At 43.3% G+C, this 72,089-nt stretch overlaps 2 protein-coding genes across 2 annotated transcripts; both read right to left on the bottom strand.

The window, feature by feature from the left end:
• Positions 1-47,930: 47,930 nt before the first annotated feature.
• On the bottom strand, positions 47,931-49,391 carry SST (somatostatin). Its single transcript, XM_004424587.3, has 2 exons — positions 49,167-49,391; positions 47,931-48,309 (listed from the first exon to the last, which is right to left on the bottom strand). Exons 1-2 carry the CDS (start codon positions 49,302-49,304, stop codon positions 48,097-48,099), a joined length of 351 nt encoding a protein of 116 aa, XP_004424644.1. The 5' UTR covers positions 49,305-49,391; the 3' UTR covers positions 47,931-48,096.
• Positions 49,392-66,734: 17,343 nt separating this feature from the next.
• On the bottom strand, positions 66,735-70,615 carry RTP2 (receptor transporter protein 2). Its single transcript, XM_004424586.2, has 2 exons — positions 70,452-70,615; positions 66,735-67,248 (listed from the first exon to the last, which is right to left on the bottom strand). Exons 1-2 carry the CDS (start codon positions 70,613-70,615, stop codon positions 66,735-66,737), a joined length of 678 nt encoding a protein of 225 aa, XP_004424643.1.
• Between the last annotated feature and the right edge of the window lie 1,474 nt (positions 70,616-72,089).

The raw sequence follows: 72,089 nt of genomic DNA, 5'->3' as shown, positions 1-72,089 counted from the left end.
AAGAACAAACTAAGCCCAAAATTAGCAGAAGGAGTGAAATGATGAAGATTAGAGCAGAAATAAATGAATGGAGAATACAAAAACAGTGGGAAAAATTGACAAAACTAAGAGCTGGTCTTAAAAAATAAATAAAATTGACAAACTCTTAGCTAGACAAAGAAAAAAAAGAAAGAAGGCTCAAATAAATAAAATCAGAAATGGAAGAAGAGATGTTGCAACTAATGCCATAGAAATAAAAAATATCGTAAGGGACTATTATGAACAATTGTATGCCAATGAATTGGATAACCTAGAAGAAATGGACAAATTCCTAGAAACAAACAACATACCAAGACTGAATCAAGAAGAAATAGAAAGCCTGAACAGACCAATACCAAATGAGACTGAATCAGCAATCAAAATACTCCCAACAAAGAAAAGCCCAGGACCAGGTGACTTCACAGGTGAATTCTATCGAATATTTAAAAAAGAATTAATATCAATCTTTCTTAAACTCTTTCAAAAAATAGAAGAAGGGGGAATACTTCCAAACTCATTTTATGAGGTCAGCATCAACCTGATAACAAAGCTAGACAATGACACCACAAGAAAAGAAAACTACAGACTAACATCCTTGATGAACATAGATGCAAAAATCCTCAATAAAATACTAGCAAACCGAATTCAATAGCACATTAAAAGGATCATACACCATGATCAAGTGAAATTTACCCCTGGGATGCAAGGATGGTTCAACATATGCAAACCAATCAATGTGATACACTACATTAACAGAATGAAGAATAAAAATCACAGGATCATCTCAATAGATGCAAAAAAAGCATTTGACAAAATTTAACACTCTTTCAAGATAGATTTTTCAACAAATTATTTAGAGAGGGAACTTATCTCAACACAATAAAGGCCATATGTGAAAAGCCTACAGCTAATATCATACTCAATGGTGAAAAATGAAAAGCTTTTCCTCCAAGGTTTGGAACAAGGCAAGGATGCCCACTCTTGCCACTTCTATTCAACATAATACTGAAGTCCTAGCCAGAGCAATTAGGCAAGAAAAATGTATCCGAACTGGAAAAGAAGTAAAATTATTGGTTAGCAGATGGCATGATCTTATACAATATCTTATTTGAGTTGTCCTCCTGACACTTACTCCATCTTCCTTACTACTGCAGTCATTTGCCTGGATGTCTTACCTCCCCTAGTGGATGGTCAGTCTTTGAGGGAGGGGCTGGGTCTCTTCCATCTACTTCCCTTGCAGTGATAGCTTCATGCCATTCACCTTGCAGGTGATCAGTACAGATGAAGGAGGAAAATGTGCGAGAAACCGTGGTGTAATGGGACTCCCTCATGGATGGATAGCAGTTTACAAAATGATTTCACAGATCTTATCCCAATCTGAGCCTCCTAAAAGCCCTGGGAGGTTCACCAGGACTACTACCCTCTGCTTCAGAGAAAAAGACTTTTATCTTCTACAGGCATTATTTTCAGGGATCACAGCTATAAAAGGGGTTATAATAGTCCCTACCTCATAACGTTGCTAAAAAGACTCAATAGAATAAAAGAATTAATGTAGGTAGAGGCACTTACAACAGGTCCTGGCACATAGAAAATGCTATACAAGTTTGCCATTATTAATTTTTATCTTTAGTATCTCATTTAACCTGGAATCAGAAGACAAGGATTTAGGTTTTCTGCTTCCAAATCCAGTGTCCCTTTCGACACCTTCAGGCCTCTGGCCTAGAATGAACCAGGTCTGTGCAAGCCATTTCCTGCTGCCTTCCATGTTCCCATCTGTGTCACAGGCATTTGAAGTGGGCCTTCTCCAAGAGCACTGCTTGCCATGGCCATCTGTGGTCACTTCCATGAAGATAAATGTTCTTCCCTTCCTGAGAGCTTCTCTTCCTCCTCCACAGTTCACCTCTTCCCTCCCAGAGAAAACAGAAGGCCTTTTGCTCCTGAGGCCTGCAGCCTTTCTGGAACCTTCTAAATAGCCATCTGCCCTCCACCTGGATGTGGGACAAGTAATGCCCCAAATGGGCAGAAACACCAGTGCATGCCCTCTATCAGGGACGTACTTAGAAAAGTGAATGAGGGCAGACAGACACACAGTAGCAGTGAGGAGGCCCTGGGCACAGTCTCAGTGCTGATGCCAGGTCAGCTGGCCGGGTTCCCAGGGGAAGAGAGCTTAGCTGAAGACTGGCCAGTGTGGCTTACATATTCCCAGCCAGAACCACCAGCTGTGATAGCCGTGCTGTGAATCCTTACTCTGATTATTAAAAAGTCAAAAACAAATAAAAAGTTAAGCCACTAAACAAAAAGCAAACATGATGTCCTAAGAATCTGAACACAGACGCTAGTTGCTGGATTTACTCTAACACAATAGAACACTTTCTCCACTCTCACATCCACTTGTCCAGGTGGTCCTCTCCGACCACCTCCCAGCAGGAAAAACCTCTCTCTTCCATGTGAATGAACTCCCACAGGTTCTCTGTCCTCTTTTGAGACATTTAGCTCTTTCTGCCTTGTTAAAAGTTGTCAGTCTGTGTGTCTTAGCTTCCTGACCTCGAACACCACTCTGTTATGCAGAATTAACTTCTCTCTCTTGGGTGCCAAAGCAGCCCCTTCTACATGCCTCTTCTGTAGCATTTACCTCGTTTCCTCATAGTTATTTGCTAATATGTCAGTCCCCCACTCCCTCCTCCCATCACCATTTCTGAGTTCCACCAGAACAGAGTGGTTTTTCCATCTTTGCACGACCAATGCCTCATACAGTGCCAGTAATTGTGAATTGAATTTCACCAGATCAGAGATTGAGGTTTAGTCATCTCAAAATGTGCCCAGTACATAGGAACTTGCTTATTACTTGTTAATTGATTAGAAATTCTGAACTAGTGCCTATTTTCAAGGAAGTAAAACTCCATTATTCTTCAAATTTACATTATAAACTTAGATAGTAATGGGTATCAAGGAGTACAATGTGTGAGTGAGAGGAGTCATTCTTGGACAAGTTTTGATTCATGATAGTCATAATTAATGAAAGCACATTAGCTTTGCAAAATGACCAGTCATTGAAGTTCATAAGTCATAGACTAGGAAGTGGTCTTAGAGTAGGGTATCTAGTTCAACTCATATTTGATAGTTGAACACCCAGCCTATGTGTGAGCACCTGCAGGGATAAGAAAACACCGCTCCCTTAAGCAACACTTTTAACTTCCAGGCAACTATGTTAGAACTTGCTTCCTGTATTAGTCAGTCATTATGAACAACGGTTAAGACAATGTTGTGGCCCAAAGGAACATGTTTTATATAAGGGGAAGAAAACAAAGAAAAAGCAAGGTACAAAAGCCAACATAGGCACTATGAACATACCCATGAAAAATATCTCTGGAGGGAAAGAGGTGGAAGAAAATACATCAAAATTATAATTCATTCACTCTTTTACCAGAAAGCATTAAGGCCTTACTCTGTGGTAGGCACTGTTCTAGGTCCTATGGGTATTGTGTGTACAAGACAGAGGAGCCCTCATGGCTGAGTCGTAATGATGAAATTGGACTAAATTTGGTTTATTTTCTCTATATCCCACATTGTCTGGCCTAGGCTTATATTGCTAATTAAAATCCTAACAGGCTTAAGAAGCCCTTCCTTACACTGAAAGCACATCTTTTATTTCTTGAATCCTGGAGATCTCAGAAAAGGTATTGTATCAATAGCTCTTCTCCTGAAGAAGATGCTGAGCTTCTGTTGAGGAAGAGATTATCAATTGTGCCAAGATAAGTGTGATATGTCTGCAAGGAACTTACCAGCTAGGCAATACTTCCCACTGGTCTAAAAGAACAGAACAACCACACAGTTCTCAAGTTGGAATGGACTTTACAATTTATTCGTTCAGATAACCTCAATTAAGATCAGAGCTAGACCAAGAAATCACAGGATAATGTTATAACAAGAGGGAAACTTACAGTTAGCTCCTCCAGCCAGTGTCCCTAGGTGTTCATTCAACATCGGTATGAAGTCCTCTAAGGACAAACCATCCTAGGTATTTGGTAAAATTAGTGCAAAAGAGAAGTTTGGCTCATTAAAAGCTTTGTGAATAGCCCATGGTGGGCAGTTCTACACTTTAGAGGGCTCTTCCTTCAATGTTTGGTTGCCTTCTAAAGGAACTGGGCTGGGAAGGTTGTGAGCACCCACTCCCATCAATTATGTAAAATGGTCCTCGTGCATGAGTACAGATTGATGTCCTTCCTGCAATATGGCCATGAACAATAAGCAGAATCTCCTTCATGAAATTCCTAGAAGAAGACAACTGCCAATCAAGCCAGGGTCACTTTAGCTGGGATGACAGCACGGAATTTGGGGAAGAAGGCTGAAGCTGCCTCAGTTGAAACTCCCTGAAAGTCAGTAAAAATATTACCCAAATTCTAAATTCACAAATAATGGAGTTCAACCAAATATCCTTACTGGCCTATCCTGACTACTTCAAAATTGATTTCTTCTTGTTCTTGCTGAAGTGAATAAAACCTCCCAAGGCAGCTAGCTGCTTTAGTAAATCTTTACAACCTGTGTTCTCACAGCGGCTTGATGTCAAAGCCAGTTGTGTTCTTGGGCAGAGAAACTTTGATGGAGACAACATGGATTGCCTAGGGAGAAGCATGTTTTTCCCCGGGCTGATGAGATAAGTAAGATTATCTTCATTTCTAAAGGATTGTTTACTGACAACCAGCATCTGTCTCAGAGTCTGGTTCCAAACCTCACAAAATTTCTGCCACACCAGGTTCACACCTCTTATCTCTATTGCACGACAAGAAGTAGGGGTGGCAGTGGGAGGTCACAGGGCTTCTTAGCAAATATGCTTGTTGCACACAGGGGCCAGCAAAACTCAAGGCCTCATTTGTTAAGATCTGCTTGAAATGTGCTCTTTTCAATCTGGAGTGGGTTTTTTGTTTTTTTTTTTTTAAACCCTGTGGCAGTTTCCTGCCTCAACTGCTTTATTAAAAAATGATTAAGATAATAATTCACTCATACTTGCATAAGAAAGCTCTTAGCCTGCTTGGAAATTAAATAACTATTTCCTATTGATGGCATTTCCTTTGAAATGAAAGTTCCTGAAATGGATGTTCCTGGGAGGATTCTAACTCATAAGAGTTGTGGAGAGTATTAATTGCCCTTTTACTATTTATAATAACAGTGTCACTAAGACTGAACAAGTCGTCCATAAAAGTAATGAGGAACAACCGTAAATGGTACCTACTCCACGAGGAAGTTCTGGAGAGAATCAAGATGCAAAAGATCAAATCTATTTCACAGAAGCCAAGGTGGATGGTCTTTTTGCTCAGATTCTCTCAGAAATTGATCTCCACTGAGAAAACAGCAGAATACCTGATGCTTGAAATAAATCTGTTATTAAGCCAATTGTCTTGGTTGTTCTTGTATCAAGTTTTTAGCCTCTTGCTTGCTTTCCTAGATTCTAACGTAAAAGAATTTCTTCCTTCCCACCCAGCAACCGGCGAGCACTATGTAAGAGAGAAAAGGCAAGGGTTCAACTGTCTGCCATGACCCAGGCTGCTTAGGACACATAACCTAACCAGCCTCTGTGCCTCAGTTTCTCCACCTATGAAATGAGATTCCCATTCCTGACATGCCCACACCACTGTGTTATTGTGAAGATCAACTAAAATAATACATATGAAAAATGGGTGTAAACTAGAAAGCACTGTGTTCCTATGTCACTAAAATTATATCTTGATTGCATCACTTTGTTCTATAGGGGAGGAAAAATCTTTTTCCCTTTACCCTCCTAGGTTCAGTGGCTGGGCACTGGAATCAAGCTGTTAAAAGATTAACAAGAAAAAGTTTTAATTACACATTTGCACAGTTCACAAAGAAAAATGTGGCTCAAGGAGGTGACTACACAATTGAAGCTTATATAACATCTCAGGCTAACAAAGGAAAAGAGGGTTTGGGGCTTCTGGGCAGGGGAGGCAAGTTATGGGAAGGTGAGGGGAGAAAATGTCTACTAGTAAATAAGGGTTGTCTTTTTATGCAGATAAGAGTCTCTCAGGTGATAAGAGTTGTCTCCCAGAGTGGCTAGGGAGACATCTTTACAAATGGAAATTTCCTTTATAAATGTAAATTTCCTTTTCAAAAGGGGAAATTTATACTCTTATTTCTAGGTAGTTGGGGAGAGGTAAAGAGCTTTTCCTGTAACTGCTGGCTCTCGATTGCCTTTAGCTCAAAATAATCCATATGCCAAAGAGGCATATTTTCTGGTGGCATATTCTGGTACCCTTCAGTATCATAATTTATTGAATACATATCTGTCTCCCTAAAAGACTGTTAGGTTAAGGCTTATCAGTTCCATGCAAAATTAGCAGGGCATGTCTGTTAGTCTCCATAAAAAGCTTGACACCAAATGACGTACAAAGAGAAAAAAAAGCAGTTACTCAGTTTCACGCCACGGAGAACAAACATCCAAATATATTATTGCATTATTTCACCTTTTTGACAGCATGCAAATATTTGTCATATAGTCACTAACTAACCTGAGAGGGATTTGTCAGCCTTCACCAGGGCTCTGCCTGGAAGTCCTGAGGAAACTGTGCACACACATGCACATACACACAGCCTGCCCCAGGGCATAGTGCAAAAAAACAGCAGAGAGAGAGGAGCATGTGGGCACGTGCGTGTATGTGTGTATTAAAGTTAACCAGACCAAGGGAAAAATGAGGCAGAGAGATCAACACAGTAAGAACAAGAAGAGAGTTTTTGTTGTTGTCGTTAAAGTCAATTGATCAGGAAAGCAGAAAGAAGGAAAAAACAACACAATAAGGAGAAATCATGAGTAAGGTTAGCGCCCACAAAACATCCCCTTATGTCCTATATAATCCAAGATGGGTAACTCCAAAGGTCCTGCGCGTTAGTCCCACAGCTTTCTGATGTGCCAAGGTGCAGAGGAGAAAGTGGGTAACATCAGCCACAGACACAGAATCCACGTCTATGAGATAAACACACTGGCTTCCAGAAACAGCACGGCATATCCAGTAGTGAAACATTTTCTCCGGTGGACCCTCATAAAGGGCATCCTGCTGTGGACAATATCAGTACCCTTCCAATCAATAAAATGCTTTGACTGTTCCATACCCATGTCAGTAAAAGTAATTCTATGAATGGCCAAAACCAGGCTTTAAATCAGAAACTCTGTAGCCCTGGGCCCAGCTGACTCTCCAAAACACTTACCAGCTGTGAGACCTTGGACATATTGCATAATCTTTTTTTAGTTTGAGTTTTCCTATTTGAGAAAGAGGAATAATATTATTTACCCTGATAGGGGTTCTGGGGAAAAAATATTCAAGGACAAAGTACCTAGCAAATAGTAGGTTCTCCATAAATGTAGGCTCCCTTCCCTCTGTGTGAAATGCCCAGCAAATCTGGAGAGAACCCATATAGTCCTGGTCCTAAATGAGAGGCTATTGTAGAGTGTAACTTTCTCTGACCCAAACTCTGAGTGGATAGTGGACAGATCTTTTATGAATCAAGCCCTTAATCCAAAATTAGGTTTCCTGCGCACATCCTTCAGACCCAACATCTCTTTAATGAGCCCATTACATTGAGAGTTAATTTATAACACGTAGCTTGGTAGCCAGCTCATTGCTCTCCTCTCTTCATCTGCTCAGCAAGACCACAGGCACTAACTACATGAATATATTCTGCATTTTGAAAAGAAAAAAAACAAAAACCTGCCAGCCCTGGATGCTTATCCCTTCAAGGAAGCCTTAGACCTCAGCATCCACAAGCATTGGTGTGGGGGAACCCCACAGGGTTCATGAATTTCAGAGCTTGTAAGAAATTATCTGTTTTGCTGGACCCTCGCTGGGATCAATCAGCCCCTCAGTGGTTGGTACCAATTAAGAGCTAGTGTGATGCAAAAAGGGTATTTTAAACACTGTTTGATACCAAGTATTTCTCTATCCTCTTCCTACCTCCCTCTCTCCCTCCCCACCCCCCAACTTTTCCGCCAATCACCTTTTCAGTCATTTCCTTCTTTCATCACGACTCCGCTCTGAAAGTCGTGGGATGTAATGAAAGTAAAGGCGCCTGTCTCTTTTCTGAAGAGAGATACTGTTTACCAAGTGACCTCCCATCATCTCCCATAATCTCCCAACAGTCTGGTGTAGGATGGCAAGCAGAGTTTATCACCATCTCAACCTCCTATCTCCCTTCATCTTTCCCAGAGTCCCAAGCTATTCTCCACGGAGCTGCTACAGTTACCTTCTGAAGATCAAATCATATCTGTCATTCCTCCACTTAAAATAAATCCCTGGCTCCTCCTCATTGCCCAGAAGATAAAGCCTTCCAAGGGCTAATCCTTACCCTCCCCCTCAGCCTCATCTCTCACCACTCCTCCTTCTTTCCCACTCATCCTTGCAATTCCCTGAATACATTCAACTACTCCTTGCCTTCCTATTCTTCCCTGTCCTTAAACTACCACAACATGCTGGCCATCCAAGTAGCTAACTCATATACATCCTTTAAGATTCAGCTCAAGCATCTCCCCCCTCCAAGAAGCCTTACCCAACACTCTGAAGATGACTTAGTTGCCCCGTGCTATATTCCCTGATACTAGTGCTTGCTTCTAGCATAGCATTTCTCAGTCTGCAATATCATAGCCTGTTACCTGTCTGTCCGAACTCCCTACCTCCAACTAGACTGGGAGTTCCTTGAAAACAAGTGTAGGTTTTATCTATTTCTGCCTTCTTAGTGTGTGGTATAGTATTTCATACCTGATAAGCCATGAGTTCTCAACCTGGCTGCTTGTCACAGTCACCTGGGCAAGTTTGTTCACAATGCAAATTCTCCAGCCTTATCTTGGACCTATTAAATCACTGTCTGTCAGGGAGGGACCCTAGATTTGTGAGTTTTGTTAAAGTATCATTGATAGTGTGCAGACTTGGTTAAAATAATGTGGTAGGAGTAGGAGCTAATAAATATTTAATGTCAAGCGGATGAATGAATATATGCATGTCCCCATTTTAGATATGTTGAAACAAGCTTGAAGAGTTGGAAATTTGGCTCAAATTGCATTAAGAAGGCTTTTGGGGATATAATACTACAAAGGAGTATGGGTCAGAGCCTTTCTTGGACTGGAGGTATTTGTTTACATGTTGATCACCTCAATTACTCTTAAGCTTTAATGGGAGAAGGGACAAATCTGGTTTATTATTGGAACTTAATAAAGTCTGACTCAGTGTCTAAAACATAGTTGGCCCTCAATATTTGTTGATGTACAACAGTATGGTGTGAATCAAAGAGCACTGGACTGGGAATTAGAAGCCTTGAGTTGTAGTCCTGACTATGACATTAACTACTACTTATTCCAGGACAAGAACCCCCTTGGGCCTAGGATTCCCCATCTACACAACCAAGGAGGTAGACTTGATGATCAAGGTTGCTTCCAACTCTGACATTTTTAATCCAATGAGTGCAGAAGAGCTGGGGTCTGAATCACAGCCTAGTGCTGGATAAAGTCCTCCATTACCATCAGGTGAGATGGTGATCTCACCATCAGCCCAGAGGAAAAGTAGCTTGACTATTCTGTACTTTTTAATTCATCATGTATGTGGCCAGAATGGCGCACCGCCTTTTGTTCTGCAAAAGACAAGTGAGTATTCAGCCCTAAGCACCCCTCGGGCTTGCCTGAGATGCTCATCTTGGCATTCAGACGCTAGCAAAGATCTCCCTCTCTTGATCACAGGGAGCTCCCAGGTAAGAGCTGAGTCCCTGGAGGATCATGGCATGTTAGAGGGTGTGGCGGGAAGTCGGGGTCTCTGACGCCCACCCAGGAATAGCATTAACCTGGCACATGCCCTCAGAGCAATGGTGCGCAAATCACAGATCAATCATCTCAACTGATTTTTACAACCTTACAAAAGAAAAAAAAAAAGAAGTATTACCACATCTACCTTACCAATTGAGAAATTGAGGCTCAGAGAGCTTGAAGGATTCCTGTACAAATGTATAGTAATTACATGGTAGGGACCTGAAGCTAAGTTTTCTGGTTCCAAATATAATGCTTCTTTGGCTACATCCTGTTACCTCTTTTCTTATCTTCTTCGTTGAACCCTAACAAGAATCCTGACAGAGATAAAGGGTAGGTATTTCCATCTCTATTTCATAAAGCAGGAAATCGAAGCTCACAGGAACTTTGCAGTCTCACAATAAGTAGCAGTGATTTCAGTACACTTTTTACTACATCACCACTACTGTGTTGTTTTTTTAATTGTATCTTGTTATGTAATATTACTACTGCCCCATCAGAGATGCACAGCGGGCTAGTATTGCAATCTCCAATATTCTAACAAGGAAACTGAGTTCCAGAGAAGTAATAGTGGAGGAATTTATTTAAAAGGAATTTGTGAATTTGGGTTGGCGTGAGAATGATCTTTCCAGGGCTGGCCCTGTGGCGTAGTGGTTAAGCTTAGAGCACTCCACTTCAGCGGTCCAGGTTTGCGGGTTTGGATCCTGGGTGCGGACCTACACCACTCGTCAGCCATGCCGTAGTGGTGATTCGCATACAAAAGAGAGGAAGGTTGGCAACAGATGTTAGCTCTAGGCAAATCTTCCTCAGGAAAAAAAAACAAAACAAAACAAGAATGACCTTCAATGTCTTCAATGGGAATGACCCCTCTGTCCCATCACAGGACTGGAAGATGTCTCAGAGATATGATAAAGGGAACTATGGAAGGAAGAGAAATTGTCTTAGATGTCCTTAAAGTGTCCATGAGTCTATGGCTTACCCCAAGTCCCATAGCCAGGGTGTGATCAGTCGGGACGTGAACCTAAGTCCTCCAACTCCTCCTTTATCCTGTGCCTCTTTCATGCATACCGTCAGCTATGATTGACCTGCTTCTCCAAAGATTTCAGAATCCAATTGTCCTAGGTGTAGGTACAGCTATCATTTGAACAGTAGCCAGAAGGAGAAGATCTTTCTGTAGGTTTACTGGGTAAAACATTGATGAACTGGCCATCCAACAAATCACAAGTACTGAACACGGGGTAGGTTTCTTGGGCATTCCTCAGACTACACTATCATACCTGGGCCCTAGTCCTGACTTTTCCACTAAATCCCTGTGGGACCTGGGCAAAGTCACTTTCCCTCTCACGGCATTGAGCATCCTCCCTTGTATAAAGTGACTGTTGGAACAGAGGTTCTTTCAAGCTCAACAGCACAAGGCCACAGGTCAAGTTTATCTTTGCTCCCAACAGTGGTCAAGCTGGGAGAGGAGCTGGGGATAACCAGTCACCATGGGGCTCAGCAGAGAATACAAGACTTAGCAACGTTGGCTGACACTCTCTTCCAGCCCTAAATCCATCTGAGGCTGGTCAATAAGAAGTAGCCTAGAAATAATGAAATCAGAAAGTCCTCTGGGTCTTCTAAGTCCTAAATTATGATGTGTCTTTGAGCTCCATCCCCCAGTCTCAGGTAGGTGCTGTCTTATGTCAGTAGCTGTAGTATTTTTCCCTACCATGGCCCATCTCTATTTTCTATTCCGAACAGCCCCATCCTCCATCTCTCCATACAAATCTCCCTGCTGACATTCCTGCCATTTCTTGACTGACAACCAATTTTCCTACCTGTCATTATCAATTTTGCTCATTAACTCTCCCACCTGCTTCAGCTGAGGCCTCCCGAGACCAAAAAGCATCTCTGGAAAATGATTTTCCCAAGCAGAATAATTGAAACTTCTTGCACATCTAGAGAACCTTTTGTTTGAAGCTCTCAGAGTCGTTTCTAAATGTCAGTAGAAATATACATTTTATATTAGAGAGGCAGACTTTGCCATTCCAACCCAACCTAATGAAAAGTTGAAAAAAAAACCCTCAGCAACTAGTTTCTTCTTTGTGGTTCACAGAATGCAAAACTGGTCTGACTTTTTTTTTTTTTTTTTTTTTTGACTTAGTAGTAGCTTGTAGTTCTTTTAGACATGGTCTCAGAAATGGTTAATAACAGGAACAATGATATGCAGATAAAAATCATAGAGAGACTCTCTTGTGCCTTTCTCCAAGGAGTTCCATGAATGGCTGAGGTGCTAAGACTTGATAAGAACCTATGGAGAGGTTTCTGCAGAGGTGAGAGGCAGGAATACTCATTGGTGAAGAGCAGAGTCCTTGATAGCAGACTGGCTGGATTTAAGAGTTACAACAATAACAACATACATTTAGACAATCCTTTACTATTCATAAAGTATTTTCACACATATTATCTCACTTTGCACTTGCCTTTCCCTCTATCTGGAAAATTTTTCCCTTGGATATTGACTTGACTTACTTCCTCATCTCCTTCAGGCCTTTGTTCAAACGTCACCTTTCCTAATGGCCTTCAGCAAATTGTAATTGCATCTACCCCACCTGGCACTCCAGATCCCTTTCCCATGATATATTTTTCCTCCATGCCACTCCTCACCCTCTGACTTACTATACATTTCACATATGGAATGTAAGCTCTCTGGGGGCTGAGATCTTTGTTATTTTCACTACTGTATTCCCAAGTCCTAGGACAGTGCCTGAAATATAGCAGTTGCTTAGTTAACACACGTTGAAGGTCTAAAGGAATAAATTGATGCATTGGATCCTCCCAACAGCCTTGAGGAGCAGAAGTCATCATTATCTATTTTGCAGATGAGTTGATTGAGGCTCAGAAAGGTCAAGTGGCCGAGGGGGCAGGCCTAGCTCTCCTCACACTGCCTAACTCTGTGCTCCCCAGAGACACATTTCAGAAACAGACACAGTAAAGAAGGAGCACCCAAGTCAGATGAGCACTAAGTGCTTTAATGCTCAGCCTGTGCCCTCACCCGTGCATCCCGCCACACCTGCCCTCCAGAGAAGCTGAGTTCCCAAGAACCCACTGTATTTGATGACCGGCTACAGGCCTAATCACCCCATTAAGGTAGAGCAAACAAAGGGAGGGTTGAAATAATTACCAAGTCAACAAACCTGAATGGCTGGCCAGAGTAAGGTCAACACAGTAATTGCTCTTCTCCAAAAAGATAAACATGGGACTGAGTATTTCCACCTAGCTGTTCTCTCTTTCTAATGGAAAGCCTCCTTTCCTGGTTAGCTGCAGAGCAGATCACCTGGGTTGGCAGCTTTCCCACTCCCACCACCCTGACTTGTTGCCTCTATTGACACATGTGGGCCATTGCTCTTCACTAAAATTCATTGTCCACACACTCAACACTTGACAACACTCTGGAAATCGATCTGCTCAAATATTTTTGGAGCTAAATTAAAATTAAGGCCACGTGTCCTTCCACTGCTCCACACTAGCATCCCCAGACACAGAATCATTCGTAAGAGGACAATTATGTTTTCTGAGAAGGGAGGGAAGTCTCATGGGAGGAAGGCAATCCAAAATCTTGGTAGTGTTAGTTATTAATGATTGAAAAAAAAACCAAATACATTTATACGGCTCTACTGCTTACGGACATCATCTATTCACATACATTATCTGTAGGATGTAAATTTCACACTACCCTGTGCGGAAGCTGGGGAACACCTGACTCTCCATTTTCTAGAAGACGGAACTAAGAGGCTCATGACTTGCTCCAGGTCATATCAGGTAAGTGAAAGAGCAAATACTTGAATCCAGGTTTAATGATTCTAAATGACATGCTATATGCCACTGATGTGTGTGTGTGTGTATATGTATGTACATGGGTGTGTATGGGGAGAAAGAGAGAAAGATTGATCCTTTTCCCCCCACTGACCCCACACCTTCCAAAGTGTCTTTCTCGTACACTCTTCACTGAGCTACACTGTCCCCACATACACTCTCATAGATCAGGGGGCAGGCACTCTGGCAGTCCCCAGACTGGCTGTCTCCAGTGAGGTGCTCAGAGGTAAGACTTTTTAATGCCACAAGTATTTGACTTGTTTCCAGAGCATGGACTTTGGAGTCAGACAGACCAGGGTTCCAGCAGGAATCGATTGCTTTGAACCTCAGGGTCCTCCCCTGCCCCACAGGGTCGTTAACAGAATTATATGAAAAGACAATCATGGTCTCTATTACAGTGCGTGGCACACGGTAGATGCTCAACACACATGAGCAGTTATTACTGTTTGCCATGCTCGCTCACATGTCACATCCGTGAAGTGGGTGCCAGGCTGAGTTATCTGGCCTAACATTATTGTCCTGATGCCTTTACAGAGTCACTCTCTGGGTGTGAAGATGCAAGGGAGCAATGACATTCCCTCCTCTGAGGAGTTCCAGTTGCTGAACAATAGCAGCGACAATAATAGCAGTCACTCCCATTTCCTGAACATTCACTGTGTGCCCAGAATTGTTCTAAGTGTTCTCGATGGATGAATGCCATTGATTCTGTCAACAGCCCTATCACAAAGGCCTACCATTATTGCCCTTTTCAGAGGAGAACACTGAGGCAAGGAGAGACGCAGTAACTCCACCAAGGATGCAAACCCAGGGAGCCCACCTGGCAAAGCGCAGGCTCTTGACCACCACACTATGCCCCCTAAACAGTAAAAGGCCCTTTGGGATGCCCCATCATCTCTTGCAGCAGGGCTGACCCATTCCAGGTGCCCTCTCTCTCCTGGCAACTCCACCCTGCCTTGTTTGTGGCACAAGCCCCACCTGGAATCTCAAAATGTTAATATTGAACAAGCCCGGAGAATCTGTCTCACCTAATAACTCACTCATATTTCAGATGAAGCCCAGAAGCCTCGCACCAGGCCCTGTCATGAGACTCAAGACTGTGAGTAAATGTGGGCCATGGAACCTCTTAGGACGCCCTTCATGCCCTGGCTGCCTAGCAACTCAGCCGTGCCCTCAATTACCTTCCCTAACATAGTCAACAGCTCCTCGCCATCCTACCAATGCAGGCCCTGGTCTGACGTGGCTTGTCTTAATTTTTGTTTGAATTGTTTGATTGTTTAAAATTATATCTTTGCTTTGTAACATAGGCAACCATAAATCCTTCAGGGAGGCATGTGGAATATAAGGAATAAATAAATGCATAAACGAGTAGATTACCATTTTTAGCACTCTTTCCACTGACTTTTGCCTTTCTACTTGCGAATTCTAAAGAATGTAAGTGCAAGGGAGGGAAGCAAATCTAGCAGTGAGTATGGCTCAGAGACTCCTTTTTCAAAGGGAAGAAAGCATAAGAAGAAACTTGGAGCTATTACTTCTCAGTATAGACAAGAGTTTATCAAACAAGTGCTGCCTGTTGAACGTGGGAAAGCACGAGCACTAAGCCGCTGAATTAGAATCGCGGTGCTCTATGGTGGTACCATGTACCATAATAAAGACTGCTCCTATATATTTGATTTTAAAACTATTAAGATGTGGAAAAGATTCAGTAAGCCAAATACATTAGAAAATAGCATCAGCTATTTGCTAGGTTTAGGTTATACATGCATAAACGTATATATAGATGTGCTGACTCACCTTTACACAGTAAGTACCTAAAAATTGTATGTAAATTGATTATTTTTTTAGGTAAGCAGTTTAAATAAAACTTGTGGTGAGTCCCTTTATTGTTAAAAGTCAGTCAACACTGACTTAACCTGTTTTATAAATTTTATTCTAATATTACGTTGGGCTTTTCAAATTGAAACCTCTATGTGTACATAGAATATGAGATGCAGATATGTACAAAAGCCCTTTAAATAAGTTCAGCTTTTTTTTAAATAAACACTAAAACTCACTCCGCCTATAAGATGTTTTTGCTAAAGTACATCACTGACTCTCAAATTTATGCCTTTATGTTTGCATACCCTACTAGGACTATCTATGCATGTAGATTTTTGTCAACTCCTTCCTCTCCCCTCAATAAACGAGTTAACTTTAACAAAATTGTGACCATTTCCATAAAATAAATGTTCATAAAACAAATCAGCATATTCAGCTTATACAGAAATAAAATTAAGTTATTCCACTCACATAAGGAATTTCTATTTTGTAAAAATATAGCTTGCGTTTCAAAGTGTGATAAAATCTGGTGTAAGAAACAAACAAAAATACAATGGGGGTGCATTAAGAATTGGTCACTTCATCACTTAAGTACTTAGACATCAGCTCCCCAACCACTGCCCGCCTAGGCTTTCCCCTACCTTCACATTCTTTCTGGTCCTCTAACTTGAGGAGCTAGGAGTTTTGCAGGAGCACTTGTCTGAGGCCCTTAGCCCTAGCCACTCTGTCGGCCTGAACCTCTCTCCTTGGCTGGCTCCCACTGGGCATCCGCAGCTCAGCTTAGATTTCACCTCCTCCGAGAGGCCTTTCCTGGCCACCAACCAACTCCCTCCTACCACTCCAGCAAATCGCCTCGTGTTATTTTCATCATAACCCTTATCACTACCTATTTTCTTCCAGAGTTCTTTATTTGTTAATTGTCTCTTTCTCACGTAAACACAAGCTCAGGGCCGGCCCAGTGGCGTAGGGGTTAAGTTTGTGCGCTCTGCTTCGGCGGCCCAGGGTTCACAGGCCCGGATCCTGGGCACGGACCTATGCACCGCTTATCAAGCCATGCTGTGGCAAGTGTACCACATAAAATAGAAGAAGATGGGCACAGATGTTAGCTCAGGGCCAATCTTCCTCAGCAGAAAGAGGAGGATTGGCAACAGATATTAGCTCAAGGCTAATCTTCCTCACCAAAAACATATATATATATATATACAAGCTCAATGAGGGCAGAGACCTTGTCTGTGGTATTCACCACTATTTTCCCAGGGCCTAGAATTGGGTAGTATAGAACAGGTACACAAGAAATAATTGTTGAACGAATGTAAATAAAATCAATAAGTACCTCATATTCTAAATCACCCAGAAACTGGCCCAAACCCATCAATCCATCAATATTTAGTTAGCACTTGATGTGTGCTGGGCCTGTTTTGTGAACTGGAAGTGGAGGGCATGGCCTCAGAGATGAATGCGATTAGTCCCTAACCTCAAGAAGTTTATACCCTCAAGAAGACCTAACCTCAAGAAGTTAAGACGTATGCATCTGAAAATATAACTGAAACAGTGCAGCCAGGGCTCAGGGACAAATAAGCCTTCAGAAGACAGAGGTATTGAAGGCTGAACACACAGAGGGGGAAAGAAGATATGAGGGAAGCTTTACATAACGCGTCATATCTGTCAAATATTCACAGCACGTGAGCAGCAGAGAGAGGGGACTGCAGTCTCCCAATCTTCCAGGCCAGGGCCCTTCAACTACCTTGCAGGCTTTCCCTACTGCCTCTGCGACTCCAGGAGACTCAAAAATGGAGAGCTTGACTCAGAACCTGGCGCCCGGGGAGGAGCCCACAATGGGCGAGTGCTCTCTCTGTGCAGGGCGTTATGCTAGTTTACCTGTGCCGTCTCAGTTATTCCGCACTGCAACCCTGTTGTGGAGGTATGATCATTCTCATTTTAGATCTATGAAAATTGAAATCCTGGGATGGGAACTATTTCACCCAACGACACAGCCAACAAAGCCAGTGTACCAACTTTATTACCTCCTCCACTCTTCCCAGGTCACACATCTGCCCCCTTGAGCAGGCAGGCAACTTGCTCAAGTTCACACGACACTTAGGAATTCATCTCTAGCTCTATGTGGCTGCAAAGTAGGTGCTCTCCTAAACCCGGCAGAGAGGACTAAGGGCAAAGCCCTGCACCACCCCTTTTGCCCCGGTGCAGAGAGCAAGCTTTGAGGAGGCTCAAGTGTTTGGATAAAAGCAAGAAGAATGGCAGTTAAAATGCAAAAATGCACTTCCTTGGAATTCATTTGGTGTTCCCACCCATTCCTGATGAAATGATTCCCTGGTGAGAAGCTCTTTAAAGAATTTTCTCTCCACTCCTTTCTGCAGTGCAGAGTAATTGTATGTCATCAAAAGCCTAGGAATAGTCAAGATTGCAAAATTCTTGCCTTGCTCTTGGCAAAATCATTACTCACCAGCCAATGTTTAGAAAACAAAATGCTCCCGTTAAGCGCCATTAAACACAAATATTTATCAACGCTGCGCTGGAATGTTAGGCTGATGGAGGTTGGGTGTTTTGGGGCGTGCCTGTGTGTGCATAATTAGATTCAGGTTTTCAACAAGTACAAGAGGGCTAACTGCAGTGGCCTTCAGATACCCACCTACAGGCAAAGGGGATTTTTGCTTGTTTATTTCTCAGAGAAATGTTCAAAATCTCAGATGTACCACCCAAAGATAGCCAGGGAATTTCTGTTTCTTAGCTCTTTGCAGGCACAGTGAAAGGTGCTGCCTATGAGATAACGAATGGCAAGACTAGTGGGAAAGACAAAAATGGACATGAAAAGATAACAGTTCAGCGTAGCAAATGCTGATGGATAAATCACTGTTATAAACTCCAACTAGAGTTGGAAGAAAATGAGGCTTTCAATCTCTGTCTTCAAGTTGCCCTACATGCTGCTGTTAGAGTTAACATCTCCTAAAGCAGGTTGGCACCCACCTTACTTAGGTCAAGTTCCCTAGAAGCTGAGCCTGAGGCTGGGATTCTTGTTCTAGTGATTTATTGGGGGGAGTTCCCTCCTGGTAAAGAGAGTGAGAAAAGCAGGATTCAAGGGAAAATGAGCTCAGTGGGATCCAATCCCACAGCAGCACAAATCTCTCACAGAGTTACTCCCACCCTGAGGCAAGGGAACTAGCCCTCTGCACTCAGTTAACTAGTCATTGGCTGAGGTCTGTCCTGAGAAGACTCTCATTCTTCAGGGAAGTGACACAGCTGTGAGTGTCAGGGCCAACACACAGCAGCTGGGGATGCATGCGTGTAGCAAAGGCTAGCAAAGGTGTCTGGGTGGGTCACCAACAGCAGCCACTGTGGTACTTATTACTCTCCTTCTTATGAAACTTTTCTTTCATTCTGCAGAATAAGGTACACACTTTTCAACATGGAACTTGAAACCTTCTGTGTTCTGACCTCAACCTCATGGTTCTAGAATAGATTTTCTAAAAATCTCAGCCTACTGATCAATTTGTTCAAATGTCTATGTATGTTTAAACATACCATCAGAGTGGAGTCACGGGACGTCGCCCCTCACATACTGCCAACAGCTCCCCTTGCCTTCGGAAGGAAGTCCATCTCCTAGCGTGGTGGCCTATGGGTCCCAGTCTAGCCCTCTAGCCTTATCTCCTATCATGTCTTTTCACAGAGCCTAACCTTTGACAGTGCAGTAGACTGTTAGTTCCCCATAGATGCTGTGTTCTTGCACCTCTCCCTGCCTCTAAGACACTTAGATCAATAAGGACAGAATAGTACAGAAAACTGAAACCCGTTCCACTCTATGCCTCAACGTTACTGGTATTATTGTCTGAAAACACAGTTTTAATCCTCTTGGGCCCTTCTTTAAAACCTCCCATGGTCTCTGTCCTGGAAAACCAAATCCTAAGTCCCTAGTGTGGAATGTCTGCCGGTTTTTCTGTCTTTGTTCTCCAGTTCTTGCTCCAATTCAAATGCCCCTCTCCTGTGAAGCCCTCCCTGATCCACCCACATCTTCCTATGCCCCCCACAGCACTGTGTTGATGCCTTTTCTCAGCACTGGCTTTATTCTGCTGTGGAGAATAGTCTGTTGTGTAGGTGCCTACATTCACCATCAGATTGTGAGCTTCCTGAAGGTAATGTCCTCCACAGCCCCGGGCACCTGGCTAGATACAAAGCACGCACCAGTGCAGGTATGTTGAATGGAAGAAAAGAATGTTTCTCTAAAGAATGGGTTCCTGGGAAAGGCTTCACAGACATGGTGAGACTTGGACAGGGAACTCTTGGTATTTGAAAGGGCTTCAAGACTGCTGTAATAACAGCAACAACAACAACAAAAAATGCTAAGACTTATTATATCAGAATCTGTGTTTAACATTTGACATGAATTCACTGATTTAAACTTATTAGGCAGGTTCTATTTTTATGGCCATGTTACAGATGAGAAGACCATATCATGGAGATATGTGACCTGTTCAAAATCACACAGCTAGTAAGTGCGAGTGCCATTTTGTGGCCTCAACTCCATGCTCTAATCACTAAGTAATCAGTGAGGGGAAGATTGCTAACAGCCTCACACTTTGCAGCTCTCCACCCAAGGGGTGGGCGACATCATGAAAACAGTCATGGCACTTTTTGTGAGCAACAGCGAAAAGCCTTCTGCCTTATCCGCCCCCTTTTTTCAAAGGAAAATGGCTGGAATGAAAACAAAGGAAGCAGATTCTTGAAGAATATTTTATGTTTACATATTTATAGTTGTTGTTTTGTGGTTTTTTTCAGAAAGGCTCCGAACTAGAGTAAGAAGGGTACTTCTCTGGGTATCAGTTTCCTCATGAGTAAAATGGGCTTTTGCCTGTTCTGTTTATCTCAGAATGCATCGCATGGGTTCCCCACTCAGTCACAAGCGCCCCAAGAGTGGAGATTGCACCCCACCTGTTCATTTCCATATCACCAGATTCCAACACTACACCAGACATGTAATAGGCCTTGATAAATACTCATTGACTGAATGAATGGTAGGATGGGTCAATGAGGTCATGCAGGTTTCTCAAAGTGTGGTTCAGGGACTGCCTGCTCCAGGATTACTGGGAGAGCTTGTTTAAAGTGCACATTCCTGGGCTCAAAGTGACTTCTATTCTCATCGATGTTTGAGAACTGCTGAGATCATTGCTACGCAAGTGTCTGCCAATTCTGTTCAAATTTAACAATTTAATTAAATTAACGTCAGGTGAAGTTGTTATCATCTGATAAAAAGAATAAAGAAGCAATCCTCCTGCTTCTCTACATGTCCCCTTTCATCACCTCCGCACTTCTCTCTACGTCCTTTCCCCCTTCTTCTTCTCCTCCCATGGTTACGTATAGTTGCTGGCTCAGGCCCTGACCTGGGAGAACAGACATAAATAAAATCCTGGTCTCTGCTCCCAAGGATCTCACAGTCCAACAGGAGAGAGGAAACAGGAATTGACCTTTGGATGTAATATGCTCTAGAGCAGAAATAAGCTATAACGTCACTTCTCCAACTTTTTAGGGTGAAGAAGGCGGTTGGTTACCACTTTGTGTGCTTCTTGCCCTTAAGTACCATCCTTGAAATTTTGAAGATCAAAGGAACTAAGGGGGAAGAGTTGTTTTTTTTTTTCAGCTTTATTGAGATATAATTAACAAATAAAATTGTGAGATATTTAAAGCGCACATCGTGGTGATTTGATATACATATACATAGTGAAAGGATTCCCACTGTCAAGTTAATTAACACAACCATCACCTCACATATTTATTTATTTATTTATTTTTGGTGAGAACATTTAAGCTCTATTCTCTCAGCAAATTTTAATTATACAATACACTGTTATCAACTCTAGTCACCATGTTATACATTAGATTCTCAACTTTATTCATCTTACAGCAGAAAGTCTGTACCCTTTACCAACCTCTCCCTATTTGCCCACCCACTGGTTACCAGGGACTGGTAACCACTTTTCTACATTCTGTTTCTGTGAGTTTGACTTTTTTTTTTAGATTCCACATATAAGTGATACCGAGCAGTATTTTGTCTTTCTCTGTCTGGCTTAAGTTTTGTTATATTTTTAATCTTGAAGGTTTGTTTACTCTTTTCTTGAATCATTTTCTTCCAACTATAAACACCTTGTTTCCTTCACCTTAGAAATCCAATTCCTTTTTCTCCCCAGAACCTGCTTTCCTAGATCAATAATTCTTCCTTCCAGACTATGTCATTTTTATTTGTTTGTTTTTCATTTGTGCCCAGCTTAGGCACATGATCAGCGAGTAAATACTGGTGGGCTGACATGTTTTCTATTGTAGTAAATAGTAACGATCAAAAATATGCTCTAAAAATTCATCTTCTACATGATACTTTTCCTGCCTTTGTTTGTTCTTATTGTGGGTGGATTTTTATCATCTTAATTTCAGGTGCACAGACAACAGCTGGCTTTTTTTCTGTCGACTAAATTCTGGTTACTCAAATATTTACTGTTTAGCAAAATTGGGCATGAAGGTTTGTTAGTTTGGCTTGTGTCATGAGCTAAGCACTTTATATTTATTGTTCAATTCAATCTCACAACATAGCCCCAAGGAGATAGTATTATCCCCATTTACAGAAGAGGAACCTGAAGTTCAATTCCACAGCCGGTTAACATGAATGGTGTCCAGGCTTTTTGACTACAATGACCGTGCACTTTTTCTTCAGACCACTCTGCTTCCCACAAATAAATGGTCTCTTCGGGAAAAATCTGACATGTGTTCAACTAGCTGTCATGTCACCACACTCTTCTCTCTTGACATTCTGTCTCTTTCTCTCTTTTTATTTTTCCTCCCTCTCTCTTGATACTCATCTCCATACTCTGCACAAGGTCCAACAAAGGGCCATAAATATAGTAGCTTTTGAGAATGAGATATAGAATGGCTGAATGAATAAATGAATAAAAAGAAGCCAATAAGCTAAGTGCAAGCAATAGGCTTTGAGGACACTGAGGGCATCATTTTAATTGGGGAAGTGATCTGAGAAGGCTTCAAAGAGGATGTGGCCTTCGGTGGGGGGGGAATTTTCTTAGGTAGCCAACGTTGGCAAAGGGCTTTCCAGGCAAAGAAGCATGTGAGAAAGGCAAAGAGTGGACAGAGTCTGGTAGGTTGGGGAAATGAGACTGAGTAAGTGTATGTGAAGCTTAAGACATACTGAGGAAATCAATGGGAGATGCAGTAGGAGAAAGATTGAGGCCACTTAGTGAAGGGGCTTGACATTGGACTCCACCTTGGAAGCAATGAGGAATCATAGGTTGTGCTGAGGGATGAGATATAACCCAGACTGTGCAGAAAGGGCAACAAATTCAGGTCTTTACAAATAAATGTCAGGGTTCACTCTGGACACTGACATAGAGCCCCAAATTCTAGCACTCAGCTCTTAGCTTCAACTGAAGAAAATGACAAGACTTATACAATTCAAGGCAAAATAAAGTACTTTGCAAAAAGTTATCACATTCCTTTCTCCGCAGCTGAATGAAGCCCTGTGAATTCATGCGCATGTTCTGAAGAGCTCCAGAGGGCCTTGTCAGGAAGGTGTTGTGTAAACCTCTTTGTCTCGGTGATATATTCTTGAGCACTTGTTTACAAGACAGAAACATCGCCTGGTGGAATTTCATCATTCCAACAGGCTTCAAGGGCCCCAAAGTCAATATAACTATCAGTACTCACTGCCTGTATCCCCGTGGCCAGGTACATGACAGTATGTGAGTCTACAATTATAAGGACCCTCCGAGCACTGTCGTGACCCTCCACTTCCTTTTGGGGTGAAAGATGACAAGGCAGCGGAGGGATATGTCTCTAGACAACATTCAGTGTCAGATTCTTCCTCAGATTTTAGCCCTTCCCTTGGGCAGTGGGCACTAGCCATGCCAGACCTTTAAAACCTACCAGGATGTGGTCTGCCAGTGTCCTGTGGTAGCGAATGATAGAAGGAGCACTATCTCAGAGGTCCAGAGCAGAAGCCCTTGTCCTGACAACAGTTTGAATGTGAGAATGTCATCAGGTCAGCTGAGGCCCACAAAGTGCAGGGGACGCTGAGCAAATTGGACACGGTTGGCTTTCTCTCCAAGTCTGCCCTGCCAATTGGCCACTTCATACGTGTAAAGCGCCAGGGTCCTCAGGCTCTCTCCTCCCCTGAGTATTCTGCCTTCTGACCTCACACTGACACTGGGGTCTGTATGGCTAAAATGAGTGTCCCAAACACACACTGGCATTTGTATTTTAACAAAGATGGAATGCCTGGGAGTAGTTCATTTTAGGCATTAACAAAGGGTGCAGGAGACCTTCTCTGTGATATTAGGGCCTTCCCTGCTCCCCCAGATTGTCCCATATCATGGATTCTTCTATAGCATGCAGCACTAGACCAGAAGTCCGAATACTTGGATCCTAATCCCACCTTTGCCATTAATGGACTACATAAATTTAGGCAAATTATTTGGATTCTCTAAGGCTTCATTTCCTCATATGTGAAATAGGAATAATGCCTTTCTTCTCCATCTCACAGTGTGAAAGTACCATCTAACTGGAGATGCTACTGTGCAAATAACCTCATCTATGAGCAAAGCTCTCCCAGCCCGTGAGCCCCAACACCTGGTGATCTTCTAGGCTGCTTTTGAGGCTAGTTTCCATGCCTCCGAGCAGAGATCATCTCATCGGCCTGCTCGTGAATTTTCTGTGGCTCCCTCTCACTTACAGGGTAAAGTCCACACTTCTAATTTGAATAGACCAAATCCTACAGAAATTAGTCTCAATCTATCATTACTCCTTGTCTCCTGGGAATAAACAACACCAGGTGGTATCTGTTGACCACCTATATGGGCCAGGCACTGTTCTCAGTGTCTTACATGTATCAATTCATCAATCCTTGCAACTGTGAGTTACGTATCACTATGATGCCCATTTTACAGATGTGGAAAATGAGTTTGAAAAAGGCAAGTGACTTGTCTGTGAACCTCACAGTTGTTAAGGTAAAGCTGAGATTCAAACAAAAGCCAGTCTTTGCACTAGGAGAGTATTTCCCTTCTAGATAGTCCCTGGGTTTGAACCACGCTGTCCAACACACCTTCCCTCAAACGTGCACCTCCTGTTCATCAGCAAGTCTATGCCCTTATTGATGTTGTCACCTTCCCTGGCATGCCCTCTCCTTACTCTACACTAGATCTTTTTCATCCTTTGAGCCCTAACCCCAGTTTGACTTCCTTCAGGAAGCCTCTCCTGCTGACGTCAAATAGCTTGGCCCCTCTTGCTTCCTTGGCTCCTTGTGCCTTGTAACTAGGTGCTATATGTCTCTCTGGATACTCCATTAGGTGGAAAGCCCTTTGAGGACAGGGACAAGTCTTACTTGGCCTTGTACCTCCTAGAGCATGCAGAAGAGCATCCCACACTCAGACTCCCTTACACCATGGTGCCAGGTACCAGAGGATTTGGAATCCCTCTCCCTGTGATGTAGCCTTTAGTCTTCACAACAGGCACAAAGGCCAGGCAACCCCTTTTTACAGCTGAGGGATCTAAAGCCCAGAGGGAGAAGAGATTTACTCACAGGCACCAGCCAGTGAGGTAGCTGCAGAGACAAGTCAGATGACAAATGTTCCCATTCCTAGCCTCCTGATCTTTCTACTCCACAAGTGTTTGGCCACTGATCTCTTCCAGGGACGCAGTGAGTGAGTGTTGACGTTGTTCAAAGGCCACATAATGCGGTGCAAAGAGTGAAGTAATAACAATAACTAACATTTGCTGAGCTCTTAGCACATGCAAAGCACTCTTCTGAAAGCCCCATGGGCAGATCATTTAGTCCAAGCCACTGTCCTGTGAAGTGAGGGCTACTATTACCATTACCCCCATTTTATGCATGAGAAAACAAGTCACAAAGAGGTTCAGTAACTTGCCCGAGGTCACACAGTCAGAAAGAAGTGGAGCCAAGATTTGAACACAGAGAGTCTGACTCAAAGACTCATGCTTGTAGACACTATGCTTGCTGGCTCAGAAGACAAAAGGTCTGGTTTCTGACTCCTATGTGTCCTCAGACACAGCTGGGTCCCACTCACCTCATCCGTGACTCAGAGGGTGCTGGTGAGGATTCACGGGGTAAACAATGCAGGACATCCCACGTAAGGCCCTGCACTTAATAGGCCCTCGGAAAACAGGATCTTTGAACGTTGCTGTGAAGCATCTCACAATGACAGGGCCCCGTCTGTCACAAGTCTTTCTTGGCAATGAAAGAATTTGGCAAATGGAAACACATAATTAGCTATTTATTCTCCCTTTACCTCCACCAGTTGAGATAAAACCTTAAGTGAATCGCTCCAGTTATGAGAAAGAGGTAGGTGAGAGTCAAGTGTTGACACTGGGCTTTAAAAGCTCTTAAATAATTACAGCGATCAGAGTAAACAAGGCCTTCACGCTTCATTAGGCGATGTGTATTATGGCTCCATTAACACACTGTGGTGCTTTCCATTTCCCATTTTTCCAAACACGCTGAGAAGGGACCTGAAGTCATCAGTGTTAATTGATAGCCAACAGAAACAAACTTCCTAAAAGGGGAATGATTTTTAGGTTCTAATTTGATTAATTGTTAAAGCTTCTGGTACCTATCTCTATGCGGCAATGGGAAAACCAGATAGTGTTAACATTTATTCTCCTGAAAACAGCCTAATTATAGCCTCCACTTACCTGGACCTTTTACTGTTTGTTCTTGATTCTCCCAAGGTAAATACGAAAACCAGGATCATTTAAAGATATTTAAAAATAAAGTACGGTCCTCACTTTCACTTCCCAGAAAATCTAGGACATATTTTAGTTGAGATGATTTGGAGAGAAAGACTCTGCTTTTGCTCCTAGATTATTCTCTCTCAACCTGCCCTGAGGCTTCAACAACCCACAGTACTCACTGCTTTGGTTCATAATAAAAATGCAAGCTTTAATTACTTAGGATGAGTGGTCATCTGAGCAAATACCACTCATTAACACCTTTATAGTTATAGATGTACATTTAGGTTTAGACGTAGATAGATGGATAGATACATACATACATACATACATACATAGGTACATAGATACATACATAGACACAGATGTAGACATAGACATAGACACAGATGTATAGATATGTCAACCATCATATGTAGGCTATTGGCTGTAGTGATTAAGGATTGGACTCGAGAGCCAGGTTCCCTGGTTCAGATTCTGGCATCATTACTACTGAGTAAACTTGAACAATATACCTAAACTTCTATGCCTCAGTTTTCTCATCTCTGAAATGGAGATTTAAAAAATGACCTCATGTGATTGTTGTGAGATTAAATGAGTTGAATAAATATAAAATGATTAAAACAGTTCCCGGAGTAAGTGCTTTGATAATATTTGCTCTTACTTTGATCATTATTTTCTTTGTGTGCTAGGCCTTGCTATGAGGGATACAGAGATGAATCAAATTTGAGCCTCCTCCTCAGGAAATTCATCACCATGTGCATTAAGACATTTCACAAATAACTAATACAATTTAGAAAACAGTGAGACCCTCAGAGAGGAACACAGGAAAAGCTATGAAGAATCAGAGGGAATGAGCACAGTTTCCAGCAGGGAGGATGAGAGATACTTTCCAGATCCGGACATTCTATGTGGAGGGAAGGGTGTGAACAAGTGCCTAGAAGAAGGAAAGTGTACAGGGTTTCCACCAAGAAATGTAATGCAAACTACTAGTAAATTCACTTTTTAAACCAAGCAGGAAATAAGAAGTCAATTTGTGGGGGTTAGGATGGGTGGGTGACAAAGTTTGAATGGGCCTTCTTAAGTTCACAATGATGGGTGATGCCAGGAAGCACTCAACAAGACCAAAAGGGACAGGGAAGCCATAGGCCACCACCAGAAGACAGAATATGATCATCAGTAGAAGGAAAACATCAACTTGACAGGTGAAGGAAATGAGATCTGCTCCCTGCTCTTCCTTTCACCAGCACTGGTGAGAACTTGGGCCATTCCCTCTCCTTCTCTGGACCCTATTTGCCTCAACCATAAAATAAGAGATTGGAGTTAACCTCCAAAAACCCTTCCAGCTTTGCTGTTCTAGGACTCTATGATTTTGCCAAGAGCTGCAATTCCTCCCTCTCTGCACCCACAACTGCCCACTCACACACTTTTCCCACCCCTTCATTCGTTCATTTATACACAAGCAGATAGGATTCAAACAACACCACCATAAGAAAAAAATCCCAAAGTTAAAAAATTAGTAGAGTTAAAAGTATACACAGCAGAGATGGCGATTGAGGTCACAGGCCAGACATTTTTGCAGACAGGATGGAAACAATTTTATGGCAAGGCCACCTTTTCAGGGCCTTCCTGACTTGACAGTGAAGCTATTAAGTAGCTCAAACCACTCTTTTTTAATGAAGTGGTTCACTTGGACAAACACTTCAAGCTAAGAGGCAACGTTGCTGCAGCTAGAATTGGAGTGTTCTGCAAAGCATTAGCACAATCTCTCGCTGTCCTTCATCCTCTCCACTCCATGTGAAGCTGAGTTATTTGAATTAGCATTCAGCCAATGCCCTTTGGAGCCCTTCCATTCCTCAAGTTTCTCAAAATTATACTATGTCACTTCTACTGACGTGATTAACTTCTGATTAACTTTAATGGAAGCTGTGGGCGTGAAGTCCATTTTGTTCTCTGGGAATTTTGCTTCTTGTTGGTAAATTTTGGAGCCTTATTTGATTCATCATTATAAATATATATTGAGTCAAGACTACTAAGGGACAGTGGTTCCTGAAGAAAATGGAACTTCTCCATCCGATTCATTTAATAAACTAATAGACGTTCAGGATTAGAAGAATCACAAAGGTCATTGAGTCCTGTCATAATCTGAATCTCCTTTTAACATCCCTATCAGGTAATAGTCCAGCCCCTGCTTGAACAGATGCAAAAGCTGGGAGCCAACTTCTTTCAAGTGCTTGTCATGTGACAAACATCCAAGATATGTCAACATTCTGCTTACCCTCGTTGGGCACAGTCCTATTTGTATTCATTGTTCCCATTTAGCCATGAACAATGCTTTTCCTATGACCCGTCTTAAGGTTGTCGTTGACCTGCTCAGGTCAAGCCCAGTCTCAGAGAGCAGGACCTCAGAAAGTATACTTGTAATTTAGTTAGGAACATTATAGAACCGGGGACTGGCCCTTAATCTGTTGGGAAAATGTAACAATACCAATTGTAGTAGGCAGAATAATACCCACCCACCCCCCCCCCAAAAAAAATGTTTATGTCCTAATTCCTGGAACTTGTGAATAATGTTACCTTACACAGCAAAAGGAAGATGGCAGATGTGATTACATTAAGTATCTTGAGATGGGGAGATTATCCCGGATTATCCAGATGGGCCCAAAGAACAAAAGTCCTTACAAGAGGGTGGCAAGAAATTCAGAGTCAGAGAAGGAGATGTGACAATGGAAGTGGAGATTGGAGTTATGTGGGCCGTGAGCCAGGGAAGTCTCTAGAGCTGGAAAAAGTCTAGGAAATAGATTCTCCCCTAGAGCTTCTAGAAGGAACACAGCCTTGTAGACATCTTGAGATTGATTCCAGACTCCTGACTTCCAGAACTGTAAGATAATAAATTTGTATTATTTTTAGCCAATAGATTGTGGTAATTTGTTACAGCAGCTATAGGAAACTAATACACTAGTAATATTTATGCCTTAATGGATGAGTTCATCTAGGGGTAGGAATCATGTTCTGTGGCACTGACTCACGCTATCCAAATTCACAAGAGTCTGAGAGCCCAACCTGACATGAATTTTCTTAATTATATTGAAATTATCTCATCCAGGACACTCCCTTTCTAGGATTAGGGTCCCTGAAAATGGAATGAATTATCAGAAGGTTATTTGGTGATAGAAGAAGCAGAGCAGAGAAAATTAAATAATCTTTTCAGGTATTTTTTCTAGTATGGCAAAACCTAATAAATTATCCCTGGCCTGTTATAATGCTCCTGCTGCTCAGGTCTGGAGTACAGATTCTCTCTCGCTTAGAAAGTACTATAATCATTAGGCAATTTTCCTTGTCTAATTTTTCCTTTATGATTTGCCCTAATCAGTCACAAAAACACCTTTCACCTTGTGTCAGTCGGGGTCACTCCTAAACACATCCTCCTGATAGACAAGACTAATTAGAAGCTTGAGAACTACCACACATCTTGTATTAATTACATCTGAAATTAGTATTTTCGAAATATCTTAGAGAGATATAGAAAAAAAACTATAGTTTCACTAGCAATGTTCAGAAGTCATCACCAAGTGAGTTATTTCCTGGAAATATTCCATACATGATAAATGTCACACATTTCTGCTAAATGAGCAATATTTTCTGACATTCTCCCCAAATCCTTGAGTTATGCCCTACTTGGTTCCTGTTGTCCCCTTGTCTTAGTACGGTTTTGAGCTGTAAAAGAAGTTTGAGTCCATATACTTTCTTCAGTGGGGAATCTCAGAGTTACACTTGCTCATTCTCCTTAAGGTCATGTGTCTAATTTGTCATCAAATTCTGTCATTTTTTTTCCTCCAAAATGTCTCTTCATTTATTCCCTCAGGTCAGGCCTCCAACTCACACAATCCAACAAACATATTGGATCTCCTTGCTACCAAGTCACCTTGAATTCCACCAGTGAATGCTGAGAAGGGCTTTGGAAGTGGCCTCTCCGTCTGCTCTGACCGTTGCCTGGTCCCAGACCTGTGCATTCACTCCTTTATCCATGACCCTTCAAGAGTTGACACTGATTTGCACTCCAAGTCCAACACATCCAACCGGGTTACAATCTGTTCTTCACCTAGCAAACTTTATTTCCCACAGTTTACTTAATCATTATGCCAATTGGATTGCTCTCCTACAGATCCTATCCAACAAGACCCCCCCAAAATTTCCTGTGCTGGATCTTACTCCTAGATGCACCCAAATCTAACAGGAGGAGATGCCTGGGAGTTATGACTCTTACCTGATGCAGAGTTGATATAGAAGAGTAGTTCTTTGAGGTCAAACATAACTGGATTCTATTCTGGGCTCTTCCACAACCTCCCTGAGCCTCACTTTAAATCAGGGATAATAATAATACTTATTTCATAAATATGGAAGGAGTAAACGAAAGAACTTGTGTTATTGTTGTTGTTTAAAGTCCAGTGCTCTTTTAAATACATCATGTGGGTTCTCACATAGAAAAAGAAAAAATAAACATGGAACAACAACAAACTCTCAGGATTCTGAAACTTATCCAAGCTGCTGAGTCTGAAGAACCTCTTAGAGTCAGGAAATACTAATCCCTTTTTATAATTGTTATTGACTCCACAGAGTCAACGAGAAGATATCCCACTCAGCTGCCCATACAGTGCTAGAGTAAATAGAACCCAAGGATAGGTGGTTACCCCGTGAGCTAAATGAGACCAAAGTAGGGCAGCCAGTGATTTTCATACCAACAAATTCTTGGAGCATAAAGGGGTCATTCTGATATTAAAACAAAAGTCAATTCAGTGATAGTCTCTGCAGTGTGTCACCACATAGTGCAAAAGAAAGATTATCTTATACTAAAATCTGAGTAGTTGAATCTGTCGCTAACTAATCTTTGACCTCAGTTTCAAGATCTGTACACAAAGGATAGGAGATAAGGCCCTGTATTCAATGGATTCTTCTCTTTCAGCCACTCCAGATTTCCAATGCTGCAAGAACTATGAGACAGAAAAAGAGAAGGAACGAGAGAGAGAGAGAGAGAGAGAGAGAGAGAGAGAGAGAGAGAGAGAGAGAAAGGGGGAGGGAGGAGGGAGGGAGGGAGAAAGAGAAAAGAGAGAGAGATAGGTTGGCTTAGAGTTGAAAACTATCTAAAAAATTGAATTGAAAGCTAAACCTTATTTAGTTAGGTGAGGATAGTTACCGGCTTAGGTGTAGAACAGTCTTCCTGGTTATCTTAGAGCTGCTTTAATTCACGACTTTCAACCATGACTCCTGTCTCCCATAACATCTAACCTCATAAGATTCAGAAACCACACACGGGGGTTGCCTCATGAGAGAGGGACTAGCTCTGGAAAATCCCAAGCTCTAGGATGCCTAGAATGCCAAGACATCAATCTCGAACGTTGGGCCAGTCTGCCTACCTGAGTTAAAAGGCCAGAAGCCAAAGCTGAGCCTATAGCCTTCCAGGACCCCTAGAAGCTAGAAGGAAGCTTGTACTCCCTTGACTCAGAAACAGCTAAGGGAATCCAAGGTCTCTGCTCCCAGCAAGAGCATGAAGCTGCCACAGATTTTTAGCCTCATTCTGCTAGAACCATTTCCTACCTGAGTCACAGGGAACACTCAGGCTGAAGGCTTGCTTCCTGTCTGGGCCTTGTTCTTCCCTTCAACATCCACCTTCTTTCCTTGATGGCAAGATGTCCCTGATGATGTAAGAATCTTTGGAACCCACCTCTTAATGTCTAAGCTAGAACCTAGCCCTTAGTTCTTGGTATTGGAGACTTTCTGATCTCTAGAACTGAGGTCCTCCCAACAAGAAGACATGGGCAGCCAAGGAGACTGAAGCCCATGTAAGCAGCTTGGAGAATGGGAGCAATGGGCAGGAATAAGAGCAGGTTTATACCCTGTGTGGCCATCAGTCCTCACATCTAGTCCTTCTCCAGTGAAGCCTAAGAATTTAAGAGAACTTGTGACCAACTTGAGGTATTTATGTCCCACAAAAGAGGAGCTCAGCAGAGTCCCTAATATCCCTGCCAGTTGCCACTTTTCCAGTCTTTTCTGCTGGTCCTTCATATCCATCCAGAAAGAATGAAATGAACAGCCAGTCCTTCCAGCTTTTCTCTCTCTCTCTTTTTTTTTTTTTTTTTTGTGAGGAAGATCAGCCCTGAGCTAACATCCATGTTAATCCTCCTCTTTTTTTGCTGAGGAAGACCGGCTCTGAGCTAACACCTATTGCCAATCCTCTTCCTTTTTTTCCCCAAAGCCCCAGTAGATAGTTGTATGTCATAGTTGCACATCCTTCTAGTTGCTGTATGTGGGACGCGGCCTCAGCATGGCCCGAGAAGTGGTGCGTCGGTGTGCACCTGGGATCCGAACCCGGGGCGCCAGTAGTGGAGCGCTCGCACTTAACCGCCAAGCCATGGGGCCGGCCCCTTCCAGCCTTTCTCTTTGATGTTGCTATCTGAAATTAGTAAAATGCATCAGGATATTATCACAACTAAGTTCATCCCAAATCAAACCGGTTTGGATGTCAATGAATATGTTGACCTCTATTTAAGCAAAGAGAAATTGTGTGCTTGGTATAGGTTAAGACAGAAACAAAAACCAAGAGACTAGAACCTGCATGCCTAACTGCCAGGGTTGAAAACATGTTTTTTCTGTTCCTCCTTCAGCCTAAAAAAACACCAAATGTGGCAGGAGTGCCCTGTATCAGTTTCCTGTGCCTGCTGTAACAAAGTACCACGAACTTGGAGATTTAAGGCAACATACATTCATTCTCTTACAGTTCTGGAGGTCAGAAGTCCAAAATCAGTTTCACTGGGCCAAAATCAAGGTCTCAGAAAGGTAGCACTCCCTACAGAGGCTCTAGGGGAGAATCTGTTTCCTGGCCTTTTCCAGCTTCTGAAACTGCACTCCTTGGCTCCTGGCTCCTTCCTCCATCTTCAAGCCAGCAGCTTAGCGTCTTGCTTCAGCGTCACCTTGTCTTCCTCTTCTGTGTCAGATCTTCCTCTGCCTCCCTCTTAGAAAGACACTAGTGATTACATAGGACCCACCCAGACAATTCAGGATAATCTTCCCATCTCAAGATCCATAACTACATCTGCAAAATCCCTTTAGCCAAACAAGGTAACATTCACAGATTGCAAGGATTAGGACCTGGGTCTCTTTGGGGACATTATTCAACCTCCCACAAGTGCCCTTAACTCGTCACTTGTCGAAGTGGGTGGAGGATCCCTGGGAGTAGGAAAAGATGATGGGTCCAACATATTCCAAAGTAAAATTAACCCAAGAGATCAGCAATGTGACCCAAGGTCAGGAAGCCGGCAGACCCTCTTTCCCGTGGTGTCTTATAGGTAATTCCAGCAGGAGGTGAGAATAATGGAGATCCAGCATGGCCCATCAGTAGACAGACATATTCCTCAGACCACAGCAATAAGCAGGTGGTAGTACCCTCAAAGTCTGTGCAGTGGGACCTCTCACTCTCATTTTCTGAGGGTTTGTGTCCTTCCTGGAAGACCCAGACCTGACTTTTAAACCCCTCCTAAACCTGTTGATGATTTCTGGCCTTTCCTGCTTCTGAACCTACCCTGGAAAGAGTGGAGAAGAGCCAGCTTGGTGCTATAACATGCCAGACCCTCTGCCCCTGTGCCCGGTTTTCAGCCAGTGTGCCAGAGACAACCAAGAGCAGATGCAGGGACAATAGGGGGATTCTGGAGACTCCGTAAGATCCTGAAACAGATGGGCACTGTCTCTGTGCTGGAGCCGTGAAGATGACCTTCTGGAACATGTTTGGGGGGTCCTGTACTTCCCAGGGTAACTTCACACCCTATCTGGACTGGCAAGGGCCTGAACCTGGGATCCTGGAGGCTGCAGCACACAAAGAGCCATTTGTATAAACTAGTGCAGCTTCCAATAGATACCCTTCCTCATAAGACCCCCAAGCCCACTCCCACAGTCAGACACACCAAAAACAAAAGAAAGGCAAAGAAGATACACCTCTAAGTCCCAGCCCCCAGGCTAGGATGTCTTCCTCCTATGTAACGATCCCATCCCAGTGGGATCTCTACATTTGAGATGGGTACCCTTTGCATTCACTCTGCCCAATACCCATTTCCCCTCCAAGGTTCAGGGAGGCTTAGGACAGCCAGAGTCCACCAGTGTACTATGTTCATTCCTCCTCTATACAAAGAAAGATGACTTGGCTACCAAGGAACCACGTCCCCTCCCTACTCCTAAAGCCATTCTTGTAATTCCCTTTATCACTCCCAGTTGAAACCCCTCACTACCCTCACTCCTGAATGTCCAATATTCTGAGTCCTGGGGTTATATTTAAATCAAGTCTTCTGACTAGCTTATTGGGTCCAGCATTTTAATTGCTTTTCTTTTCCATTATTTGATGTCTTTTTTTTGTTTAATGACTTCCAAGGGCTCCCATGGCACCCAGATTATGTAAGTGCTGGGGTTGGAATAAATGATGCCAGCAGCTTTACTGTCTGGAAGAAAAACATTTAACGTGAACTCGATTTCATTCTCCTTTCATTCTGGCACCCAAAGACAAGAGGAAAATGATGTGAAAGTTTTCTGGTTTTCTCTTTCTGCAACACGGGGAGAATTTGTAAAGGAAAAGATTTCTCTAATATCAGTTTATTATTTTAAAAAAAGGGCACTCAGAATATGGAGTGAGTCTGTATAACCATTTCTTTGTTGTTCTTAATTTGAACAACCCAATGTGATTGTTTTTAAGCGCATCTCTGGGGCTTCCGCTATTTTTAATTAGTGTGGCTTCATTTTTTTTTTTTTTTTTACTGTTATCACTCTAGCTGATTTGTTTTCAATCTTCATGCTCCACCAGTCTCTGCCTCCTCACCTAACTCTTCTGTCTTCCCATCACATTCACTCACGGTTTTATAGAAGCTGGTAAAATCTGAATTATCCGTGTCTATAAAGGTAAAGGTCTCCGGTTCTTTCTCAGCTCCTCTCTTGCCCTCTCACACTCATGCTTAGAAACAGAATTGAGTTTATGAGGATATGTTCCTTCTGTAATGAGGAAAAACCCAATGAGTTGTATCATAAAAAAGAATCATGTAATTAGAGGTGGGAGACTATACATTTTAACTTCTTAATTTTACTGGAAGGAAACTGCTGCCCAGCCTGGCTAAGGTCACAAGCCGAGTTAAAGGCTGAGCTGGCCTCCGGGCTGGTGGCCGGCCTGAGAGACCAGCGCTGCCTTCATCGTACCACCCACGGGGTCTCAGCTGAGCACTGAAGGATGCAGTGCAGCAACAATTGCAGGACCAGTTCTTCAGCTCCCGTCTCTCCTCTCCAGCAGAACCTGGTGGCTGCTCCAGAATTTCTCTGCCAGGGCACTGTTGCGGTGTTCTCCAGTTGAAAGGGCACAGAATTCAAAGTCAAAAATCTCAGTTCTAGCCTTGCCTTTGACACTAATCAGCCCAATGAATTTGGATGAATCTCCAAATTTCAGTTTTATCCCCATAAAATGGAAATAATACCTACCTGGCCTACAGCACAGGATGGTGATAAACAACTTCCCTATCTTTTGAAATTCTTCATTTTTGACTTCCAGGACACCCTTTTTTTTCTGGTTTCCTTCACCTCTATAGCCATTTCTTTCAACCGCCTCTCTGAGGTCATTGTCTTCCTCTGACCTCCTAATATGGGCCCCTTCAGGGCTCTATCCTCCCTCCACTTCTCCATTGACTCGACACACTTTTCCTGGAAAATGTCACCCTTCGGTTTCAATTACCATCCATGATTTATGATTCCCAAATCTCATCTCCAGCCCAGACCTCACTCCTAAGGGGAACGTCCATCTTCCTATTCATCATTCACCTTGGGTGGTCTTTAGCACCTTAACTCGGTACACCCGACCCGCCACATACCTATCATGATGCCCCTAAGCCTTCTCTTCCTCTGTTGCTTGTCTTGGTGAATCACACCTCTTGCTACTCTTTTGCTCACATCAAAAAAGTGGAAATCATGTTAGTTTCCTCCAAAATCCTTAGCCATGTTGAATAGGCCACATATTCTATTTCTTTCTCCTGAAATTTTCTCCACATCATCCCATTTTGTCCATCCTCATTGTCTAGTTAAGGCTCTAATTGTCTCTTACCTAGACTATTTCAACTTCCTCTAACCTGTCTTCTCTTCTCTCAGTTTATCCCTTTCCAATTCATCCTCCACACCACCATCATAGTTAAGTACTCAAAATACAACTCTGATCATTTTACTCTTGGAATGTTTAAAAGTCACTCATCAACAACAAAACAAAAAGATTAAAACTCTTTCACAATGTCCTTCACACCAATCATCCCATCTCATCTATCTCCCTATCTCCATTGGCACACACACGCATACGCACACATACCCTACCACACCACGCTTTGGCACTATCAAAATTCTTAATTCTTATTAGAGGTCTCAGATTTGCTTATAGCAGACAACTTTTGGATTATCTTTGCAGTCTTCAAGCCCCCTTTTTTGAAGCTTTCACCTATAGTGGAGAGCCTTAGAAACTATGTTTGTACCACATGATCTTCCCACTCTGGTGATGTTGGTAAGGCTGGAGTAGATTTTGGACCCAAGCTGGGCCAGCTACTCTGTACCAAGAATTTAGAATTTAGACTGAGATCTATAAATTAGATATCTATGGTTCAGTGGGTTCCTTTTCTGTTCTTGTTCAGCCCTATCTTGTGGCTTGGCAGTACTCTGCCCTTGGGATCTGTGGGACGCGCATGGTTCTTGATCATACATTCCCATTCTTGTTTGAGCAAGTATGAAATGAGTTTCCTTTACGTGCCACCAAATGAGTCTAAGTCACTTGTCAACATGTATAGCATCTGCTTTTCCTCTGACTGAGTCATCCTCCAACTCTTTTCATCTTGTGAATTTCTACTCATCCTCAGGACATAGCTCAAGCATTGCCTCCTTTGCAAAGTCTTCAATACTCCCACAGACAAATTTATTTACTCCTGCCTGTGAGCTACAACTGTATTTGCTATCACACATGGTCATAAGTTTATTTACAAGACAGTTTTTCCCATAAGACTATGAGCTCTTTGAGGGCAAGGAGTATGTCATCTTCATATTTATATCTTCAACACTAGGGGGGAGCTTCACACATAGTAGACACTCGATACATTTATTTTGAATGAGTGAAATGATACTTGTGAAAAGTGTTCTGTGAACTATTAAGGTCTACACAACTGTTAGACGGAATTTTTAAGAGAAAGTTACATTCTTCAGATATAAAACAAGGGCCTTACACTCTAACCTGATCACTAGATGATCCCATAGGTCATCCTCTCAGTCCTAAAATTCAGATTAATGTTCCTAAGTTTTAAATGCATCATGGATATTATCAAGTGATCAGCTTTCCATAAAAATTAAGAAAAACACAAGAGAAAAGAAAGGTATTGAAATAGGTAGCAATTAGAAAAAGAAAAGGCTAAATACTAATGGACCAACCTTCCACATGGCTCTCTGTCTTTTATTTGAAGTCATTTTAGGGTTGAATTGTCAGAAAACATTTTGACAACTTACTTCAACATTTTGTTTTTGTTCTGGGGTTGCAGGGTATAGCAAAATCATCTTTGTTTTGACCCCTGCAAATGCTTTTTAGTTTTTGAAAGAAACTGAAAAATGTTCACATACCATCTCAAAAGAGAATTCATTCATCCTCCATCCATCTCAGGGGAAGACTCATCTCCCTGCATCAACCACCCCAAAATGTCTGAACAAGCAGTAGCCCAAATTGTTCTTTGAGGTCAAAGGAAAAATCTAGATCAGAGTGATACACCTTGGAACTGATTTATCATTCTTTAAACACACTCTACATTTTCCCACCTCTGCGTTTTCTCCATCTATCCCCTCTACTTGGAAAAGCATTCACATGACTCTCCATCTGTTAAAAGCTCAGCTCCTCCTATTCTTCTGAATAGGAATGTCTTTCCTCTGGGTTGCAGTTATGTAGCAATTGCTTCACACCTCAACTATAGAACTGCCTACACTTCCATGAACATGTCAGTCTTCCCCTCTACACTGGGCTCCTGGAGATCAAAGTCTGAGTCTCTGAATATCCACAGCACCTAGTTAGTACCTCAGCACTCAATGGTATTTCTTGTAACTAAACAATACAAAGAAAATATTATTCACCAGTCCTCATTGAGGACTGAGTGACACTGCACTGAGTTTAAAATTAAACCCTGCTAGAATTAGGAAGACCATTTACCCAGCTCTATCGTTATATTTTATTTTGGCAGAAGTTGATAACACAGCCTTCCCAACTCTACCTCCCCAAGGACCAAATTGTCTTAAAGTTTACAATTAACTTATGTCTGACTGATACCTACAAGTGTCTTTGGGAAGATGGTGCAATGAGCACTGGTAAGAAAATCAGGACAACTAAGTTTTAACCCTGAATGTAACAGTGGCTATGACCCTTTTCCTCTCTAAACCTCACTTTTGTCATCTATAAAAAATGATCCTTAGTGTTTGAGAAAATGTATTCCTTGGTTTGCTGACAGCAATGGAACCAAAAAGCCAGCACACATTACCTTTCATTTCAACCAATAGCTAATCAATATAGTCAAGGTACCATGAGGCAGAGGCCACCAAAAAAGAAAGAGAAATTGATATATTTCACCATGTAGTTAAAATCCTTCTTTCCTAGACCTTTAGAATGCTTTCTTACTCTCAGAAAACAAAAACAAAAGCAAGACATAGACCACACTCAAATGTGTGCAGAGACGAGTGAAAGAATTGGAACACACATCACATGCAAAAAATGGAAAGAACTGAAGAAGGCTAGGAGAGATAAGAAAGTACATGGTGGCAGTGAGGGGGCCAAAGCATGGGAGCTCTCTGCAAATATGTGGAGGGCTTTCTTTGAAAGAGTGATTAGACTTGTTCTGTCTAGTCCCAAAGTACCTCAGGAGGCAATGAGTCGTCCATCACTAGAAGAATTTAAGCAGAGTCTGGATGACTCCTGGTTAGGGATATGGTAGAGCAAGTTCAAGTATTGAATGATGGATTAGCACACAGCCTCAAGGACAGGTTCAAGTTCCAAATGATAGGTGAACACATAGCCAGAAAAAGCTATGATTCTCTCTCCGAGGTCCCAACCACATGTGGCTCTGGGGCAGCTGTCAGGCCAGCTTTAGAGGGACATTGGTGTGGTGCTGGAGACTGTTACAATAATGAAATTCACCAGATTTCAGTTTACTAGGTTCTTATAGCAGATTAAACAGTCTAGCCCCAATGAACAGTCGATTTTCTTTAGGACTAGATCCACTCAAGCAGAAAAAGCCTTTGCTATTTAACCCCTAGGTCAGTCTTGATTCAGCTCCTTCCAGATGGAGAGTGAAATAGCACATTTCAGCTTTTTGAACTAGTGTCTGATTTGTTCTGCTCTCTGTCTCCCCTAGAACTACCTGATAGGAACGTGTATTAACTGGAATCAAGGGAGTTTAGAAATACCTGTGGAGATTCAGAGTATTCTCTTTATAGACAATTTCAAAAGAAGCAATTTCAGTGAGGCCAAATCTTGATGAGATGAATAAGAACAGAGAGGCCATAAGTAGCTGGACTTAATTATATATATATATAGATTTTCAAATGTACAAAGTTATAATGCAAAAGTTGCCTGGAAGCATGGAATTCCTATGGCTAAATGAAAAGGACAATGAGACCAGCCGAACTATTTTGATTTTAATTTTTTTTTTTTTTGGTAATTCTACCAATTTTTTTTTTTTTTTTTTTTGGTGATTCCACTGTTGTTGATCCAGGCCCAGACTTTGAGAATGAATGTCTTATAATACAGTTACTTACTAGTGAACATTCATTCAGACTTTGAACTGCCTAAGGACAGAGATTTTAACTTAATCTTTGTAGCTTCCACCTAGCAAATAGGCCATCAATAAATACTTGTAAATTGAAAGAGCTGATCACTAAAAAAACCCTACATACACGTATATAAACACACACACACACACACACATATACACACATATATTCTGCAGTATGACAGCCAATCAACAGCATGCAAAATAAATAACACATTAATGATAATAACTTGACAATTTTAGAAAAACAAATAAAATGTTACCTAGGAAGGCAGGCCTTCCTCAGGGAAGGGCTCAAGCTATGGTCAACAGTGTCTTATCTCCAACGGGATGTAACTCGCAAATCAGAGGACTTGAGGAGGAGTACATAGGGAAGCCCAAGGTCATGAAAGGAGGCAAAAACAAGGACCCCAAATCGGAGTACTGCAGTGCTTTCGTCATGTAGTACGTGCTCATTCACTTCCTACCAATATTCCATGAGAAGATCCAGAGACTCTCTTCACCAAGGCTGTGAATGGGAAGCCACACGAAGAGCTCTGTGAAGCTCAAACAGCCGCTTCTCTGTAGGCCAAGATTGACAGTGAGAATTGTTGCCATAAAAATGGACTCCCTGGGGCCGGTCCTGATGGCCTAGTGGTTAATGTTCGGTGGGTTCAGTTCCTGGGCGTGGAACCACGTCACTCTTCTGTCGGTAGCCATGCTGTGGTGATGGCTCACACAGAAGAACTAGAAGGACTTACAACTAGGATATACAACTATGTATTAGGGCTTTGGGGAGGAAAATAAAAGAGAGGAAGATTGGCAACAGATGTTGCTCAGGGAGAATCTTTCCCAGCCAAAAAAAAAAAAAAAAATTTATAAAAATAATGTATTCCTTGAATTCAGTGGATATGATGGGATCCTGGGATGTCCCACGATGTCAGAGTCCAGGTGGCGGGGCTTAATCACCAAAGAAGAGGTGGATGTGCTGATCATAACAAGCAGCAGACAGAAAAGAGAAATCAAAAGGGCTTGACCTACAGAGATCTTTGGCATTGTTTAGTTGATCGTGGTCTCCCTAAACCTGACATGGATGGATATCTTTACTTGATTCTTCAGAAAAGCTGGTCTTAATTTTAAGCTCTGCCATGTAAGTTATCTGTGACATTGAGCAAATTACTCACATACCTTGAACATCGGTTTCTACATTTGTAAAAAATGGAAGTATAAATTCCTGCCCTAATGCCTAGTTTATGAATTATAAAATGTGTGAAAATTTCATGAGATTATAGCTATAGAATCCTTTAACGAAGTTGGAAAATATTAAACAAATGTAAGCAGTTCTTATCTTTATTTTCAACAGTATTTATAAAGAAGCTAGTAAGGTCTGTCGTATAACGTGGTTTCAAAAATATACGAAGTCTAGCAAGGTCCAGTCTTTTTCCTCTTAGAATTTTTATCTTAATTAGGAAGTGAGGATAAGCATAAATATAAATATAGCTACAGATACATAGACAAAGACATAACCGTAGAATCGTACGCATTTGCACGTGCACACACACACACATACACAACACACACTACTAACAATATGACGTAGCACTAAGTGTGTGTATAAGAAAGCTGAAGGAAAATCAAACTACTTCTAAAAAAATAAAGAGAATTTATTGGACCATATATATGAAAAGTACAGAGGTAAAAATCCTTTTGTTGTTGTTGTTTAGGATAAGCTTAATATTGTACTTCAATGAGGCCACCAAAAACCCTTTTTCGTTACATCTCTCCACTCTACCTTCTGCAACACAGATGGCACTGGCAGTCTCAGTACGGTTGACAAAAGCTTTCCTGCTTCCTCATCCACAATCAGCAAGAAAGAGATGTCCCAATAGTGCCCAAAAAAGTCCTAAGGTTCACTATGATTGGTCATGTGCTCAGCAAGGAACCAATCCCTATCACCAGGGGATGATATATTCTAAATGGCTTAACTCATTTTAGTCTCAATCCTGGATGGGAGGTGGAGTCAATCTCATTTCAACCACATGGCCAAGAACGCACAGAAGGATGATTTACCAAAAGTAATTCAGGATGCTGCTGTCAAAGAGGGGAATAGGTATTAGAGAAGAAGAACTGGGGGGAGAAAGAGGGGAAGAAGGACAGAAGCAACAACCTCAGAAATCTGTCCACTGCAATGACACATAGGTGATCCATAAATAATAGTTTTGATAAAGCACATAGAGAAAGAGCATGAGAGCCAGGAAGTTCCAGAAGACTTTGTGAAGGCTATAGAACATGAATGGTCTTACTCATGAGTACATCATGCTAACCCATGTATAATAACAAATAAAAAGGATAATGAAGAAGATGTTGGTGAGAAGTCTGGTAAAATCATTGCCTTCCATTCTTGTGTTTAGGGAGTGAGTGGGCGAACGTAAATGGAAAAATGAGGAAGAAAGAACCATGTCCTAGTTAAATTTGTAAATCTTGACTCTCATAATGTGCATTTTGTAGTCAAATAAATTGTTACCCAAGGATAGGTAGTTCTAAGGTAGCTTAATATTTCCTTCATAAAGAGTGTCATCTGATCTTAATGCAGCATTGGAACTAAAAATATACTTTTATATATTTTTTATACAGGAAAAAATAGAATTAAATCGCAATTAACTGGGAATGCATTGTCTATCTTAACTATTTGAACTCTACTTTAAAAGCCTGAATTTCTTTGAAATGTTATTTATTTCAATAGAACTATTTAATATCTGGATAACAATTTCACAATCTTAATGGACCATATTCCAGAGACATGTGCAGCTAATAGGAATGAGATGACTACTTATGTGACCTAGAGTATTTATCTGAGACCTGAGAGGTCTATCAGCTTCAGTGATGTATAAGCCTATTTAGTAAAAGTCAACCTTATTCATAAATTTCGATGAAAATTCTCAAGCCAACTTTTCACAGGATATACCTACAAGGCCGGCGGGAGAAAGATATGGCCGCTACCCAGTCATAAGTGAGACAAGTGCCAGGGCCTGTAGACTAAAAACTGAGACCCATAGATTCGTAATTGCGTCAAGCTAAGAATTCCCACAGCCTGGGTTGTACCAAAACCTATGTGAGTGGAATGGAGTGGGAAAAGAAGTGCTTAAAGCCTGAGGTTATTAATTCTATTTATTTGTTTGTTTGTTTGCTTATTCATTCATTTAGCAAAAGTAAAACTATGTTAGTGAACATGTAAAAAAAAAGATTACAAACAGTTCCTTGGAAATAGTGCCCCTAATGAAGTCACAAACCCAAATCCCAATCCCAGAACCTAAATCCATTTCTCCTCTGACAATAACAGAGTAGGAATACCCATTTGTATTATACATGGAAGAGCTAAATTAAGATTATCTGGAGCTGATCTGCTTTTAATTTGCCCAACAAGTTACAATTTCCCTTTAATTCACCTCTATCCGCTAAGAAACGGTGTGGACAGCACCGGATTGGAAATCAGACAACCCGGTTCCAACTCCACCACTCACCAGCTGGTGACATCTTGGGCAAGTTACTTAATCTCTCTGATTCTCAACCTCTTCATATATAGAAGAGGAATATTAACACTTTTCAAGCTGACCTAGATTATGTTGTAAAAGTGTATGCTATATCATTATTCCCATAATTTATTTATTCCATCCAGAATAAAATTACTTAGGCTTTCAAATCATAATTTAAAAACTAATAAGGATAATAGTGTAAAGAAAAAAAGAGAGGGATTTGCTGGTTCCTCTATTCTCTCCTAGAACTTTATATAAGCATTCATTGTAGTGTTTGGTCATTTTTAATGAATATGTTTTACCTGGTAGCCTCAGTTCCCTAAAAGCAGGGCCCTTATCCTACAAACTTTGTTTCTCAGTCTCCAGCAAGTCCTTGACACTGAAGAACATTCTAGGTAATGAGAAACTGAGCACCTGGAATTAAAGCACTCATTGTCACTTACTAAGAAACTAGAGGTGGTCATTGAGATGTTTGCTCCCTGCTCCTGTGGATACGGATCGTGACTTCTCTGAAGAGCACCTCTCCAGGCACAATTCCATCTCCTTAGTGTGAGAGTTCATCTGCTTGCTGAGACAGCCCCTTTGTCTCCACTCCAAGACAGAATCACACTTTGTTTTTTGGGTCTAATATAGTAAAAGACTGTCTCCCTTGAGTCTCTTGTCCTCTTAATCAATACCTTTACAGTTTCTTCCTAATGTCTTTTTATAATTACAGGAAGCTATTTTGTATCAATAGTCTTGTTCTCTCTCGGACGCAGACCAGTTTTTTAGTGGAAGGTGAAGAAGTCCCAGGGACAAAATTAGCATTCACATCAGGCTAATGAAACACACCGATTATCTAGAAGGGCAGATTCCTTGAGGGACAGTATAGTAGAATAATCACAATAACCATGTAGTAGAAGAGGGGGAAGGCTATGTCCAGACTCTGCATCAACTTACTAGGCATCGTGGGCAGATAACTTAACCTCTCCATATGTCAGCCTCCAGTAAAATGAGTGGTGAGGAAGAGATGATCTCTGAGCCCTCTTCCATGTCTGATGCACAGAATTAAAGGTATATTTTGTGTCATCATAAAACAGAATTGTCTGTATATTAAGAACAGTTTGAGCCAAGTCAAGATAATTGGTCCTGCATTAGGATCAAGAATGGATCTATGTGATCCTGAAATAAACCATGTGAGAAAGTGTTAGTGAATCTGATTGTCTATAACTGTGAGTTCATGGTCGGTGGAGAGTGAAGCAGGCCCTACTGGGGAGCTTTGTAAGATGGTTAAAGAAAACTGGCCTGATTGAAGATTCCAAAATGAGTTTACTAATCACACGCTCAATGGTTATTAAACTCAAAACCATGTGTTATATCTTTCTGGTATCACATAGACTAGCCACTAATGTCATTTTCCTCTGCAACTAAAGCATTAAGGAAGAAAGTTGTCATCTAGTAAATAGAGATTTGCTTCATTTGAGATTACTCATGGATCATTCACTCATTCTTCAATGAACATTGAAAACCCACGAGTGCAAGACACTGTATGAGATTCTGAGTAGATCATACATATGAATCAGATATGTATCTACTTATTGGAAGTTCACACACAAGTACTCACTCTCTTACATACACTCATACAACTATAATAAATGGTTTGTGTTAGTCATCAAGTCAATTCCGACTCCTAGAGACTCTGTGTACAGCAGAACTGAACCCTGCCACCCTCTCACCTTCCAGCGCTATATCAGACAATGCTCCACTGCTATTCATAGGACTTTCGTGGTCAATTTTTTCAGAAGTGGGTGGCGAGTTCCTTCCTCCTAGTCTTAGTCTGGAAGCTCCACTAAAAACTGTCCACCATGGATGATCTTGCTGCAATTTGAAATACTGATGACATCGCTTTCAGCATCGCAGCACCACACAGCTGCCACAATAAGACAACTGACAGAGGGGTGGTGTGGTTCCCTGACCAGGAAAAGAACCCAGGACATGGCAATGAGGGCACCGAATCTTAACCACTAGGCCACCAGGGCTGGATATAATAAAAGGTAGGAAGTGATAAATAAATACCATGGAAGAGATGGAGATTAAGTACTCTGAGAAGGGTGATATCCTAATTGAGGGCATAAAGTAAGAATTTTATGGAGCAAGAAGCACATAAAATAAACCTTGAAAGCTGGGTTAGATTTTGACCTGTGGAAACAGCAAGAAATAACAAAGGCAAAGACAGAGAGGCTAGAAAGTATGGCCCATGTGAGAACAAAATTAACACCAGTTATGTAACATCTAACACTTACCAACTGTTTACCATGTACTAAGAGTTTTAAATACATGGTCTCAGTGAATCCTCAGAACTCTAAGGGTTTGGTTCTACTAGTGTACCTATTTTCAGATGAGAAACCTAAGGCCCAGAAAAGAAGAGGAACTTGTCCAAGCCTTCCCATTAAAAGAAATAGCAGGTTTTTCAGGATTGCTGAAGCCTGTGGTTGTGGCAGGGAGGAAGGAAAATCTAATATGAAAAGTTTGTTGTGGCTGGATGATAAACAGGCTTGAATGCTAGAATCTTTCAGGGAATCAAACTGAGGAAAAATTCAAATGAACTGTTTAAATAGGAAGTAAAAGTGAAACCTTCAGTATATATTTTTTAAAACACGACACTCCATATATTAATTAAAATGGTAAAAAAATCAACATTCCTCTAGTACCCTTGTCAATGTCAAAACACAGTCACATCTGAAAGGGATATGAGCGATGTTGCCAGTACAACCTTCTACTTATGAAGATGGGAAAACTGAGACTGAAAGATAACTAAACCTGGCGAAATGTTCCATTCAATTTAAGCTTTAAGTAAAGAATAAATATATATGTGGGCACATGACTACATAATTCTTGCCAATTATTCCATACTACTACTGGGAACTGACAACTAAAGATGGTATTATAAACTTTAAATCCCCTGGCACTCATACAATCTATGCACTGCTCGGAAAACAATTAAGTTGTGCTCTCTTCTGTGCTTTAATCATAATAATGTGATTCTATTACTCCATGGAGTTGGTTGGTAACCAAATGTACATAAGGCATTTAACACAGACAGATCCCCTAAGTGGACACGCATTAATTCCCTGCTAAATGTCTTGTAAATAAAAGATGTGCCAGAACCTCAAAGGATGTTCTGTTTTCACAGAGATTAGTAAAGTGGCTTGGATTTTCTCTTGTTTGATCAGCCATTCAGGAATTAAATTCCACTAAGCCATGTTCATATTAAAAATGTGTATTACCTAACAAGAATATTTTCTGTAAAACATGAAGTTCCTCTTAGATGTTTATATGCTGCCATCAGTAAGCTCATACTAAGGTATTTGTAATGAATTTATGTATTTATATTTGGTTTATTATTCTATCAGTTATTCAGAAATACTGTTGATAGTTAAAACACCCCCCCCCCAGGAACATCTATTTAAGGTCTCTCTCTGTGAGTGAAATTAGCAATGTTTTTATCTCTGTCATAAGCTGTACCATTTAGTATTTTGTTATAATGTTAATAATAATAGCTAGCATGTATTGAGCATTTTTATTATTGTTTGTATTTTTCACTCTCATTTTGATAAAATAAAAAGAAAACTTGAGATCTCTCCTTCAGTTATTCTGCAATTACGGTATTGTGCTCTGATACCTTCAATAGTGTAGCATTTGCTGCGATGACCCAACACATGTTTCTTGTAACCCATAGTACTCTCATGCTGGAATCTTATAATAAAGTGACAATTTCCTTGAGAAAAAAATTATAAGAGCTTACTTTTAAAATAGATGCAGTCACTTAGTGTTGTTCAGTTACAGGGAGGATTCTCAAAGAAGATATAAGAGTAATGGTGTTTCTCCAGATAAGTGTTCAAGACTAGAAACAAATTTTAAAGGCTCAGAATTTTATTTTAGCTATTTAAACCAGCTTCTTTCTTCCAACTTCTAAATGGTTTTTCCCTTCCATTTTTTATATGTTATATATTTTAAATATAAGCCTGGTGGATAGGTGGACATTTCAGCTTGCCTACCCATAAATACTCATTTCAATATATAACTTTAAGTGAATTTAATATGTAGTTGACGTTTGTGGCAGCCCGCTCCAATAATTATCACCAGATTAAAATTAGAATTCATAGAGTTATAAGAAATTATTTAAGTTTGAAATGACCCAAACTTTAAGGGTTACCATTTAAAACAGAACCTTTATTACCACAGGGAATTTTAAATAGTATGTCTGTGAGATTTGGAATGCATAACCCAAGCAACTCGACTGAAATCACAACTGAAGTTCATCCTACATTATTGAACAGAAAGATTTACTCAATAAGAAACCAAATTCTTGTTTTTCATAATTTCACCATAATTTTATTTTGTATTTACAGTCTTCAATTTCTAATGCAAGGGTCTTGCTGAGGATTGGGGGAATTAGCGAAGAGAGATGGGGTTTGGAGGATAGGAATCAGAGGTCTTATATTGACAACAATAGTTAATAAAGCTAACAGGATGTGAAAGTCTTCCAGAAGAAATTCTTGCAGCCAGCTTTGCGTTCTCGGGGTGCCATGGCCGGGTTTGAGTTAGCAGATCTCTGCAGCTCCAGCCTCATTTCATCCTGCTCAGCAGCCTGGGACAAATCTTCAGGCTCCAGGGCATCGTTCTCTGTCTGGTTGGGTTCAGACAGCAGCTCTGCCAAGAAGTACTTGGCCAGTTCCTGTATGGGGTAGAAGGGAAGGAGAAAGAGAGAGGGAGAGAACAAGGATGATGATGGAGAAGAAATAGAAAAGCCTGGTTTGGAAAGAAGATTCAGCCACACCCAAAACCCAATGATCACAGCTGTGCATTTTTTGTCAGAATTAAAATCAGTTAAGGATATAAAAATAAGGGCAGTTGCTATAATCACCAAGTTAAACAAAAAGTCTTCAAAAACTCAAATGTTTCTGCAAGTTATCTGCCTCTGTAAGGCTTAAAACACACTCATAGAGAGAAATAACAGATCGTTACAACAGTTTTGCAAAGATCAAACACGCCAACAGTTTATTTAATTCAATTTCCATATCATGAGCCACAAACTGGAATTGTTCTTACCGTTTTTACTAAGTCAATTGAGGAGAATGAGACCTTTCACAATCTTAAATATATTGTGTTCCATCTGTAAAATGCCCTTTAGCCCCCAGTGCCACTGAATGGAAGGGAGGTACTGCTTAGGAAGGTAGCAGCTTCCGAGGTCCGCGCTTTCAGCACCTGGGTCAGCGCCTCCCGTGGTCAGCACCGGGGATAGATGCCATCATCCCTTCGCGCTCAGTCACCCAGGTCTTGGAATTTTCTTGAATGCCAAAAAAGAACTCACCTGAACTGTGACAGACTGCTCTGATCAGAAAAAAAAAAGAGGTAAGAGGGGATTCTCGACTTTGAAAGTTTTCCTGAGAGCTTTGGGAGCTGAGGGACCCAGAAAAGCATCAAAACTCTTCAGGAGCACCTCTTAAGTCTACCCAACTGGCAGCGGAAAGGCTGAGAGAAGGCTGGGGGATTCAGGAGAGGAGAAAGAAGGCGTCGAGGGAGACTCCTTACCTGCTTCCCCGCGGCAGCAGCCAGGGACTTCTGCAGAAACTGACGGAGTCGGGGATCCGAGGGCGCGCCGGCGACACCGCCCAGAGCCAGGACGATGGAGAGCGCGGCCAGCGCGCACTGGAGGCGGCAGGACAGCATCTCGGCGGCGCCGGGGAAGCCGAGCTCGAGTGCGGCTGGTCAAACTCTAGGAGCGGATCCGCAGGCAGCAGCGACGGCTCTGAACCTCGCGACTCCTAAAGCGGCTTGTGTGCTCTCCACCGTCTCCCTCCTTTTTAAACTCTCTCTCTGACGTCAGACTAGGAGGCGCCCCCAGATCTCACCAGCGCTTTTACGCACCATTACCCTCGTGAAATCAATCACAGAAGTGAGAGAGCTACACCATCAAAAGTGACTTGCTTTAAAAAAAACAATCCTGCACACACACAGGCCCACACGATTCCACACACGCCATGCTCTCTGCACCATTTTCTATATTCACTCAGTGCTAAGCACATACACATGCCGTAATTTCACTCACACACATGCACATGTAATTTCACTTACACAATTTCACTTACACACATTCTCAATTACACACAGCGCTTCAAACACTCGGCCTCTGAAGAGGCAAATGCACCATCACACACAGCTGCTTACACATAAATGTGCCAGATAACTTGACCTATCATCATACTCAAACGTTTTTAGGAGGTCCAAATAGATTCAAAAGTGTACGTGTGTGACAAGTGGAGATTCAGAATCATTCCTCTTAAGAGCAGATTTGAGAATGGAATGTGGATGTTAGAAGGACTAAATCATCTCCTTCTCCATTATCTCCATAAAAAGTCTTGTAGGTTAAGATGTAACGGTCTCTAAAGAACTTCACTTTTCCCTGTGATGGAGGAGAAGGTACCTAGGCTCACCCTCCATCCCTCTTTCTCAGCAGCTGTGATACTTCTGGTCTGCCTGCCTTTCTACTGTGACAAAAAATACCAAAGGGAAAAAAGTGAGATTGACTTCATTTTGGTGGCTAGAAACTTAGAGTTAGAAAGCAATCTCAGAAATTAGCTACTAAACCTCAGAGTTTGAGTCACTGAGGTCTAGAAATGGGCAGGGAAATGCTCTGGTTCACATACTGCACAGTTGGAGCAAGGACTGGACCTCCACATCCAAGGCTGGGGTTCTTTTCCCTTAACTCTGAGTTTTCTCACAGATTCCTGGCCAAGAGGAGCAGTTTTAGGACAGGGATGCCGAGTCTGGACATGCAGAAGTCCAGGAACCCCCTGAACATATGTGACCATTCTTGTGCATCGATGTGTGGGGAAAGGATCAACAGACTCTTAGTCAGATCCAGCACTCCCCTGCTCCCCAAACACATAAAAAGCAAGTTTAAGAAATGCTGTCCTAGAATTCTGGTTGTGGTCTGGTTAGATGTTTGCTGTCCGGACCAGAGTTCCAACAGCCTTTTTTTCCCCAAAAAATATTTCCTCATAAAGGAAGGGCCAGCTAATGTCCTGTCATGGACCCAGATGATCCCTGCAGGCTCTTCAAGGACTGACATTTTATGACATTCAAGCTCATAAAAAGCTAAAAATATATGCTGTGTCTTCAGAAATCGTGTGAAGCAAAGAACTTGGTCAATCCTGTCAGCAGCCATGCATGATGTATGTATTCTCAGTACTTAGACCAACACCACAATGTTGAGAGGCAGGAGGGTTGGGAAGTGTCCTAAATAGCTTGGATAATTGTCACCATTTCCTTTTGTGTCTGTCAGCCAAGGCAATGAGAGAATGCACAGCCAGGAGTGCTAAAGCATCCAGGGCTTTTAAGTCCAGACAAGGCTAAGCACAAGTGGATATTAAAAAGTCTCTCACATGTGTTGGAATAGTCTGGGAGAGCAATGAATCTGGGGCTGTGAAACCCAATCATAGGAAATACCTGTTATTCTCTCTATACGTCCTGGAACCCTCCTTGGCCCCTGACTCAGAGTCTAGTTATACCAGCCCAACTCTCCCTCGGCAGCCCCAAATGATCTTACATCTCCTCCACCCAGGACTTGGCCCTTGGCAGCCCCATTGAGTAGAGAAGGAGAGTTTTCCTGAAACAGGAGCCAACCAAGGAAGAAATAGCAGCTCCACCATCTTCCTCTGTGCTCTGGGATCTCTTCACCTCCCTCCCTGGACTGCTGCTCCTCTCCTTCCACATCCTTATCCTCCCCTACAGTCTCTCGTCTCTCTTCTTTCTCTTTTTCCCTAATCTTTCTCTGAATTTCTCTCTCAGAATCTTCCTTATTTAATTCTTCTTTTGTCTCCTTTCCCCACTCCCTATCCTCACTCCTCTTTGTTGTTCTTCCCTCTCTTCGATCATTTTCTGACTTCAGTCTGATTCCATCAAGCTCTTTCCCTGCCTTCTCTGCACTCCTTCCCTTCCCACCCTGCCCAGCAATATCTAGCCCAGTCTGTGCCTCTAGTCTCTCCCTCTCTTGTCTCTCTTCTTCCCTTTCTTCTTCCCACCTGCCCAGCTGCTTCTCTCCAAAAATACTCACAATCGCTAGCTGTTTAAGTGCCTACTAGGGAATAGTGAAGTCTGGCTTGCTTCCCTCACACCCCTGCTGAAGTGCTGAGGCTGTGGATGAGAGGACTTCTGGTTTTTTATTTTGTTTTACAATCCTTGTATTATTAAATGAGTCTAAGAACCACTTAAGAGGAAAGAGAAGCCAGGGTAAAAGAGGACACAAATTCTTCCTTAAACCCCTCAATGGCCAAGTTTTGCATGAAGGTTGGCTTAGCACAAAGGCTCTTCAACCTTCTCCAACCTGAGCCCTCTGCAGCCAACCCCCAGGACCTCTCTCCCAAGTCCCAACAGCTGGGAGAGGGAGGCAGTTTGTGGTTGTACTGGGGACCCTATTTCCCAGACCTTGGTCACCAGGAATCACTCCCCTCCCCATCCTTACGCAGCCCTCCGTGGTTCACAAAGCACTTTGTCATCCTTACATCGGAGCATGCTAGCCCCATCTCACAGAGGAGGAAATTGAGATCCTGAGAGCATAAGTGCCTTGCACAAGGGCACACAGGCAGAAGCAGCAAGGCCAGAGGGAGCATGTTGCTCTAGTTTAGAACATTTCACCCTCCCCTGACTCAGAAATGCCAGAGATACCCCGCTGAGTTGCCTGCAGCCAGGATACAAGTGCCTCTAGAAGGCATCCAGGGCTTTTCATGTGCAGCTTTTCTGGCCAGGAGATGGTTTCCCACCTCCCTCTGAAATGCACACTTGGGGGTAATGACTACCTACCAATAAGAGCAGTAGAAACTCATTTTAATGAGAAACAGTAAAATCTGTGAGCAGACATAGACGTTCAGTATTAAGCAAAGCAGGGAAGTAGAAAGCGTCTGTGCTGGGAGTCAAAGACCTGGGTTCTGGCTCTGGTTGTGCCACAGTCCAGCTGTGGGACATCCTTTGTAGGCCTTGGTATCCTCGTTTGCAAGATAAAAGACTTGATAGGTGACCTTTGTGGTTTCTTTCAGCCCTGATTATCAAGGAATTTAAGTTCGAGGAAATAAAGCGGCAGACTAGAGCGTATTGTGATGTTAAAATGTGGTTTCTTTCTCAAAATGAGGACTTTATACAGGGAAAAAACCCTGGCTTTTTTGTAATGTGGAGGAGGAAGCAGGTGCAGTGGACATTTCACAGACCTGTGAAAAAGAAAACTCGCTCTTGAGTCTTACATCTGCTACTGACCTGCCTTCCTCACTCAGACCTCAGTTTCTCCATCTGTAAAATTGATTCACTCAAATTCTTTCTACAAATAAGTACTGAGAATCTGCACTGCTTGAAAGGTTGATGATATAGCAGCGAACTAGACAGACAAAGTCCCAGTGAGGAAGACAAATAATAAATATATTAATTAATTAATATATGTTCAAATTAATAAGGGTTAAAGCAAGGTACAGAGCATGATGGCTAGGGGAAGACCCTTCTGAAGAGGAAGTATATGAACGGAGACATGAATGAGGTGAGGGAGCCAGCCATGCAAACATCTGAATAAAGATGTTTCCTTGTCAGGTGAAAGGGCAATCAATGCAAAGGTCCTGAGGTGGAAGCAGGCTTGGCACGTTCAAACATCAGCAACAAGGCAAGGGAACCAGAACAGAGTGGGTGAATCAGAGAGGGCTAGAGGATGAGGCCAGTGAGGCAGGCAGACGCCATATCACATGAAGCCTTGAAGCCTGTGGCAAGGAAACCATTGGAGGATTTTGAGCAAGGGAATGACCTGATTTGTTTTTTTTTTAAGTAATGCCTTCTCCTAAATGGAGAATTAACTGTAGGAGGGCAGGAGTAGAAGCAGAGGATAACTTAGGAGTCTAAGAACCACTTAAGAGAAAAGAGGAGCCAGGATAAAAGGGACACATTCTCCCCCAAACAACCATGGCGCAGCTGATTGGCTTAGCATGAAGACATTCATACCTCCCCACCTCAAGCCTTATGCAGTCAACCCCCAGAGACTGTCTCCATGGAAGAGGAGGTGGTGTATGGTTGTTATTGGGAGCCTTATTCCCTAGACTAGTCCAGGCAAAAGAAGATGGCGTTTTGGGCTGTAGTGATAACCATGAAGGAAGTGAGGACTGGTTGGGTTTGAAGTTCATTTTGAAGTAGAGTTGACAGGACATGCTGATGGTTCATTTGGATATTGAGTCAAGGGAATGAGAAGAAAAACTGGTAACACCAAGAGAGTGATCTAGACCTTCTCTAAAATGCCTTCAAGTTCCACGAATTCCTGAAAGAGCAGGAAATGGATTTCTGACAAAGACTTCTCCTGGACATTTTGCAAATGGAAAACCTTTTTATTTCCCAGTTGGAAGGAAGTGAGAATTACAGGCAGTGAGGAGAAGCAGCAAGGAATATTGGAAAGAGCCCTGGACTGGATGTTTGAGGCTCTAGGCATAAGTGCTCAGTTTTCTCCTGCTTAAAATGGGCCTGATAGTCCTCACTTTTGCTAAAATGTAATTTAAGAACCATATCAGACAATGTTAAGTGAAAGTGTGTGGTACCCCATAAAACATGGTAAAAAGATGAAGACCCTGGTTTTGTTGTTGCTGCTCAGATGGAGGCAGCCAGCCCTAAGCCAAGGGTGACATTCAACGAGCCAGCCTTTAGGGTCTGGAGTGTCCCTGCTGATGCGCTGACCTGGCTAGGCAGGCGGGCCTTCCTCACACTGGGGACACGAGATTTGAAGGTCCAGGAAGATCTCTTCCACAAAAATGCAGCAGATGGGCACTGAATTTCATCCATTAGAAAACATTCTCTTCTCTTTTATATACTTCTCCTTGGAGACATAGCATATTACAACTTGGTAGCTATTAACACTTTAGTGTGAATTCATTTGTTGAATTGTTTTCTAGATTTGTAGCTGGCCAAAAGAAGTCAAATCTTTACTTAAGATTTGACTTAAGGAAAGTTGGGAGAATGAGATCAATTTGGAGTAAATGACCCACCCAGTAGAGGGCAGATTTGTCAACGTGTGTTCTTGGGGATGGCAGTAGGCTATGGTGAGCATGTAGACTTCTTGCCCAAGAGAAGGGTGCATGAGATACCATAGGGAATTTTTCTTATATAGAAACCCTACTACTATGGAGCACAAGAATGAAAACTTGCAACCCTCTAAAGGCTTCTGTTGGGCTAGAATTCAGCTGGAAGAGTCCCAACTCATGGGAGCTACAGGTGGTAGAGGAGCCAGACTTCCCAGCCATGGTGACTTTCACCAGGCTTCCACAAAGCCTGGCCTAACGTGACTTCACTAGATAATGAAGAGTGAAGAGGTTAATGAATGAAGCCCGTAAAGTTAACTTTTTCCATGAGAAGGAGTGGGTGGTAACATCTCAGGCCTAGTCTCTTGCAGTAGTCTCCTATCTGGTCTCTCTCCTGTCACTTTCCAGCTCAAAAGTTTTCAATGACCTCCCACTACCAACCAGTTCAAGTGCAAACACATCAGCCTGACTGTCATGTTTCCTTAGACTCTAACTTTCCTGGTTGGGCCCACTCTGTGTCACTTGCCATATCCCAGCCCTCCCAGCCCCTCAACGACCTGCTCTTCCTTGTACACATCCTGCAGTCTCCTGCATCCATTTTTATGTGCATGCTGTTCTCTCCACCTGGAATACCTTTGACCTGTCTCTGACTGTTAACATCATACAGCTTATTCTAAGGTGTTCTAGGCGCACCTCTCCTAGAATCAATATGGCCCTTGCCTGTGCCCAAAAATGTGTCTTTTGTGTCCCTAGTACAGAGCCTCACAGATCACTTTAGATTTCTGTTCCTTGGAGGTCTCTGTGTCTCATTCATGAGACGTTCACTGAGAGCAGAAACCTTGTCTCAGCCATGTTTGTATCTTCCTCAGAGACCATAAAAATGTGAAGCAAAGAGTAGTCATTGAAAAATAATGGTTGGGTTGAAGATAAACTTCTCTCCCCTTATATGTGAGGTCTCTGTGGATGCTGTAGGTAGGACAAACATCATGAAACTCAGGTAACTGGGGACTGTATCATTTGACCCCCAAACCTAGGTAGCTGATACTTTTAGGAACACATACCTATTGATCCCTTAGTCATCGCTGAGCTTCAGAAAGAAAAAAAACTCTAAACACAAATCAATGTAATTGTTCCTATATGCTAAGAACTTACTGAAGTTGTCATACAAATATGCTAATATAGTCACTGAAAATCTAAGTCTTTACATCTTTTGGAAGGCTTAGGGAGGACACATTCATTACCCACTGAAGTAGGCATATGCCCACGGTCCATATTCTGTTCACAAAACAGAAGTGAATAACAATGCTAACTCACATCTGTGTAGTGTTTCATATTTTATTAAATGTGTTAATATCAACAGGACAAGGAAATGGATGCCCCAGGTTATACAGTTAGGGTGTAGCTGGGCTGGTGTCAGAGCTCTTTCTGTTACTCCAACATTTCTTCTCTCACCAGAAGTAGGTAAGGAAGCTTCCCCCTGATTCTGCTCTCAGTTTCCCCTTCTCTTTGTGGATCCATTAGTCTCTATAGAAGCATCCCACTTGTTGATCTACAGCTTCAGCTCAGGGCTCCCCGATGAAATGAAATTGAGCTGCGCTCTGCCCCACTGTTCCACCCAGAGAACATGTCCCAGTTCTCTTTATTGTCTTCCTAAAAACAAGTGTTAAATCTGAGGTCTTCCATGAGCCTTCCCACTGCAGTCAGCTGGGTGTGAGAAATGAGGCCAGAAGCCAATAGCCCTGTCCCCTGGAACAGTGCAGAACAGGTGGCGAATGTCCTCTTCCAGTGATCCTGAGACTCCCCTTTGAAACGGCATGATAGGGGCTATATAAAGGCAGAAATGCCCCATAGAGTGAAAATATCCCTACAACTGCTCCGATTCCCCTACACTCAGACCTGTGAGTGTTAATCCAGACTGGTGGTTCTGAACCCTGGTTTCACATCAGGATCGCCTGGGGAACATTTTAAAAGCGTAGATGCCTGGGTCCCAGCTCCAAGGATTCTGTTGCACAGGCTTGTATCTTTTAAGACCTTAATTCCAGTCTGTGACTAGAATGGGTTCCACCCCCTAGAAAACGATGGAGTCATGAACCTCTACACGCCATTGCCCCTCTCTCACCTCACTCTGCTCTTCTCTTCTCACTTTCTCTTCTTTCTCTTTCTCCATTTCCTTCCTTTTCTCTTCTCTTCTCCTTCATCTTGTCCCTGTCAATCTTCTCTCTCATCTTTCCTTTTATTCTCTGGCTTGTACCCTCTTTTCTCACTCAATCTCCACTCTCCTTTTCCTCCTGTCCCACCTTTGACTTGGGAACACCTGAGCGCATTTGGCTTGGCTTTGCCTTATTGGGGCCAAAGTACCTGCTTCATTGACTTTCTTGATATTACCCCCAGAGCTGAGGACAAAGGCAGGCCAGAAATGGACCCATCCACAAACCAGAGCCTTCAAAATCATCTAGTCACACCCCTCTGTTTACATATGGGAAAACTGAAGCCAAGAGAAGGGCAGGGTCTCTCTCAAGGCCCCATAAGTATATCAGAGTCAGAACCTCTAATTCTCTTAGTTCTATATTCTTTCTGTGATACAACTGCACTTTGAGTTCCTTGAATCCCTTCCACCCAAATGGTTGAAATGTTTTAAGATTGGCAGTTCCTGTCCTATTCTCTATGTACCTCGCAGTCGGCCTGAAGCAAAACCCCATTCCCTGACAACAGTATTATCCTAGAGGGAAAGCTTTGGTGATAAATGTGTTGGGCCTTTAGGCTTTGTGTTTCCATCTTTTTCTGATTGTGCATTTCCTAATCTCATAAAACAACTGGACCTCCTCCACATCATGGCTCCGAGTGGCTGCTTCACCACGCTGAGAGGAAGCTCTCGGTAAGCGGAGCTCTCCTGCCCTCTGCTGGCTTGACTGATAGAAGACAACTTCATCTACAATTTTAGGGCAGGATTTTACATATTCCTTCACCTACTCCATCAACTTTTTAAAAGCACCCACGATGCAGAGAGCACTGTGCTTGGTGCTGAAGTCACAAAGAAGTACATGAAAAAACCTCATCCTTCAAACATGCAATTACTGAAGACTTTGTGCCAGATGCTGCACTGGGGATTTTGAGAAGAACAAAACTCAACCGTTGGCTTCAAAAAAGTCACAATCTGGTAAATTATACAGATTTTGTCTGAGCCATAGACTCAAAGAATCAGCACCAGAAGGGACCACGAACACCTTCTAACCCAGTGTTACTCATGATAGACTTCCCAAATTAGGTCTAGGACTCCCTGTGCACAGGCCTCAGGGACTGCCAAGACAGGGGGAGGGGACATGTTGCAGGGAATCTGTTTCGTTGAAGAGGTTCTGCCATGAAGTTTCAGAGGAACAAAGGGCTTGAAGGAAAAACAAAGTTTGAAAACTTCAGTTCTAATACAAACAGTCCTCTTACATGTAATCGGAATGCCCTCCAGCCTCACAAACCTGGACTCACAATTGATGTCACATTATAGCTGGTCTGAGAGTCACTGACCTAATCGCCTTTTTGCACCCACATATCAGTGGAATCTCACTCCCCTTCCATGCACCCTCCAAGGAGGTCTCACGTGTGTTGAGGGCTCCCTCTTGTAGCTGTTTACACCATTGCTACTGTATCCGGCCAGGGCTCCCTTGTCCCCAGGTCATTCCCAACGTTGTGCCCAGAGCCAAGGACACTTCCCTTTTACCACTGTTCTCTCCATGATGCTCGGAAGTGTCAAGCTGGGGCATCTTACACGAGAGGCTTTCAAACTTCTGACTGCAACTTACATAAGAAATACATTTTACGTCGTAATCCAATGCACACACCCACACACGTGTCTCTCAAAACAATACTTACCTTTATTACAGTAAACTCCGATATTTTCTATTCTTTTCTGTTTCTTTTTCTCTTTAATGTTGGTCATGACCCACTAAATTAACTGTGTGACCCACTACTGAGTCATAAAACTCGGTTTGAAACGCACTGTGTTGGACCATGGCCCACAGGCGCTGCGCTCTGCCTGGACCTGGCGAGGTCCTGCATCTGAGCCTGCGTCTGAGCGAGGCTCCCTCCCTACCACCCCCTTGGCAACAAGACTCTTTTCTAGGAAGGAAAACTTCAGTAAAATAAGGCATTTTCCTTCTCCCTTTGTCTGAGACCAAATAACTTGAAGAGACATGACAATCTCTAATAGAACACTCCCCAGTCCCCTGCTGTAAACATCAGCAGAGAGAAGTCATTAAACACATGAAAAATTGTAGTTCAAACAGATGAGAACAATCTAAAGAATCAGAGTAAATGCCTCCCTTTCCCCTACGGCCAAAGTTACTACAGGAAATAATAAAACAACAAGCAAAACCCTAGAAACACTCTAGCTTGTATTCTCTACAAGATTTCTGAGGCTATTGTCATCAGTAATATATTTTTTTTACATTACATTAGGCAATGTAAAAGGAAGCAAACATTAGGTTGATAACAGAATTTTTCTCTGCCTCAGTAAATTCCAGAAGACATTGAATCAATGCCTACCAAGTGTTGAGAGGAAAAAAATAAATAAAAGATTGTCATCACAGAATGTGATTGGCCAAGCCCTTTTGGGGGATAAGAGCAACAGAAAGCCACAGACAGGCAGACCAACCACAGACTCTCTCTGAAAACAGTATTCACAAAAGTACTTCAAATGAAAGGAAGAAAATATATCAAAATAAGGAACTCAAAAGTGGAGAGGGCTGGTGTATAGATAGATGGTGAAGAGAAATAAACCTGTAAAATTTACAAGTTGATTCCTAAATTAATATTACTAAAACTAATGCATACGTCTAGTATCATTCTTGAAAGAGAACATATGAACCATACAGTATTTTATTAACTTAGTTATAAAATACTAGATTATTATAACAAAACTGCAAATCCAAATTGGCAGGGAAGAAGGTACATGAAATTCCTCCCTATCTACTAAAAGAATTAACAGCTTATGTAACTTTCTTGAAATAGATATAAGAATATGGGTGAAAATATATTTTCTAAAAATCCAAAGATAAGCAGTAGTAGAATAGACATTTGTTGTATAACTTTCTACGAGAGAAATGAGTTTTAAAAGTCTAACAATCTTGTAAAATAGGTTTTTAAAGGATTAAGAAGGATTAAAACAGAAATAATTTTTATATGTAGTGCATTCTTCCTTAACTTCTAAATAAACTGCTAATGTATTTTATTTTCTTTTTATCCTAAAATTTAGAAACCCCCTTTAAATTTCCAAATTCTTGATTTTGTTTTATTTTGGTTAACTATTTGATTTTCTCAATTAACTATCTCACAGTCAGAAAAAATCTTTCTGCCTATTTTTGTTGTATTTTTTTAAGGTCATTGAGCATCTGAGTGCCCCACGGACACTGGAAGAAGAGATATATCATCTCCTTGTCGATGTCCTTCAGCCAAAGACAACCAGGAATACACGTGTCACTGAACAAAGTTGGGTTTTTTGACTCATTGCAAAGAACGAGGATGCAGTTGGGAACCATGGAGCATCTCAGTAAGAGGGTGTTGGAAAGGACACAGTAGCACTGGGGTGTGAGTCAGGGGGGAGAAGGTTCATGTAAGCGGCCTTCGCTCTGAATTAGATGCTGTCAGAAAAGTGGGGGTAATTCTATGATTGGGTATCTTACTTCTTACCTAGAAGGCAAGAAGACAAGAATAAGGCTAAAGCTGGGACTGGTAAAGAAGTCGCAGCCATTCACATGGACCAGGATAGAGGGGTGTTGAGTCATTTTTTGTGGTTTGGGCAATGTTCACGCTTCTATCTGTACTCAGACACAGTTATGGAGTGGTCTTATGCTTGCGATGATCCAGCATCATCCCAGAGTGGTCTGTCTGAGGTTGGTGTTCTGTGGAATTGTTTATGTTCTACAGAAGAGCACGACAGCCCGGCTGTGCATGCCAGGCGAGCTCCCAGATGTCAGGGGCTGCTTTCCTCTTTCTCATCTTTTATATAAACATTTTGATATATGAATACACACATATACACAAATACATACATATATAATCAAAAGTTTTATATATTTTATTTTATTAGGAACATTTATTCTTGTTTAATGAATCTACCATATATGATGTATATGGACATACGTATATTTAAATCTTTAAGGAAGTAACTCATTTTTATTGTAGAAACAAAAAAAAAAGGAACAAAAAAGCAAAGAAGAAAATCATCTATACTATAATTGTTCTCAACTGTATTCAACATATGTGAACAATTGGGACCAGAAATGAATTGCCTAACTTTCACTGATAATTAAATTAGTTAATTTACATTATTTTCGGCATTGACTAAACAAAGCTTTTTGTGTTATTTCACTGAAGTTATTAATTTTGTGATTTACAGCCCAAATTCTCATTGCCCACAGAGCACCTGAAGAGGTCATTCATCTCTACATCAAAAGTGAGAACGGATACTATTCTTAACGACTGGAGTGAGAAAGAAGGATGGAGATCAGAATGAGGGTGAACACCAAATGCTTCCTTTAATACACAGATTGTGCCTCATACAACATAAAGAGGAATTCAAATGTTTGCAGAAAGTGCATGGGTAGGATTGCTGTTCAGTGCCGCCTTTTTTTTTTTTTTTTTTTTGGCTTTTAAAGACAAGTTCTAAACATGACAATAAAATGTCTATCATAAATCAAAATGCTCACACCTCACTCCTTACTTGAGCCAAGAGAACTGTCTTCACCCAACCCCAGCCTACCTGTTTTTCTGCCCTATGTCTAGCCCGTGCCCCAGATTCCTCTCATGCCCCATCCTCCTGCCATCTTCTGGTGCTTGGCTACTCACTGTTTCCTGAGCATGAAATAAACTCTGCCTCTGGGTATTCCTTCTTCATTCGGGCTGGGAGGCACTTAGCTCCCTGTCAGCCCCAGCCTTGACCTCCTGACCACTTCTACACAGCCTTCAAAACACACCCCCTGCAGGACTCCTCTTCTAAGAAACCACTTCTGACCCTTCATCTCCGAGGTAGGAGTAGGTGGTCCCCTTTCCTAGCACAGCATTGACTAGCACACATGGTGAGGCCTCCAAGTCAGGCTATGTCTGATCATCTTTGTGATCCTGGAACTTAGGAAAGGCCAGGAATAAAATAGACAGGAGTAGATGGATGTTGACTTATGGATGAAAACTGAAGGACTACAGCTGTATAACCATAGAATATACTCCAGGCCATTTCCCAGGGGTGGTAATGGGTTTATGCCGACTCACTCCACTGTATCCTTGAGTGATGCCCAGATCTCTGGAGTCTCAGTGCAGCATTCCTCTGCATGCCTCACTGTCCTCTTCATCAGGTACTCTGCAAGCAACTGCCAACCAGCCATCAGTACACCAACTTGCTTAATGTTGGTGTAAAATCAGCACAAAGATGCACACGGGGTTATAGAGCACTGCCTTCTTATATCACCGAAACACAGAGATAGTTACAAGATACACACAGAAACCAAAAAATAATAATAAATGGCCTCTTTTGACGGGTCACCCAGGCCTCACGAGAGGTAGGGAACAAATACTCATTCCACATTACAGCAACACAGGTACATGAGCATGCAGTTAATATCACACTGAGTGTCTACAAGAGTTCTCTTCATAACTACTTATTAACTATTCTAGCAGACAATTTTTGCACATTTTTCAGTCATCTCTGTTTCCAGGTTTCTGGAAGTCCAGCTTCCCTGTCTGTCTTCAGGTACTGGTTCAGAGTCCAGCTGCCATCCAGATATTAGTGGCTGGCTCTGCCCTCTGGGCGAGGTGCTGTGGTCCTTGTCCAGGATCTGAGCTGAGTCTCAATATGAGTCATGTGTTGAGCCCAGACAGGCTTATTTAATTCTCCATTTCTCAGTAGTCTGGGTTCCTGTGCCAGATTTAAACTAACCAGCTCACAAGCCTTAGAAAACTGAACATCTCGCCAAGACTCAGTTTCCCCTCTGTAAGTGTGAATAACTATGGTGCCTATCTTATGGATTGTTATTAAGGGTAAATTATACACCATGGCTGACACAAAGTCAGCCTTTAGCTCCCTTCCAGCTTGGGGGGATCATAGTACACAAAACATACATAAGATGGCTCTTGGTGGGAGGGAGGGTGTGGTAGAGAATATTGCATCCACCAAGACAAGAATTTAGTCAGTCAACCTTCTGATGAAGTAGTTACTTTGTGCCAGATACTGGGGATAGACAGATGAAAAACAACTGACAGTGGTGGCAGACACATGCAAACCAGCAGTGACAATACTATATGAGAAGTGCAGTAGCAGAGATCGCCTCAAGGTGGTGAGTTCCTAGGACTGCCTGGTGCTGTGAAAGAAGGCTTCATGGGAGAGTTGATGCTCAAGCCGAGACTGAAGGAAAAACTCCCTAAAGCCAGATGGGGAAGGTGTTCCAGAGGGAGCGAACGTCAGAGTTTGAGGAGCATTGGCTTGATCAGAGCGGCAGGATAGCAGAGAGATTGAGAACTTAAGTTCTGGAACCAGAAAGACCCTGAATTCTAACCTCAGCACCATCACGTACTGACTGGGTCTCCATGAACCAGTTTCTTAAACTCTCTAAGCCTCGGCCATAAAATAGAGATGATAATAGTATCTGCCTCAAAGGGTTGTTTTCAGAATTAAAGGCAACAATGAACACAAAACACTTAGTGCAGCACCTCCCACAGTAAATTGTCATTAATAGCAAATGTTTACTGAGCTCCTTCTCAATAAATGTTGTGTATTATTATTATCTGGGAAATGAGGTGTGCCCGGCTAATGAGACTGTTTTATCCATTAGCAGGAAGGAGCTCCGGAAGACTCTAAGCAGGGGAGTAAGCTGATATGTCTGATTATTAGAAACACCCCAGGGATAGTGGTGGAGTGCAGGGTGGGCTGTCGGGGGGGGACTCCAGGCACACCATTATTAGGGAGGCCACAGAGGCAAAGGGACACCAAATGATAAGTTTGGGTAGCAGTAAGTGGGAGAGAAAGAAAGGAGACCAATCCCAGAGGTACGTGGGAAGAAGAATCAACAGGACCATTCGTGCAGGGTAAGGCAGGGTGGTGAGAGAAGGTCAGGAGATAACCCTCAGATTCCTGAGAAGTAGGAGGAGCAAGTGTGCATGGCAAAATGATGAGATCAGCTTTGGTCACGCTGAGGTGCTCCCGGTGGACAGACCAATTGGTCTGGGGGTCTGGAGCTCAGTGGAAATGCTTAGAGAAGCTAAAAAGACCAGAAGCTCATATGCAGTGAAAACCTAAGTAATGAGTGGGTATATGTCACTGAGGGAAAACCAGCAGAGTGAGAGACTGCCGGGAAACATTAGCATATAAGGGATGGGTAAGAGAAAGAATATTGCAGTGGAGAGAAAACAGAAGTGGGAGAATGGGGAGCAAGTGCTATCATGGAATCTTCAAGAAGGGAGGGCAAAATAGAGCAGCAAGACCAAGTGAGATACAGATAGAAAAGTGGCCGACGGTTTGGCAGTGGGGTGTGGGGTGACAGTCTTAGGGGCAATGGAAATGAGACTTCCGTGAATTAAGGAGTAAATAAGAAGTAGAGATAAATATACTCTACACTTTTGAGAAACTTGGCTTTGAAGGAATTAAAAAAAAAATACATGGCAATAGTAGAGGGGATGTGGAGTCAGAGAAGAGTCATTTTAGCTAAATATGAAAGATAAGGTAAATTTATACTGAGAAGGATGAGCTGATGAAGAGGGAGAATATGTTTATCTTCTGAAATTTTTCCTAGACTTCATCTCATTTCACCATCTCTAGCCCCCTCACCCTCACTTCCATTTTCAGTGGCTCTTCATCCTTCTACTCCCAGGCCTCAGCTCAGAGGCCCCAGCTTTACTGACCTGCCGGAGGCCCGACCCTCCCCCTTGACACAATCTCCACAGTCTACCCCTAGCCCACACACCACAACTTCAGTTAAAAGATGTTGCTGGCACTGCTTCATCCCAATCCTGTCCCTTCATGTCCCCTTGAGACTCCTAGGGTGGACCCTGCTTACAGTCCTCTGGTGACCAACAGATGCCCGGGCTCCTGACATCTCCCCAGAAGCCACCATGTGTCTGCAATTGAGCAACACCCCACAGGGCACATACTCTGTACAGGCCCAGCTACATCCTCTGTAGCTGACAGAGGTGAACACAACCTCACTTGCCTGCTAGTTCACAACACTCCAGCCTAATAGCTCCACTGTACCTAACCAAAGAAAGGTAGATTCTTCCAGATTGCCTAGCTCTCTGCTCCTGCAAGTCCACAGAGAAATCTGGACAAGCCACTAGAAACCCCCTGCCAAAGCTGGAGAAGAGTAAAGGCAGCCTGCACGTACAGTGGGCAGGTGGGACACAGTGCCCAAAGCAGCTCATCTCTGGGAACACATCTAGCCAGACGCACCAGCCTTGAACCTCATCTTCAGTTCTCAGGCCCTACTTGGGGCAGAGGCTCTAAAGGTGAGCTACAGAAAGTTGTGAATGTCAGAGAAGAATCAGGGGTGAGAATAGGAGAGTTTCTGTTTCCTGTTCCAGACAATAATAAACAAGGGGTCATCTGATGCCAGACCGTAAATCAAATTGCCCAAGTCACAGCTATGCCTGAGGGAATGGGCACAGCAAATGCATTCCCCCTAATGGGGCCCTCTCATGAACTGGGCAAAGGGGAAGGTGCTGGGAGATGGGTGCTGTCACCACTGCTCACGCTTCCCCTTAGTCATTGCTTCCCCTGAATGGAGACACACAGCCCCACTGCCGCCTAGAAGATCCACATCCACAGATCTGCCTCATCTACTCCTTCCTTCGCCATCCCCAGGATCTGGGACAGCTATAGAATTTGCTATAAGGTATTTTTATACAGGATGGAAGTATCACACATGATATGGCATCATGTGTAAGTAGTGGTGCAGAACAAGGAATATATTCTCCAAGCCCCAAACCAAGACACACACACACACACACACACACACACACACACACACAGAGCCACCATCTTGTGGAGAATTTCTACAGGTCCTCCTTCCCAGGAAATAAGTTTAGACAACACTGGGACCCACAGATTCCAATCAACTGACAGCCAGAAGCACAGAGATTACATATTTATTTGTGTATCTCTACCATACCCCACCTCACTTGGCCCTCCCTCCTGTACCCTACCTGTCCCTCCCCCCAAACCCCACCCTTTAAAGGCTTCATGCTGCACCTTTAAACCTGTACCCACCTCTTGTTTTATGAGTCCACATACATTTAAGTGGGAATTTCAAGTTCTAGACCAGTGCTGTTCCATAGAAATTTCTGTGAATTTGTTCTATATCCACACAGTAGAATATGGTAACCAATAGCCTCTAAGCACTTGATACGTGGCTGGTGCGACTGAGGAACTGAATTCTTTATTTTCTTTCATTTTAATTAATTTAAATTTAAACAGCCACGTGTGGCTAGTGGCTAACACATTGGACAGTGCAGCTCTAAACAATTCCAGCCAAGTGGACTCTAGCACCATAGTGAAAAACTGAGCTTTTCAGAATGGTGGGAGCAGGCTCTCCAGGAGGGGGGCTGGGTGAAGATGCATTAATTAAAGATGCATTGGGTGAGGTCACAGGCTGCTCCAAGTGGAACCACAGCAGATTGGTCAGAGGCAGCTGAAGATGACCTTGAGAATGAGGCAGGGGCAAGACAGGGCTGAATGGGGTCCTGATGGGGTATGGGATGCAGAAATGAAGCAAAAAGAGGGGTGGAGTGGAGGTGGACGAGGTGGAGGCAGAAGATACCTCCCTGAGGGTTTAGTACTAACACCAAACCTGGAGAGTTCTCAATCCCCCTTATTCTCTTCTCCCCTTCCCTCCATCACTGTAAATTTTAATGGAAAGACCATTAAATATCTCCTAGAGCATACCTCTCTTTCTGCAGAGGAATAAACTGACGCCCACAGAAGTAACTGAGTTGTCCAGCATCATATATTGAACCTGTGGCAGAATCAGGACCAGAACTGCGTCTTTCCCACTCTCACCCCCATGTGCCTTCCTCCCACTCCCAACCAGCTCCACTAAAAGAAGGCAGAGCTGCGGAAGGAGAACTGCAGCAAGGCAATGAGCAGGCAGAGAAAGGCCCAGAAGAGGCACCAGCGGAGGGAGAAGAAGTTGTAGCCTGAACCCTCCCGAGCCCCTGGCTTGGAGGCACCAGAGAAGGTGTAGGTCGCCTCCTCCTCCAGCAGCTTCTCGCTGGGCTTCCAGTGCACGATGCCCTCCTGGCAGGCCTCGCAGAACTCGCTGCGGTGCAGTCCGCTGTCCGGGCGGCTGGCCACGTGGATGCGGTACTGGCCGCCGTCCTCGTCGTAGCACTGCTCGCGCAGGCTGGTGATGAGGTTGTCCACCAGGCTCTCGATGTTCTCCTCCAGCATGCTTGACTCGTCCAGCCGCGCCGTGCCGCACTCGTAGCACAGCTGCTTGAAGACGCGCATGCGCACCGAGCCCGCCCGCTGGGCGCGATCCAGATGCATGTGGAAGAGGATGACCACGTGGGCCGACTGCCAGGTGTGCCAGCACCAGGAGCAGTGGAACCTGCGAGGAGGGTTGGGAGAGATGGAGAAGGTGGGCCTCCCTCCCAGCAACAGCCTGCCCTGGTGGAGCCCGGAAAAGAAGCACCTTGTGTTTCACTGAACGTGTTTCAATGAAAAGGAAGGTCTATAACTGGAAATAGAGGCGAAGTCTTTACTGCCTCCTGGGTTCATTAGCGCTGGAGCCAGCTGGCCCCGCCTCCTCCTGGTGAGCTCCCCTGGGCCAGGAGCTCGTCCTCAGGAGCCAGGCGCTAGAGTCATCTGGCTTCCTGAGGTGCTCTAAAGCCTGCCTCCTGCACGCCCTCCCGTGGCCTCAGCTCCCCACAAGCCTAATGTACTCATGACATGTGCCTGGACGCTGCACAGAGGCCACTCCCCCAATCTGGGCCTTATTTCTCATCTGTGAAATGCAGGGTGATAGTGTCCAATCAAAGTCCTTCCGCTCAGACCTCCCATGACTCTGCTAAGGGAGATGACCAGCAAGTCTCACTCATGCATCCTGCCTGCTCTGGGGAAAAGAGGAGGTGCCTGCAACTGTGCCAAGCACACACCACTGAGCATAACTCGGAGAATAACCACCGAGAATCCGCCAGATAGACGGGTGGATGGGTGATGGGCCAGCAGGGGGAGGACTACAGAGTTTGCTGCCTGCACCTTCACAAAGAACACTCTCTTGTCCCTTAGCAAATCATCCCCAGGTCTTACTCTAGCCCTGCAGTAGAGACTGGAAAAGTGGATCCTGGTCTGCATCACCCTCCACACACGTGCACACATGCACACTTACATACACATAGGCCGCTTTGTCTAAGCTGGGCCTGCTAGAGTCACAGCCTCAAGAAACATGGAGCCGGCTGGCCCCGTGGCTCAGCGGTTAAGTGCGCGCACTCCACTGCTGGCAGCTCGGGTTCGGACCCCGGGTGCGCACAGACACACCACTTCTCCGGCCGTGCTGAGGCCGCGTCCCACATACAGCAACTAGAGGGATGTGAAGCTATGACGTACAACTATCTACTGGGGCTTTGGGGGAAAAAATAAATAAATAAAATATTTAAAAAAAAAGAAACATGGAGGGAAATGGCCTGGGACTCATCTAGCCAAGCCCCACTCCCTCAGCTCCCACCCAGTGCTTGCACACCTTCAGTGACGGAGCACTCATTACTTCCAGGGCAGTTCTTTCCATCCCTCTTCCAGGCCCTTGTTACACAGGCTTTACAGTCGGGAGTCCACCGGGCAGAGTCTGCCCTCACTACCGACCCTCTCTGGACCCCTCTGTAGGATGGCCCTGAAGGACCTCTGATGAGGAAGTCGATTCAGTCCAACAGACAGCACTCAGTACCCACCGTGTGCCAAGCACCACGCAGCCCAGGCTGTGGGCTCGAGAGGAGACCAAGCCTGCCCCTTAGCCCTGGAGCGCGTGGACAACATGAGCACAGAACAGGAACCAGTGCAGCTCAAGTGGGGGTTGGCAGGGCAGAGCAGCCTAATTAGTCCTGAGCCAGAAGGATGTCCCCCCCAAACTGGGCCAGAGCTGCGGGACACCAGGGTTAATGCATCCCAAGGCTTAAAGGTAGAACGAGCCTGTGCACAGAATAAACACGAGGGTGGCAGTTCTCCGGCCCTGCCTGAGGCCAGCTGAGAGCCACAGGTCACCAGCCAGGAATAGGATCAGCTGAGCCCTGAGGCAAGAGGAGCCACAAGCTGCCGTGGAGCTCGGCCCCTAAACCCCTGGACCTCTGCACCCACGCTTCCGGCACTGTGCACCCCTCCTACCAGCCAGCTCAGGAGCTTCACGTGTTTTCAGCCTGCTCCTTCTACACCTTTCTAAATCAAGCCAAACCAGAGTTGTTTCCTTTCCCTCAAGCCAGACCTCAGATCTAAATCCTAAAATATCAGACCTAGCAGGAGGGGACCTTAAGGATCATGCACTCAGGCTTTCCTTTTACTGAGACGAAATAGAGGCACAGAGAGAAAGAGAGCTATCCATGCACACACAACTAATCAAAGCCAGAGCCAGGACTCAGCACATAACAGGTACCAATAGGTGTCTCTTGAATTGATTTGAATTGAAATGAGCCAACTAATCTCTGCCTCTCTGTCTTTTGTCCCAAAGATGGGTTCACTCTAATATTTGTAGGTCTTGGGGCAAGTGTGCAAATGTAAGCTCCCCACGCACAGCCTACTTCCTCCTGTTCCCACCCTCAGCACCATGCTGCACCATGAGGGGCTTCACATACAAACATGTGAGAACAACTCAGTATGTGTATCCAAGTTCTGTGTGTCCACACCCCCAGAACCAGCCACCTGTTGGCCTCCCCAGGGGCTTAGGGGTACCGTCTGTCCGTGAATGGATAGCCCAAGGGAAGAAGCTTGCACAGACCCTGGGGATGAGCTTGAAGCAGCTCAGGCAGGGAATTCTGTGTTCACAATCCCAAATAACGGTCTAGAAGAAAGAGAGTCATGTGAGCTTCAGATGGACTCAAGGACTCCCTGCACAATGAGAAATGTACAGCTTCTATAAAACATGAGATGCTGGGCCCTAAGGACCCATGAGAAGTCCTGCCTGAAGCTACATCTTTTTGGTACAGACCCATAGATAAAAGAGCTGGAAGGGACTTGATTGATCATCTAAGGCCAACCCCCTGGTTTTGCAAATGTGAAAACTGAAACCCAGAGAGGGAGAGGGACTTGCCCAAGTTCACAGAGTGAGTTAGCTGTACAGCCAATTTCTAGAACATAGTGGGGGGGTCAGTAAATGTCTATGTGTTCAAATCAAATTGGATTGAGTTGAGTGAACAGACCTAGGACCAGGGCACAGGCCCCCTGAGCCTAAGCTAAGGCTTTCCCCAGTGGACCTCATGGCCTCCTCCCCTCAGTTCCCACCACTCTTTAAGAGATTATGAAAATACAAAAACATTTAAAATGTCAGAGATTGCAGGGGCATTGAAGATATTACGGCTCTTCATTTACCGTGAAAAACCAAGACCCAAAGATAGAACACACCTTGCCAGAGTCACCCAGGGAGTCCATAATACAGCTGGGATTAGAAGTAAGTCCTCTTCGACCCACCTGGCAATTCCTTCTCTGCCCTCTAACCTGAGCCGACCCCAGGACTGAGCTCCAGACATTTCTCTGTCTCCCTGTGGAAGGTGCCCCCAGGGCTGTGATCCAGGGGCTGCCTGCAGGGCCCCCCCTCCCCTGGCCTCTCACCTGCCTGAGGCATGTTGCTCCAGGTACTGCTTCCAGCCAGGGGCCAGCTCATTGGGCTTGAGTTTGGGGTCTATGATGAGTTCCCAGCTGTCAGCCGGCTTTGCCACCTCCATCTTCTCATAGAAGACTTTCTTCCATTCACAAGTGGTCAGGCTGGTACACATGGCCCTGCTGGCAGGGGTGGAAGTTTGAGCTCAACCTGAGTGAGAACACAGAAAGAGCCCAGGTAGGTGCAGAGCAGTTCAGTCTCTGTGGTCTGAAAATCCTCCTCGACAGGACTGGGAGGAAATAGGACCCAGCAACCTCCTTTGTCACCCTGGAACCTGTTACCATGGCAGCTGGGCAGGGCACCAAGAGCCAGGGCTGAGGAGGAGGGAAGTCCCAAGGGAGAGTTCCAGGGCCCTGAGCTGGGCTTGGGAGGCAGGGCTGCATAGGGACACCAGGTAAGTAGGGCGAGCAGGTGGGGAGGCTAAACCCCAAACCACACTCACCCAGACCTCCAGGGATCTCCAGGAGGCAAAGACTATTCTATGGGCCTGCTTCATCCTACTGCTCTTCCAGACATTCTCCACATCATGGGCTATGGTAACTATGACACCCAGGGAGCCAAGGAGAAACAAGGGGTGAGGAAATGCAGAGCCTGCAGCTCCCATGCCCCATGATGTTCTGGGACCATCATTTACCATGTGCCAAGCACTAGCTGCTTGACTTGTGTGTTGGCCAAGGCGGGGATTATTTCCCCCTTCGTCCAGATCAGGAAGCTGCGGTTTACACACTTCTAAATGGCTCATCCAAGATTCAGATCCAGGCCTTCTGAAACCAAGCTCATTCGTTCATTGATTGCAGTTGCATTGAGCTCCTAATGCAGAGGGATTGAGAGAGAAGTAACATGTGGTCCCTTTGCTTGGGGAGATCCCAGACCAGTTAATGAGATAGAATGTAATTTAACGTGCTATGAAAAGCACAGTAATAGCATTTCAGATTCATAGAGTCATAGAATTGTTAGAGCTCATATTTGGTTCTGGTCCCAGGCCACATTAAGGCAGCTGCGGGAGGAACAAGTTTATTCTGTGCTGCAGGCTCCTGCTGCCTCAGCTGCTGCTGAAAGAGGCCAGGCAACAGGGTACCCACAGCTCCCTGATGCCCAATTTAAATACTTTGGAGACTAGGAGGGAACTCGACTCCAAATTTGCATAATCCAAATGAAGGTGCAGTCACTGGAGAGAGGCAGCTTCGCAGGGAAAAGACCAGGTGATGTGGCAGTTTACTCCAGCTCTGCTGCAATGTCTGAGTGGCCTAGAATCCAATCATTTCCCTCGGCGGACTTCAGTCTTCTGCCCACAAAGGGGAGGCTATGCGAGATAGCGTGCAAGGCTTCCTCCAGGTGTAATCATTTTACGGTTCTTTAACCTGGAAATCGGATCCCTAGACATGTGGAGCACAGAGCGAAGAGCATGCAGAGTTGAAAAAGGTTGCTAGGAACCAGAAGGCAAGTTTTCAGTGCTGAGTTCCAGACTTGGCAGTTGCCTCCAAGTGGTTTTTGCATGGGCTGAGGTCGGGGACAACACCATTGGATCCTCTCTTGGAATGGGGAGTGTGCTCCACCAGCTTTGTGCTAAAGACCTCAGAAAGGACAAA

The sequence above is a fragment of the Ceratotherium simum genome, chromosome 15 (assembly GCF_057802395.1).
Source record: "Ceratotherium simum simum isolate JZ-2026a chromosome 15, ASM5780239v1, whole genome shotgun sequence".
In the NCBI taxonomy this organism is placed as follows: Eukaryota; Metazoa; Chordata; class Mammalia; order Perissodactyla; family Rhinocerotidae; genus Ceratotherium; species Ceratotherium simum.
Note: the sequence above shows the minus strand (reverse complement) of the source record. Positions and strands in the feature narration are given on the sequence as shown.

Bases quoted from the DNA above. Each gene is read 5' to 3' on its own strand.
- SST (XM_004424587.3), bottom strand. From the start codon at position 49,304: ATGCTGTCCTGCCGCCTCCAGTGCGCGCTGGCCGCGCTCTCCATCGTC. The intron at 48,310-49,166 runs GTAAGGAGTCTC...TACCCCATACAG, and splicing joins CTGCTGCCGCGGGGAAGCAG to GAACTGGCCAAGTACTTCTT.
- RTP2 (XM_004424586.2), bottom strand. From the start codon at position 70,615: ATGTGTACCAGCCTGACCACTTGTGAATGGAAGAAAGTCTTCTATGAG. The intron at 67,249-70,451 runs GTGAGAGGCCAG...CCCTCCTCGCAG, and splicing joins GAGCAACATGCCTCAGGCAG to GTTCCACTGCTCCTGGTGCT.